The sequence below is a fragment of the Vigna angularis genome, chromosome 8 (assembly GCF_016808095.1).
Source record: "Vigna angularis cultivar LongXiaoDou No.4 chromosome 8, ASM1680809v1, whole genome shotgun sequence".
NCBI lineage: Eukaryota > Viridiplantae > Streptophyta > Magnoliopsida > Fabales > Fabaceae > Vigna > Vigna angularis.
Window position 1 is genome coordinate 23,694,585 of NC_068977.1, and position 72,089 is coordinate 23,766,673.

Consider the following 72,089-nt stretch of genomic DNA (forward strand, 5'->3'; position numbering starts at 1 on the left):
CAAGCTTTCAAGCCTCCCTTCATCTCCAACGCTCAACGCTACTAGAAACACACATCATATCCAACATCCATCTCTTCATCCCTACGACCACTGCTGCTAGTAAATGCCCATCCTCTATATTCACTCACTACCATAGCCATCTTAACACGGCCAAATACCCATCCTCCATATTCACACTCGCGGTCCATAAATAAACGCACATTATTTGGCCTTTATCGAGCGTGCGTCACCATTTTCCCACATCTTCCAAACGAACGCTCGCCCATAACGAGCGTTCGTCATCAATTTCCTCATCTTCCCAGCGAACGCTCGTCAGAACGAGCGTTCCTCACCATTTTCTCTCATCTTCACGAACGAACGCTCGTCCATAACGAGCGTTCGTCGTCAATTTCCCACATCTTCCCAACGAACGCTCGCCCATAACGAGCGTTCGTCGTCAATTTCCCACATCTTCCAAACGAACGCTCGCCCATAACGAGCGTTCGTCATCAATTTCCTCATCTTCCCAGCGAACGCTCGTCAGAACGAGCGTTCCTCATCATTTCCCACATCTTCCCAACGAACGCTCGCCCATAACGAGCGTTCGTCATCAATTTGCCACATCTTCCCAACGAACGCTCGTTCATAACGAACGTTCGTCATACTGCCTCATGTTCTCAACGTCCGTTCGTCATCTTCAAAAATGAACGCTCGTCATTTAGCCTCCTTTCCCAGCGTCCGCCCATTATCTCCACCAGCGAACGCTCATTATACAAGCTCCCTTTCTCAACATACAACGTCAACCTTCCCCACGAGCGTTCGTCTTCTCAACAGACGCTCGTCCACAATGGATCTCCTACCTTCCACACGAACGTTCGTCTTCTCAATAGACGTTCGTCCCCATTGGAACGTCAGCCTTCCCCCACGAGCGCTCGTCTTCCCAATGGACGTTCGTCCTCAGCGGATCCTTTTTTATGAACGTTCGTCTTCCCTAACGAACGTTCGTCCTTGTACAGTAACCATCACCCCTTTATTTTATTTGTATATAGTAGGCTTATTTGTATTGTTTTGTATAAAAATTATAAAAATTGTAAATAATAAAAAATATATATAAAACGTTAAAAAACATTTAATGTAATAAAAGCCGTGTGAGTGCTCGTGCGATCGTACGCATCAGCCTAGTACTCATTACGCAAAACAATAAAAAGAGAAAGCCGTGTGAGTGCTCGTGCGATCGTACGCATCAGCCTAGTACTCATTACGCAAAACAATAAAAAGAGAAAGTCGTGTGAGTGCTCGTGCGATCGTACGCATCAGCCTAGTACTCATTACGCAAAACAATAAAAAGAGAAAGCCGTGTGAGTGCTCGTGCGATCGTACGCATCAGCCTAGTACTCATTACGCAAAACAATAAAGAGAGAAAGCCGTGTGAGTGCTCGTGCGATCGTACGCATCAGCCTAGTACTCATTACGCAAAACAATAAAAAGAGAAAGCCGTGTGAGTGCTCGTGCGATCGTACGCATCAACCTAGTACTCATTACGCAAAAAATATAAACATTACAACAAAAATACCAAAAACATATAAAAATCCTCAAAAGCCAAAAACATCAACATTTTCAAAACAACGATCAATATCGCCTTGCCAGAACTACGTGATCCTTGATTCTCCATCAAAAGTGGAGATACGTAGGAGCAAGGCTAGTCCTTGTCAGGCTCATTCTCCCAAAAATCCAAATCATTTTCCAAACAAATTCTCAAACAATTTTCAAACAAGTTTCTCAAGCAGTTTCTAAAAGAACTACGTAACCCTGATTTCTCATTCTGCATGAGAATACGTAGGAGCAAGGTCAATCCTTGTCGGGCCCAAAAAGCTAAAAAATATATTGTTTGTTTTCTTTAGCGTTTTATTTAAAGGGGAAGTTAAATACTTTGAAAACCACATCCACATTCGCACATTTAGTTAAAGGTATTGCCTTAAGGCAGGCGTTGTAGGGTGCTAATACCTTCCCTACACGTAACCGACTCCCGAACCAAGAATCTGGTTCAATTTGACCATGCCTTATCATTTTATGGATTTTCCGTAGTTTTCCAGAATAAACTATGGTGGCGACTCCAAAATCTCTTTTCAATATTTTCTTAATTCTTTTTATTGGATCGTCGTCCCGTCGCGATTCCGGTTGCGACAATGTGCATGCAGGAACACTGACCATGGAGATAGGTGATGAGAAGGTGCATTTTAATGTATTGGAAGCCATGAAGCACCCAATTGAAGATCATTCTTTGTTTTGTATTGATTTATCAAGTGATGTTGTAAACAATTTTTCTTTTTCAAATATGCCGTCCCTAATTTTGGACGAAAAAGGAAATTGTAAAACAGGTGATATTGAGGACGCAGTGTCAATAGATGATACCTTTGTGGCGTCCGAGTGTGATGTTAGGGTGGCTGAGATTACCTTAGGCAGTAAAATCCTGCCATTTATGGTACAACCACCCGTTTTGGAGTTGAAACCCTTACCATCTCATTTGAAATATGCTTATCTTGAGAGGGACAAGAAACTCCCTGTTATTATATCTGCATTGCTTACTGATGAGCAGGAAAGACAACTATTATAGGTTATCAAAGATCACAAGAAAGCAATAGGCTGGACTTTGGCAGATATTCCAGGTATTAGCCCTTCATTTTGCATGCACATAATACTTTTGGAGGAGGATGCTAAACCAGTGAGACAACCTCAAAGAAGACTGAATCCTCAACTGATGGAGGTTGTCAAGAAAGAGGTAACCAAGTTGCTACAAGCAGGTATTATATATCCCATTTCTGACAGCACTTGGGTGAGCCCTGTACATGTGGTTCCCAAGAAATCTAGAATCACAGTGGTTAAAAACGAGAAGGAGGAATTGATTCCTACTCGTATTCAGAATAGCTGGAGGGTTTGTATTGACTATAGGAGATTGAACCAAGTCACTCGAAAGGACCACTTTCCTTTGCCATTCATGGATTAGATGCTACACCGTTTGACAGGTAAGTCACATTACTGTTTTCTAGATGGATTCTCCGGGTATTTTCAAATTTGTATAGCCCCGGAGGACCAACATAAGACTACATTCACTTGTCCTTTTGGTACATATGCTTATCGGAAAATTCCATTTGGTTTATGCAATGCTCCTGGTACATTTCAGCAATGTATGCTGAGTATTTTTACAGACTTATTGGAGCATTGTATTGAGGTCTTCATGGATGATTTTAGTGTGTATGGTTCATCTTTTGATAATTGTTTGGCTAATCTTGCAAGAGTTTTGCAGAGATGTGAGGAGACTAACCTTGTTTTGAATTTTGAAAAATGTCATTTTATGGTGGAACAAGGTATAGTTTTGGGTCATGTTGTTTCTAGGAATGGTATATCTGTAGATCCTGCTAAAATTGATGTTATTTCACAATTGCCTTACCCCTCTTCTGTACGAGAGGTTCGATCTTTTCTTGGTCATGCAGGGTTTTACAGGAGGTTTATACAGGACTTTAGCAAGATAGCTAATCCCCTCTCCAACTTACTTCAGAAGGATGTACCATTTGACTTTGGAGGGAAGTGCAAAGTCACTTTTGATTCCTTGAAAAAGGCACTCACTACCACTCCCATCATCCAACCACCTGATTGGACATTGCCATTCGAGTTGATGTGTGATGTATCAAACTTTGCAGTAGGAGCGGTACTTGCACAAAGAAATGGGAAGCTACCACGTGTGATATACTATGCTTCCAGGACATTGGACACTGCACAGGCAAACTATACCACAACTGAGAAGGAATTACTAGTTGTTGTATTTGCCTTGGATAAATTTAGATCATACATACTTGGATCCAAGGTAATTGTTTATACAGATCATGTTGCATTGAAATTCCTTCTAAAGAAAGCAGATTCCAAACCAAGGTTGATCAAATGGATGATACTGCTCCAAGATTTTGACATTGAGATTCGGGACAGAATTGGAGCCCATAATCTAGTATCAGACCATCTTAGTAGGATTGAAAAAGAAGAAGATGAAATTCCTATTCAGGATGATTTTCCTAATGAAGTCTTGCTAGCATTAACTTCTGTAAAAGGTATGTATCCTGAACCTTGGTTTGCTGACATTGTTAACTATTTGGCTGTTTCAGCTATTCCTCCATCTTTCTCCAAATCTGAGAAAGCCAAACTGAAAAGTGAGGCGAAGTACTATGTTTGGGATGAACCATTCTTATGGCGCATTGGTAGTGACCAAATTGTAAGGAGGTGTGTTCCTGATATAGAGATACCTTATGTGCTTGAATTTTGTCATTCATCACCTTTTGGAGGACACTATGGCACGCAAAGGACAGGTAGGAAGGTGTTGGATTATATTGGCCTACCATCTTTAAAGATGCATGAAGGATATATGAAAATTGTGAGCAATGTCAGAGGGCAGCTAGATCCATCACTAGGAGGGAAGAGATGCCTCAACAACCCATGCTATATTGTGAGGTATTTGATATTTGGGGTATTGACTTCATGGGTCCTTTTCCTTCTTCTTCTGGGTTTTATTATATTTTGCTTGCTGTAGACTATGTTTCCAAATGGGTGGAAGCCATAGCTACAAGGACTAATGATGCTCGAGTTGTTATGAGTTTTGTCAGATCTAACATTTTCTGTAGGTTTGGAATACCACGAGCCATCGTTAGTGATCAGGGGACCCACTTTTGCAATAAGCTGTTAGAGAATATGTTGAAAAAGTATGGGGTGACGCATCACCATATCACCCTCAAACTAATGGACAAGCTGAGGTCTTTAACAGAGAGATCAAAAAGATATTGCAAAAGCTAGTGAAGCCAAACAGGAAGGATTGGGCCGCAAGATTGGATGATGCACTTTGGGCACATCGGATGGCCTACAAAGCACCAATAGGTATGTCACCTTTCAGGGTTGTATTTGGAAAAGCTTGCCATCTACCTGTGAAGATTCAACACCGAGCCTATTGGGCTATGAAGGCTTGTAACTTGGACATGGAAGGAGCAGGGAAAGAGAGAAAGCTCCAACTGCAAGAACTAGAGGAGATTAGGCTCACAGCCTATGAAAACTCCAAGTTTTACAAAGAGAAAACCAAGAAATTCCATTATCAAAAGCTTGTGACCAAAAAGGATTTCAACAAAGGTCAAAAGGTGTTATTGTACAAGTCCAGGGTAGGGCCTATGAGTGGTAAATTACGCTCCAAATGGGAAGGTCCATTCATTGTAACACAAGTGTTTCCCTATGGAGCAGTGGAAATCAAGGAAGAATCTTCTGATAGAATCTTCAAGGTTAATGGCCATCGTCTGCAGATATTTAATGAAAATCAAGACATGCTGAACAAGACGATGGATGGAGTGAATTTGACCACTCCAACATTCCTTCCACCATGAAGGAGGTAAGTTCCCTCATACTTTTTCTTTGCATTCTATATATAAGGTATACATGGAGGACAATGCATAGTTTAAGTGTGGGGGTGTGGGAAAACAATTAATTTTGTTCCCTATTTTGTTTGTTTTGAATAAATATTTGCATTGGATTTGAGAGTTTGAATCAGTAACTGGAATGATCATGAATTCAAGAGAAAAAAAAATGAGTCATGTTGATATGAGTAAAGTGCTTCTATGATTTGCTGATTGAGTTGACTTGAGAATTTCCTGATTAAATCTTTTGTGAAAGAAATTTGAACCATGTGAGTTTTGAACCTAATGTTAAGGATGGACCACCATGTGCCATACCTATTTTTCTTGTGTGAATTCCCCATGTTTTGTTGATACTCTAATGTGTGCAACTAAGGAGAATATGCATGATTTAAAATGATTGAGGCATTTTTTTGTTTTAGCTACTTGGCCAAATAAACTTGTCCTAACATTTATCCATTAGAACCCCTTTTGAGCCTTAAGCTTATCTTTCTTGTTTTCAACAAATAAAAAATAAATAAAAAATCATATGTTCCTTACCTTAGGAAAGAAGAAGGAGTAATGGATTCTGTTAGAAGTAAAGTGATGAATAAGTGTGTGGGTGACTACCTCACCCACAAAATAATAAAAAGGGTAAAAGGAAGATGAAAAGTTGGAGTAAAAAAAAAAGAAGAAGGTAAATCTTCCTTAAAAGAGCAAGAAATAGATTTATTTTTGAAGTATCATTACTCTTTCTATATCAATTTCAAAAGCTCAGAAATTCCAAGAATATTCACTACCTTTGCCTTGGCCTCAATACAACCTTTAAAAAGCCCTCATGATCAATAATTGCATGTTTTCTGAAGTATGTGAATGACAGAATCTTGTTAATATTAAGGGTGCCTACTTACATGGGTATTTTGAGTGTAAACACAAGCCAAAAACGCTTGAGAGAATTGAGAAGAAATAAATACATGTTGACTTGAGTGTTGTCTTTCATATTTGATTTTCTTGGGAATTCAAAAAGGTTAACTCATGTGTGAAGAATAAAGTGATTCCATTTGAATGTCAATGACAAAGTAATACCTAAATGATTGATCTATGTCTGGTGCTGCTCATTCTTTTGATCCAAGTGCAAATATGAAATAAAATGACTCAGAACAAAGTCTTGGAATTAATCAATTTTGCCCAGGAGTGCAAAAGGATAAGTGTGGAAGTGTGATGAGTGCATATTTATGCCCACATTTATGTTTGAATATTAAAATTTTGATGGGAAAATTGTGTTTAAATGGTTGATTTTAAGTGAATTTGTGATGATTGGAATTATTGGGTTTGGGAAATAAAGAGACGTAAAAAGTAAGTTTTAGCGCATAAATTATTCTTGGATGTTCTAATGTTTATTTGTGCCGCTGAGAATATAAGTTTTATTGGTCCAAATGGCAATTCAAGGCCCAAAATCAGGTTTTATTTGGAAAATAATGTATAGATGGGCCAAACAGACAACTTTTACCCTTGCACTTCCCAATTTCCCTATATACACCCCTCTTCTCTTAAACAAGCCCAATACTAAGCCAAACAGTAACCCTATTCTAAATACACCCCCTAAATTTCCTTACCCATACCCCTCCTAAGCCAAACTTCACCAGATCATGCCACGTGGCAATCCACCATTAACAAATTGAACCACCCAGATGATGCCACATCATTAATCCTTTCACTTACTAGTGAACCAATCAGAACACGCCACCTCAACCCTAACACATGTGCATCATCTTCTCCAAAGAGAAACCCTAATCCAAACCCTAGCCGCCACTGCCGTTCCGCCGTCATCACGCACAGCCGCCGTCGTACAGCAACCACCGTCAACGTCCGCCGCTGCTGCAACCTCCACGACCACCGTTCATCTCCTCCTTTCTCTCCGGCGCATCAACGGACCACCATTCCCGCCACCACAGCGCCTCAACCTTCACCGTGATGTGCCGCTGCAAGCCTCTGTCACCATCGGAACCTTCAACGCACACCGCCATCTTCCTCGCTCTACCAGAATCGCGAGTTCTTCCACACACAACCATCACCATCCAAAGCCACCGTTAGATTCGTAAGTTCCTCCTCCATTCGCGACGCCTTTCGCATCTTCGTCTCCACAGAAATCGCAGCAAAGCTTCTCCTTTCTCGCCGGACAGCCACCACCAATCACTCTCACACCATTAAGACCAGACGCGAGTTCTCCATGACCACCGCGACACCCACGCTTTTCGCGACCTTCTTCCACGGCCACCGTCATCTTCCTCGCGGGTTTGCTAATCTCGAACAATCCATCATCTTCACTACAGCACCACCGCAAAACCCAAAAAACCAGTAAAATGCCGCAAGCTTCTCGAAACCTAATCACGCCTCCATTAATGCCAATCTCCATCCACCATTACCGTAGCACCATGGAACCTGCATCAAAGCCAGACATGCAAGAAAAGAAACAAAACAATCCAGCAGGCCGAAGCCTCCATGGTCTCGCGTAGAGAAGAATGGGTTCTCTCTTTCACGGCAGCGGCAAGCCCTTTCCCCAATTTGCAAAACCCTAATTTTGGGTGGGAAAAGGCTGACACGTGGCAAGCTCTCATTGGTCGCGTCCTTCCTCAGTCAAAGCTGGTCAACACTGCTTAAGTCTGGTTAAAGCTGGTCAACAGGGGTTCTAGTGCAATTTTGGAGAATTCAGTTGGGGCTAAAGCGCAGATAGAGAAAATTTCAGGGCATTTGTGCAATTTTGGAAAGTCAGAAAAGATAAAAAATAAAAATTCAGTTGTTGAATTAATTTAATTTGGTAATATCAACAGAAAATATCTTCCAAATAATGTTATAATTGTTTAAATCTTTTAGTTATTTGGAAGATATAAGATAAAAGATTCTATCAACTGAATATTCAGAGTCCAAGCCCAATCAAGCCTATTTAAAGAGACCCAGGGGACTTCACTTGGGCCATTCATTCTCTCATACTCCTCTCACTTTTCTTTCATCTTGTATTCAACTCCATTCATGGAGAGCTAAGCATCTAGGGCTATTCTGCTGTAATTCCATTATGGATTCTGAGGTTAGATTGAGTTAATGCAATTGTTTACTTTGGTTATTGATTTAAGTTGTTCTCTCTCTATGTCTTTCATCTCTCTATCTTGTTAAAAGCAAAGATTTTTGCATCATAATGTGTTTGAATCTACATGCATATTAATTATATGAGTTCTAGGGTTTCTAGGTTTAAATTGAGAATCTACTTTGATTTAATTTAGGAACTTTCATATGATTAAATGGTTTTTACTATCAATTGAGAATGTACTTTGATTGGTAGTAATAATTTCAACTATAATCAATTGAGAATTTACTTTGATTGATTAACTTTTAACTTGGTTAGGAGATTTAAGAATAGACATGATTAAACACAATAGAATTTGATTGAGAATTTACTTTGGTTGAATTTATTGTGAATAATCTAGAAAGGTTTTGCATTTGATTGAGAATTTACTTTGGTTAAATGCATGATGGCCGTCAAATTAGTTGAGAATGTACTTTAATTAATTTGAAACTTAAACAATAATCAATTGAACAATTATCCGTGAATAACCGATGATGAATCTATCTTGGAAAAGCAGTGGAATTAACCTATTTAATCATAACTGTTTTAAGTTTCTTATTTGTTCTTTAAACCTTCTCCAAACGTCATTTTTATTCATAAGCATTGCATAACATAGCATTCATAAGAGTCAGATATTCAAAAGCAATTTCGTGTTCATTGGGAGACGACTCAGGGTTACTTCAACCATGTCTACTTTCTTGAATACTACTTGGCAATACTGAAGTTGCCTTGAAAAGTAGTATTAATTTGATAGCTTCAACGACGGCTTATCAATATCTGAGTTATTTTTCAACAAATACTTCCTCCTTCAAGACTTCACTTAGAAATGCAAATTTCACTTCCATCTACAACATAGGTCATTCATGTTGAACTGCAAGGGAAATCAATAATCGAATTGTTTCCATCCTCGCTACTGGGGAAACATTTCATCATAGTCTATTCCTTCCTTATGCTTGTATCCTTTCACCACAAGTCGAGCTTTATATTGCTCAACTTCTCCTTCAACATTTGTCTTCTTCTTATACATCCACTTCATGCCAATAGGTTGAGCTCTTTTAGGTAGATCGATTAATTCCCACGTGTTATTGAGTTTTATTGTATTGATATTCTCACCCATAGCCTTTTGCTACTTTTCCTCCTACACGACCTCTTCAAAGCTTAGATCTTTTGAATCTACTAAGAGACATACAATATGCACTTCTTCAATGGAGTTGTATATGTCTTGCAAACTTCGTATGCTTGGTTGTCGGGGTTCATCTTCTTCATTAAAGGTCTCGTCATTTACTATAGATGGTGATCTAAAAATTTTTGACCTCCTTGCTTCGAGTAGACTCCTCCTTCGAGTTGTTCCAGTCCCATTCATTCACTTCATCAACTTAAACATCCCAGCTTATAGTAACATTTTTCTTTATTAGGTCAAACAATTTGTATGGCTTAGATTTTTCATCATACCACGTTTTTCTTGCTTCTATCTTCAAGCTTTGTTCTTTGTTGAGTTGGAACATGACCATAAGCTATATTACCAAACACCTTAAGATGAGACACACTGCACTTGCTCTCACTCCAAACTTCTTATGGTATCTTCTCGTTCAACTTTGAAAGAGGACACCTGTTTTGCACATAGATATAGCTCATTGTTCTACTTCAGCCAAAAACTCCTTAGGCATGCTCTTGCTTTTCAACATTGTTCAAACCATGTAGAATATTATTGATTTTTCTTCCTATCTTAGGCTTTTCTACAATATTCTAAAACTTGTATTACATTTTAATTCTTCTATCTAAGGAGCTTCTACATTCTTCTAAAATTTGCATTACACTTTAATACTCCTCCTTAATGCAAATTCGATAACTCCAAGCATTATGTGTGCAGTAGTTCAAATGTTGGCTTTGGTAACATATCTTCAATTTGATCTTCTTCCTCCATTGCCTTGACCATAGTTCTTGCTTTAAGGCTTCTTCATAACAGTTAGGCTCAATCATGACCATATTGCAAGTTTCATATATGTCTACTAAAGATCTTACTCTTCTTGGACCAGATTCAGGTGAAGAATCTTGTTGTGGAGGTGGAGAAAGTGTACCTGAATTTTCTACCTCTTCTTGAGTTTCTTCTTGAGATTGTTGCACTTGAAGTAGAATGTTGCTTTTAACAACTTTTTCTTCTTCCCAATTCCAAGAAGCATTTTCATCAAATTCAACATCTTGACTAATGACGAGCTTTTTTGTTTGTAGGTTGTAAACTCGATAGCCTTTTGATTGTGTGTTATATCCCAAAAATATTCCTCGTATAGTCTTGTCTTCAAGCTTATGCCTCTTTTGATCAGGAACATGTATGTAACAGATAGATCCAAATACTTGTAGGTGTTTAGCTGATGGCTTTCTTTCACTCCAAGCTTCAATAGGAGTCTAGTCTTGGACTGCCTTAGTTGGACATCTGCTTAGAATGTAAACTGCAGTCTAGACTACTTCAGCCCAAAAAGTGTTAGGCATACTTTTCTCTTTCAGCATTGATCTTACCATCTCCATAACTATGCAATTATTTCTCTTTGATACACCATTTTGTTATGGAGTATATGCGACTGTAAGTTGTCGCTCTATGCCTTCATCTTCACAGAATTTGTCAAACTCGCGAGATGTGTACTCCTTGCCACGATCACTTTTAAGTACTTTTACCTGTTTTCCACTTTGCTTCTCGATAAGGACCATGAATTTCTTGAATACTCCAAAAACTTATGACTTTGCCTTTAAGAAATAGACCCATGTCGTTCTAGAGAAGTCATCAATGAAGAGGATGAAATATCTGTTGTTATGATGTGAAGGTGTTCTCATCGGTCCGCAAACATCGGTATGAATCAACTCCAATAAGTCTTTTGCTCTCCATGCTTTGTCTGTCGAGAATGGTAATCAGTGTTGTTTTCCGAGGAGACATCCTTCGAATGATTCATTATTCTCTTTGAAGCATGGAAGATCTCTCATCATGTTTTTCTGATATAAAAGCTTTAAGGCATGTGTGTTGAAGTGGCCAAATCTCCTATGCCAAAGCCATGAGTCATCAACTTCTACCTTCATGGCAATATTAGTTCCAGGTTTGAAGCTTATAGGAAAGCTTCTATTTCTCTTCTCCATTTTTACTTGGCCAATTTCTATCATTTTACTGTCATATATTTTGCATGTATCTTTCTCAAAATGAAGAGAATATCCATTCTCCATCATTTGGCCAATACTTAAAAGATTTTCTTTAAGATTTGGAACTAGTAAAACATGCTTGATGAATTTCGTACCTTTCTTTGTCTCCACCATGACAGTTCCTTTGCCTCGAGACTCCATTGTGGTGTCATTTCCGACATTGACAGATTTATCAATGTCTTTGAAGATGCTTTGATCTTTCGCCATGTGATTGCTGCATCCACTATCCAAGTACCAACTTCCTTCTCTACCAGAAGATTCTTGATTGGCGTAGAATAAGAGTTTCTCTTGATTATCTTCTTCTGCAAAGTTTGCTTTATGCTTATTTTTATTACGACAATACTTTAATACGTGACCAAATTTCTTGCAATAGTGGCATTGAGGTTTTCCATGATGCCAACAATCTTTTTCCAAGTGACTTGTCTTTTTACATATGCCACATGGAGGATATTTTTCTTGACGAGTCTTAGAGAAGCTTATAGGATTTTCTTTATTTCTAGAAATTTCTTCTCTACTTTTATTTCCTTCATATTATTTATTCTGAGACCGTAATTTTAGTTTTGATTGAAAGGCATTTTCAACCGAGTCTTCTTCATGCCTTTTCAATCTTTGTTCATAAGCTTCAAGAGAGCCCATTAGTTGTGTGACTGACAATGTAACCAAATCTTTTGTTTGTTCAATTGCGGTTGCGATTGCATCATATTTTTGGGGAATAGAAATTAAAATTTTCTCTACGATCTTTTTGTCAAGAATATTTTCCCCATAAGCTCTCATTTGACTAACTATTTCTTTTATTCTAGAATAGTAGTCTTTAATGGTCTCAGATTCTTTCATTCTTAATAATTCAAACTCTCGTCTTAGAGAATGAAGTTTAATATTGCGTACCTCGCCACTTCCTTGAAACTCCTCTTGTATTGTGTTCCAAGCTTGTTTTGCACTTGTGGCACCAATTATCCTTGGAAAAATTGTGTCATCAACTGCTTGTTGAAGAACAAATAAAGCCCTTGAATCCTTCTGCTTGTTTTCTTTCAACTCCTTCTTTTAAGCTACAGTAAGAGTAAAGGTGTCTTCTGGAATAGTGAATCCCTCTTCTATGATATCCCATAAATCTTGAGAGCGGAAGAATGTCTTCATTTTGACACTCCAAAAATCATAATTTTCTCCTTTGAAAATAGGTACTGGAATTGATGATGTTTGATTAGTAGTAGCCATGTGTTGAGAATATATTTGGAAGTAGTAGAATGAGTTATAGTTTTGTTTGAGGTAGTTGAAAATTTTATCTACGCCCAATAGATGACCGAACGTATCTCTGGTACCATTGTTAGTATTTTGAGGTTGTGAAAGGAATAGTTGATGATAGAGAAAATGTAGAGATAGTTGAATTTAGAGAAAATGTGGAGATAGTGGAATGCGGAAGTAGTAGTTGGAAGAAGTGTTGTAGTTGTCTTTAGTTGTAGTAGATGTTAGCTTGTTACAATTGATATATGTTGGCTACATCTTCATCAAATGGTAGAGTTCATGGGTATTTATAGACCCATAGATTATTCTAGAACATACTAGCCACAACTTATGTGGAATGTTCTAGATTTTTACCTATGTAGAATATTCTTGATTTGTCTTCCTATCTTAGGCTTTTCTACAATATTCTATAACTTGTATTACATTTTAATTCTTCTATCTAAGGAGCTTCTACATTCTTCTAAAATTTGCATTACACTTTAATAAAACATTATAAGAGAGATCAAGGATAGTAAGAGATGTGGAAAAGTTGGAATGAGAACGAAACAAAGATGAAAAATCATTATGAGAAAGATAGCAATCAACTAGCCTCAACTCCCTTAAGTTTGGTAGAAACTCATTGATCATATGACAAGAGGAACCAAAATCAGGCTGCGATCTCAAGCTAAGCGTTCTTAATGAAGAGAGAGAATATAGCCACTTTGCATCATTAATTTTAAGATTACCTAGTCTACACTACAAAAATAATGAATTTTAGAAGGGGTTATTTTCCGGCGGTTTCGAAAACCCCGGAAAATTTCCGGCGGTTTATAATAGAAACCACCCCTAAATTGTTTTTTTTTTAAATAATTTTCCAAAAAGATCATGTGTTCTCTTCCCCTAATACTTCAGGACACTTACTATCTAACACTGAATAGGACTTCATTTCTGATCCTAATTTTCCCTAAACCCTAATTCTCTCTCTCAATTCATTTTTGCCTTCATACATTTTCCTCCAAAAAGTTCACCATAATCATTTTCCTCCAAGCTCCGCACCATCTTCTTGTTGGTCTTCCCTGCGTTGTGTTCGTCGTCGAGGCGTTGTGGCTACGTAGGTCGTGTTCGCTCTCGGAATTCCTCGCATCTGCGTAGGTCACTTCATTTTCATTCCATTCGTTGATTCGTTTTTCTTTCCGTTCATTTTCACTCTATGCGTTTGAACTTTTGATTACTCTCGGAATTGAAATGGTAGAAAAACACGTTTTAGGTTTCTGATTAGTCTTGTGTTTTCTAAGAATATTAATGTATGAGAAGGGTGTGAAGTATGAGGAGGTGAGAGGCAAGGCAAGGGGTGAGAATGATGAATCTCTTGAGCTCTGTTCCAACACAGACAACGAGGAAGCCTTTTGGAACCATGTCTGCACTGTTGGAAGCAGAAGAAGAATTTCCTCACGGATCTTGTTACACTTCAAAAATTTTAAGAAAACCCAATTAATTTGTTTTGGTTCTGAGGGACTTTCTCATTTTGCTTAGTTTTGTTTTGTTTTTTGTTTTTCTTTATACCACCACAAAATTTACTGTAGTTTGAGGAAGTGAGGTGATATAATTGCCTACTTGAAAACGAGGAGCTAAAAACCCACTTATTCAAGCACTATCTCTATTTTATCCAGTAAGGAGCTGCTAGTTTTGATTGATTCCAAGCTAGTGTTAATATGGGATGATAAAATATATTATCGACAAACCGAGCTTAGTTAGTTAGGCTTAAAACTGAGACATTGTTAGGATAGTATGCAATTGACTATGAAACGTATTCCTTGTTAACTTAATGCTCTCATAACTTGATCTACTTTCGTGTGACAATGTTAAGGTTATATTGTATGGTTCAAAATTGTGTGTATTTTAATTTCTATCTTTTTTTATGTGTACTGGAGTTGTATCATTGTTGTTGGTATCTGTTTGAGATCAGATTTATGTTTTAATTATGAATGATTGTGAATTTGGCTTTAATCTTGTATTTAGCTAGAAGAATACTGGCTAATTTGCTTGAATTGTATGCTCCTTTAAACATGTATATTGCTTCACTTAGTGCACATACTAACTATGCTTTGTGTGGCTTGGATCTGCACAACCATGATTTGGAAGTCATCATTTCCAAATTTTAGTCATAGATTTTCTTGGTAGCATTATTATTTATATTTATTGCAGTACTGATTATCAAACTCATATTTGCATAAATGTTTTGCAGGAAAAATGATTTTTTTGTTTCTTATTGCAATTTTTAACATGATGCTCTGTCCTGATGTGCGAGTTGGTTTCCTAATTGATTTTCTCTAAGGAACAGTATGAAAAGAAATATATATTTTTTTCTTCTATAATGAAGCAAGTTCTTCCCGTTTGTTGTTTTCCTGTACCTCGTTCTAGTGAATTGGTCTTGTAAATTAGAGAATCTGTAACTTTGATAAGGTGAGTCATGCATTGTTCACATTAAATTATTAATCTTCATATATTGCCTCTTGGCCTGAATTGTGTGGTCAATGTAAATTCCACTTAGTTCTGAAAATTAGTTTAATTATACATACTTAGATTTGCAAGGATATATTGGTCACTTCATCCTAGCCAGATTCTTTGATATCATGTAAGAATCAACTGTCCAATTCAACCAAGTGCTTAACCTGTTGGATTGACGCCCAATTTTGGATTATATCTCTAACAATGGTATTTATTGAAACAAAGTAGCAATATGCAATCATGGATCTCTAACAAAGCTACAGTAGAGTAGAAAGTATATTGTTTGAAGTTACCATTGATTTAATCTTGTTTGAAGTTTTTCATGTTGTAAGTTGCCAAGTTTTCAGACACACACACAAGCATAATGAAGGATTTTAAATTATATTAATTTGTTTTTAATCCTTGTGAATATGTCAATTTTTTCTTTTTAAATCCATGATGACATGACACTTTAAAAAACGTGATATTTCTTTTTAAATAATGACTTTGAACAAATGAACCTATGAAATTTTTCATTTAAATTTAGGCTTTGGTAGGAATACACTTACCATAAATATTGACTCTTTACTGGCTATGTTGTAGAATGAAAACGAGATGAAAAGAGTAAGAAGAACCTTGTAAGTTATTTTGATATTGACTACTATACATAAGGAAATGAATCACTGTGGTCAAATACCCTTAAAAGGATCAAACTCTGTCTTTGCAGTTGTTCAAATTAATGAGTTTTGTTTTTAATTTTTAATTCTTATAAATGTCTAAGCAACCAAGACTCTCCAATAATAAGTAACTTTTGAGATTAATTATTTATATAATAAGCTTACAATTAGGTTTAAACTTATTTATTATTTTCCTGAAGAAAACAATTTAATAAATTATTTCATAAATTGAGTTCATAAGCTCGTTTACACTGTGAATAATTTTTTGTTTTGCATGTTTGAAAAGTGCTACAAAACAAATAAATTGAAAGGGAGCAACTGGACCAATTCAAAAAAATTGCTAAGTATGTTTTTCTTAAACAAAATACTAGGTTCTAGAATACCTGTTGCTATATATAATTAATGGATGATATATTATTGCTTGCAGGTATATGCTCAACCACACTGATATTCTGCTCTTAGTGGACTCTCATCCCTCAAGTCTTTACATTTACTAAACAGTGAATTGAGTTGGAGATCAATTACAACTTTCTTGATTTAAGCTAGACATAAAAGGTCAGTATTTTATAAATTTATTTTTATGACATTCAAAAAGTTTCTTGATTTAGTCCTCAAATGATTTTTTTTTTCAAGTTAATGTAAGTGTTTTGTTTCCTTAAATAACTAACCTATTTGTTTGTTTATGTTCTTCCAAAACCTTAGAAATTGGTCATAGTACATGAGATTATAATAGAAGAGGTCCTAAGATATCACATTATTTTTGGTTAAAGAGAGAAAGGAGTTAATAAGAGGTCCTAAGATATCACATTATTTTTGGTTAAAGAGAGAAAGGAGTTAATAAGAGGTCCTAAGATATCAATAACAATTGATAAGATTTTGATTGAATAACATTAATATTGAGGGACCACTGGTATTTAAGTACTGGAGTCACATTTAACTATTTAACTTACATACAATTTTTCATTTTCTTTGTTGTGTTTTTCTCCTCTTAAAAAAGGAATCTCACTGATTTGTGTTTGACCTTGTTGTTTTGGAATTGTGCATTTGTTTTCTCTAATTCAGACAATTTCACTATTTTATTAAATGTTGAATGTAGGAAAAAAATTGAAGCATATGAATCCACAACATCGTCTCAATCAAAAAAAATATCCAATTCAGATTCATTGGCTCATGCTTTAGGAATCCAAGAGCATTGTGGACGCGTTCGCAGTCTAGGTTTGGGTCCTTGCTCATCTAAAGTCTTTGGAGTCAAAGCTCATTCTCATAGTGGATCATCTTCAGCTGCCCCTTCTAATGATGAATTACAAACTTAAGTTAATGAATATTTTATCAATTACTTGGTTTGTTCCTTTTATGATTAACTTGTTAGGTATCATTTTTCTTTTTAAATAATTTCATCTGTTACAGGTATCTTCATTGACATCACAAGTCAATGACATGACATCACAAGTAAATGAAATGAAAGAAATGATAGCATTTATGTTGCAAAATATCAAGGTCAATTGTCTTCAAAGTTTGCCGCATTTCAACCATCGGTAATAATTACTAAATTTATTTGTATGATTATTTTTAAATATATAACTAACTAATTATTATGTTATATTGTAGGTATATGATCAAGGAAGCGTGCCAAATGATGACTGTAATGAAGATGAAGAAAATTAGACATGTATGAACAATTAGTTATGTCTGGATTGATATCTGTCATCAATCATGAACCCTTCTCAGCTTTCTTTTTTTTTCTTTTGTTTGGATAAAAACATATTGCTTTTTCTTTTGTCTGGATTAGCTTGGGTTGTGTAACTTCACAGAGGAACTGGAAAACGGTACTAAACAATGAGAGCAAAAGGGGCTATTATATTCTTGGATTCCCTTTGATGGTTTCTAAAACCAGATTTATTTTATTTTTCATTTTTGTTGTTTATGAATTGGTGAAGTTGAATTAGATATATGAATTGGTGAAGTTGAATTAGATATATGAATTGGTGAAGTTGATTCAGAATATAACTCTGCAATGACAATGAAGGCTAGGGGCAATGAGGTTTTCAATGGGAAGTACACAACAAGAACCACAGCCAAAAGCTTTCTCATTTATCATGAAATTTCTATTTCTGTAAGTTTGATTTGTGATTGTAATTCAGGTCATTGGGCTACCTGCATATGTCCATTTCTATTTCTGGTGATTATTGTTTCACTTTTATAAGGTTAGAATGTTAATTTGATTTGATTGGAGGGCATGAAATAGAGTAGCACGTATAGAGTAGTAACAATTAAAGCTTGCCTATGTTGGATTGGTCATGTGAGAAGAATACCAATTGAGACTATAGTGAGAAAAAAGGATCATATGACAGATAGCTTGATTATAATGGCTACTGGTGTATCCTTTAATAGATCTATTATAATAGATCTATCCTCCCTTTGTTTTCCTTCCAAAATTCCACACCCAAACTTACTCTTAGGGGAGGGAGAGCTAGGAGTCTTGACAATTTCTAGGCAAGAGAGACCTACTGCATTCTCCTGGTCATCTTTGTATTGTGGTTCCTGTGAACTTTACTTGAAGAAAGAATCTAGTTCAGTAAAAAATTCATTATTTGATTCTAGCTTTGTTTATCTTTTTTATAATCTGAACTAGTTCTTACCACTCTTTTTTGAAATCATGCTTATGGATAACAGTGGTGCAGGTCTTATATACTTGTTGTCATCAATGTTACACATGTTATAATGTTGCATACAATCTACTAAGTGAATCAAACATAATCTCATTTTAAGTCATTACCAATCTAAGTTCATCCCAAGAAGACAGTTAATCTGCATCAACTTTTTTTAATATATAAGTAATAGATCAAATGTTTCTTGGCACAACCATAACGCCTGCGTAATTACCTAGAGTGTAGCTCAATTGGAAAAACATGCTGAATTGTGAGGGAAGACTAGAGTTTGATTCCCACATAATACACCCTTGAGGAGGGGTAAAGAGCTCTAAGTATGACTAATTTCTCGATCTATCATTAGTTTCATAATCAACTCAAATCATCAGAACTTGTGAAGGTAAATTAGGGTCTCACTGGAAAATCAAAAGGCCTAATGATGATTTATAAAGTAAAATAGCCTGCTCAAGTCTAGGGACCAAATTTTTAGTTGAACCTTTGGTTGATTACAAAATTACAAAAAAATTTGAGCTATCACTACATTTCCGGCGGTTTTAGATGAAACCCCAGCTATTTCCGGCGGTTTCCAAAAACACCTGCTATTTCTGACGATTTTCTAGAAACCCTGCTATTTCCGGCGGTTTTCAAAAAACCCCTGCTATTTTCGGCGGTTTTCAAAAAACCCCTGCTATTTCCGGCGTTTCGTTAAAAATCGCCGGTAATGTTTAGTGACGCTGCTTTTACCAGAGCTTTTTGGAACCGTGGGAAACAGATTTTCCAGGGGTTAAAACCGTCGGAAACGCTAAAAATAACCCCTAGAAAAATTATATATTTTTGCAGTGCTAAGAGTGTGCAACAGAGGAAGATTTCCAACCTGGAAAGGTATAGCTCCAGAAAATGAATTTTGATCAAGATCAAGATACCTCAAGCGTGAGAGATTTCCGAGTTGATAAGGGATTTTTCCTTGGAGATTAATTCCACTTAGATCCAGATATCGTAATCTTGTAAGCTTCCCAAGTTGAGACGGGATTGTTTCACTAAAATCAGTTTGTTTAAGATCAAGATACTTCACATGGAGAGATTTTCCAGTTGAGAAAGGATTGCTCCATCGAAAGAATTAACTTGAAGATTAAGATACTCCAACTTTGAGAGATTCCCCAGTTGAGAAGGGATTCCCCAAACAAAAGGCATATATGATAGATTAAGATATCTTAAGTGTTTGAAGGAGCCCATTTGCTCTGGGATTGGAGTGCTACTACTGTCAAGATTACAACTGAGATCCAAATATTCCATATTTTGCAAGTGAATCAATGAAGTAAGATTCATTGAACCAACCAAATAACGCATTATTGAACCACGAAGATCAAGTAATTGTACATGACCTGTTCTACTGTTGCACTGAATGCCTTTCCATTTGCAGCAATCAGTTGTATTGCCATCATCCCTCCATGTTGACAGAATGCCAAAGAGATCTATGAGACCATGTTTGAAGTTGAGGAGTGCTTCCCTCTCTCTCTCAATGCATTTCACTTCTGAATTCTGTGATGGCGAGATGAATCCAAGACTGAATACCTTGGGAAGCAAAAGGCACACTGAGATTGCAAAAAAGATTTTCAGTAAGTGACCTGCCATTTCAAAATTCTGGATATGAAATTTTGACTTGTGATGAATATTTTAAGCAGAGCATGTAAGAACCAAGAAGTAATAAGAAAGTGCACATGCAAATATAGTAATATGTGGTTTATATGAGATTGTTTAGATGAAAATAACAGTAATAAGATCTGAGAATTTAATTGAAAAAGAATTATTTCGACCGGATCTGTGGGACCCTGTTAAAACACTCACAAACGGTAAAGACTGGCGGATGAATGATGTCGAATGCTACAGATCGAACGAACGCTTGGTGGTAGAAAGACGCTTTTTCGCGCTTAGGGGCACTAGAAGTTGACGTAAACTGGACGGTTATCTCTTTGCTGAGGGCTGGACGCGCAAAGACCGAGCGAACGTTGGTGGATCCCGCGAACCGGAGCAGACCGGGCGGTGCTGTCTATGGGCGCTTTGGGAAGGGTCGGACGGGCTCTCGTCTTCAAGTCCTGGTTGTGGCGTTCGTTCTCTCTCCTCGTTCTCAAAGCCGGGTGGTCGGGTACTTGTCAAAGGCAGTCTGACGCTCAAGTCAGTAATATGACAGAGCGATCTGTAATGCATGTGTATATTGCATTGTAAACAATCTGTCCAGAAATCATACCTGGAACCTCTATTTATACTGATCGTAATGGGCTTTTACCTTTTGTGGGCCTGATAACGGCCGAGTCATACCTTAATCTTCATTAAGGCCTTTAATGTGTCATTAGTACTTAACTGTGTAGTCGACCTAGCGAGGGTCGGTCGGGACATCCGGTCATAAGGATGGTTGGCCAGGGATGTCAACCTAGGTGGGTGACCACTCGGTTTTGCTGATCAGTCACATTGGACATTCGGTCTTTGATGGCCGACCTGTGGGGACGTTCGGTTTATGAACGGACGACCTTGGAGGAACACTCGGTCTGTGGGGACGTTCGGTCATAAGGATGGTCGGCCAAGGATGTTATCCTGGGTGGGCGACCACTCGGTTCTGCTGATCGGTCACATTGGACGCTCGGTCTTTGATGGCCGGAGACATTCGATTTTTATGAACGGACGACCTTGGAGGAACGCTCGATTTGTGTAAGCTCGAACAACGTTAGCTTAGATGCTCAATCATAATTAAGACCTGAATAGACGACATTGGGTTAACTCCTCGCTAAGCCTGTGTTCGCATGAAAGGAAAATACTGTTGATGGGTATTTGAGAGCGATGATTTGCGGGTGGTGTGTTGTTCCTTTGAGGTGAAACGGAAGGATGTGTGCGGACGGATTTGCGGGATATACCCCGTTTTGATCACTCGCAAAGATGGAGAGATTTGCGTGGATTGAACGTATAAAGTCCATTGTGCCCTTCATTTATAATTAATTTCCAAGGCTGTCCGTTGCTCAGAAACCGCATTTCATACACTGTTGAACCACGAGGGAGTGCATGGGCAGGCGTGGTTTTAAAATATTCGTGTGCTTTGGTTTTGGTCAGAGAGATGTAACCTTGCGTGATAAAAGCAATGAACAACAAAGATTCCTGCTGTGCATTAGAGTGAAAGTGCAGTATTGAATATCATACCTCCATTGACCATAGGACCTCATACGCGCATGGTAGTGGGTAGGTGTGCTTCTATTTATTGAGGGATGAGAACCATAATAAATTGGTTGCAACTTTGATAGCTAGCTGCGAATGTGTGGACGGTGGTTGCTGGTGTTCAAATATCTTGCGATTTGCTAAGACGAGGAAGACGTTGGTGAGGTAAGTTGAAGCCATTATGATGTATTTGTTGGTTTGCATTAGCTGGTGTGTGCATTCGGACGAAGAATTAAGAAGTGCGTGGTGATGTCAAGAAGAAGCAAAGTCCAGTGAAGAAGAACAGCAAACGCGTGCGTCAGAGGCGGACAAGATGATAAACAATAGAGTTGGATGCTTCGTAACCGGTTACACGGTACACGTAATCGGTTACGTGTGTATGAGAAAATTTGCCTGCGTGATGTAATCGGTTACAGGCACAGTTAACCGGTTACACTGTTGACTGGAAAATGAGTTATTCTGTGCTGGGTGCTTGGGCGGTGTGTGGATGAGGTTATGGGGTGCACGACGGTTGTTCTTGGACGCCACCGAGGAGGACATGATTAACCGGAGTGGACAGGTATGGTAGTGGTGAGTGGTTTTGAGTGGTTAACAAGAGTTATGTTGTAATGGTTGTTATTGATTGGCATTGCAGGGAGTTATGGAAGAGGTGAGGGTGGCGGAGGCCATGTGAGAGATAACACGGTGGACAGGGAAGATATAGTTGTGTTGAAAGAATGGTGGAGAAGCAACCATATGTACTGATTATATGAGGAGTGGATGGTACTGGGTGATATATCGTGGTCTGACAGTGGGTTTGTGATGCAGGTGTTCACGGGGAATTGAGGTGTTTCTCGTGGTGGACCAAGAAGCGTGAAGGTGGTGGAGATTTCTAAGTCCAAAGGTAAATTTTGTGCTGGAGGTGAAGGAACAAATTCGGATTTGCAATGCATGAAATAATGAAATGAATTGTGCAGTGGTGGTGGCAAGAATAGATGTCAAAAATGGTTGAACATGTTCCCAATCCAGATATGTTTAGAAGTGAGGAATTATTTTCAAATTTAACGAAAATGGTTATGAAAAGTAATGAATGTGAACTATAAAACTTGTGACTCAGTATATAATCATAGAAAGACAAGTTCAATTTATTTTACATTGGAAGAGTTTGAATTAACGTTTATTTGTGCCAACTTGCAGCTGCCAGGGCCGTTGAAAAAATCAAAAGCAGGACCTAGGAAGTGGCAGTGTTCCTCTCTATCCATCAAATTGTATGTGCTATTAAAAGCCTATGGGCTATTGGGGGCGAACAAATCCAGGGCCTGCTGTCTTGGAAGCGAGAACTGAAGGCATTTTGCAGTGGATAGAAACAAATACCAAGTTGCATCAATCCTTCTTGCGGTTATCAAGTATGATTTATGTTATGGTTAACAAAGTTTTTTTAAGATTTTTATGTTAAAACTTACAATACCTCCAAAGAGTAGACTGTGGGAGTGAGTAGGTATATTTTATGATGTTGTTGAAGGATCTGTGATGGGTAAATTTTGCAGCATACCTTCAGCAAGATTTTGTCAGTTTGTGTGAAAGAATAAAATAAGTTGTATGTGAGTATGTTAATTGCCATGTACTACTGTTTACCACTTTTATCAAAGTCATTCACAAAAAAGCATAATGTTTGTAAGGATCTAACAATAAAGTGAGACCAAAAGGCTAGAATTTCCGAGCATGTTTTCTTAAACAAATATTAAAAGAGTATGCTAAGTCATTGCATCCAATAAGTTAAATGAATTGTTGTTTTGGTTTTATTTGTTAAAAGTGGAAGCAAAGTGTCATGAGTTGGATTGGAGAAGTATGATTTATTGACCCAATTTTGTTTGACTTGCGTTACATAGGAAATAGGTGCTGTGTGGTTGATTAATTGTTTCTAAGAGCATCTTGAGGTGTGCTGATACAGGTCTTCAACTTCTTCAAGAGGTAAGTATTTTACATAATTTGATCATGTTATAATTATTTCAATGATTTATTATCATTATGGACATGTACCTTAGGACTATAAGATTATTTTTTTCATTTATTTTATGTGTATTTATATTTTTATTTTATTAAATATATTAATGTATTAATATTTCAAATATTATTTTCATTTGTTATACGTATATGTAGCTAGTTAATAAGAAAGATATAAAATATTTTTGTGCTATTATGTTTTTCATTTTTTTTTTATAATCATTAGTTCTATGTATTGATGAATAATTGTATTTTATGTAATGAATATATGAATTTTGAACTTTTATTGTAGTATGTTAAATTGTTTAAGTTAATTTAGATGGAAGAAATTATAGATTTATCATATTTGGACCGCGAAGAGGTAGATGACGATGTGGTTGGTGTAAACTTCAATATTATAGCAATGATTCGTCAGCACTTGCAAATAACCACTTCATTGGCCGCATTAACAATGTTATGCATTGTTGCACACGCGTTGAGTATCTTGAATATGTACTCTACGGATTGCAGTAGTGTAAGCAATTACCTACCTGATAGAGATCGTCGTAGGGAGCAGTTAATGTCTTATCTTGTTCACACTAATCGATGCCGCGACATTATTAGGATGGGTCCAGAGGCATTTGTTAATCTCTGTGAGAGACTAAGATCAACAGAGTTAGTTAAGGATGCCATTCGTTCGACCGTGGAACAACAAGTTGCTGAATTTCTTCATATAATTGGCCATAATGTTAAGAATCGAAGTGTTGCATTCTTTTGGCATCGGTCAGGGTCGACGGTTAGCAGACACTTTCACAATGTCCTGGACGCTATCTTAAGTTTAGAATCAGAATTTCTAATTCAACCATCAGGAAATGAGGTCCATCCACATGTGTTGAACAACAATCGATTTTATCCTTACTTTAAGGTAGTTATTCCCTGTGATTGTAAAAGTTATCTGAACCAAGGATGGTAAAAATTTCATGTTATGAAATGATTAGTTCTCATTTTTTTGTTTAGGATTGTCTAGGGGCCATAGACGGTACTCATGTTAGCGTTAAGGTGCCAAGAAGTGAAGCTGCGAGATTCCGAGGAAGAAAAGATTGGCCCACACAAAATGTGTTTGCGGCGTGTGATTTTGACATGAAATTCACATATGTTCTTGCTGGGTGGGAAGGCACTGCATCTGATTCAAGAATTTTAAAAAATGCTCTCGATCGAGATGACCCATTGGTTATCCCGCAAGGTCAGTGTTTACATAGCGATGTCAAGGATTTTATTTGTATGAGTGACTAATATTCTTTGTCTGCGCAAAATTGTAGGAAAATACTACCTCGGTGATGCAGGATTCATGTTGAAAACCACAATTTTGACTCCGTACAGAGGCGTAAGATATCACCTCAAAGAATATACACGCAGAGGACCGCAAAATGCAAGGGAGTTGTTTAATCACCGACATTCATCTATGCGAAATGTTATCGAAAGAACTTTTGGTGTTTTGAAAAAATGATTCCCTATAATTGCAAGTGGCACTGAACCACACTATGGGTTGGAGACAATGACAGACATCATACTAGCTTGTTGTATATTACACAACTTCCTTCGTGGCGTGGATAACGATGACTCATTACTTCATGAAGTTGATAACGAGTTGAATGAAATGGAAGACCAGAATGTTTCATCATCTCAAGATAGAGAAGAGGACCATAGAATTGGCAGTAATATTAGGGATTCTATAGCCGACCATATGTGGCGAGATTATCAAAACTCGTAGTTATTGTATTTTAATGCATTGTATGACTATTTCATGTTATGTGTATGACAACAACATTATATTAAGGATGTTTGTATTTAACTTATTACAAATTTGTTCATGAAATAGGTTTAAAATGAATAGAGGTAAGGCAGCCGCCATTGAGTCCTCTGCTCCTATTAGAGAGTTCATGAAGTGGACAGAGGACATGGACGCACATCTTCTACACTGTATGATTGAGGAATCACGGATCGGTAATAGGGTTGACGGTAGCTGGACATCCCAGGCATATACCAACATAGTTGATCATCTTCATAGCTCCGGGTATGTCGCAGTTACGAAAAATAATGTAAAAAATCGTCAGAAAGTCTTGAAAGATAAATGGCGTGAGGTACATGACTTGTTTTCTGGATTAAGTGGATTTGCGTGGAACCCGGTTAGTATGAAATTTCATGCTGAGGATGAAGTTTGGATGGACCTGATTCAGGTATTTATACCAACACTAACATTTATGTCATGTTTATATTAAAAGTCATATATTCATACTTTGTTCCTTGTACATGTTTCAGTCCAGGCCAACTGCGGCAAAGTGGAGAGTTAATAGCATAAAACACTATGATTTAATGGTTGAGTTATGGGCAGCTGATCGAGCTACAGGTTCTGGTGTCCGAACAGCTCGCCAAGCACGAAGACAACGAGTTGGGCCTCGTGTAAGTGTTGATTTGAACCACAATATTGAGTACACTCCAGAGCAGCCTGATTGGATGAGGTATAGAGACCCTGCCCCACCATCTCCTCCTTCATCTGTAGATGAATATAGTCCAGGACAGACTCAATCTGTGCCTTCTGTCCCATCCGGTGGTACTTCATCTTCACGCGGGTCAAAAAGAAAGGCACCTATGGTCGATGTTATTGATTCTCAATTTGATAAGTTGACGACCAGCCTGGATGGTTTTGCTGGTGTGCTTAGCTCATCAAATGTTCATTTTTGTGTGATCTCTGATGCAGCCGTGCGTCAAGTAACAACTATGGAAGACAGAAATCAAATACTCCGTCGCAACTCCAATTACACATATACAGAGGCGGACATTTACGAAATGCTTAGTGCTATGAACATTGCTGATGACAATTTGCTAGAGCAATGTTATGATTTCTTATGTGGAAACCCCACATGTACAAAGAGGTTGATGGGACTTCCACCACACAAGCGGTGGAATAAATTATGGAAAATGATATCCGGCGGTGACTGTTAGGAAGGCTTATATCACTACATCTGTAGATGAATATGTGTACTGATGTCTTAGTTACCTGAACTAAGATTTATGTTTATTTTATCCATCTTTCATTTTAAAATTATGTTTATGGTTACGATGTAATGTTTCATCTTATTGACTCTTATTGTTAAATATAAGTAATTTATTATCACTAACTTTGTTGTTGTCTCATGTATGACTTTGTTGAAGAAACTGTGAAATGGCCTCATCATCAACAAAAAGGCCAAGAAAAAGTCGTAAGGGAAAAGAAACCCTCACTGAGGCAGAAGATGTAGCCCATGTAAGACCATCTGTACAGGAACAATTAGATCAGAGTCGTTTCTTCACGCATAGTCATCAAATGGAGAACTATGCAGCAGATTTCTATACAAGGAGTATAGTTGTTCCCAAGATAATGAATTTTGAATCATTTACTGGTTCAGGGTTATATTTTCAACAGCATCTTCTGTTTCAAGGGGTGGTGGAATTGCTTACATTGCAGGGACCGTACTATCCAGATTTAATCAAAGTATTTTATTCCAATCTGAAGATATCTGGAAATGGATATTTGATCAGTGAGGTGAAGAAGAAAAGAATTAGATTGAAACCTACTGATTGGTTGAATGTAGCTAACTTGAAGTACCAGGGTAAGAAATTGAGTTATTCAAATATCCCAGACGACTTTCCATACGACCGCGACATGGCATTAGCTACTATGGTTATACCAGATTTGGAATACAGTCACGGTGTTTTAACAGTTGGTTGTTTGAATATGAATGACAGGCTTCTGCATTATGTTATTGTGCATATGTTGACTCCACGACGTGGGAATTTTGCGAGGTTATTGCAGGAAGATATTTTTATGATATGGGTGCTTAACAATAATATATCTATCAATTGGCCTCATCACATCATGCAGCATATGCTTAAATGCAAGGCCAGTGACACACCCCTCCCATACGGTGTCCTTATCACACGGATCTTGCAATATTGTGGAGTTAATGTTGATGCCGACGCGTGCACTCAGGTAGGGTCCCGTCATCACTTTTCAATCAATTCTTTGAAGAGGATGCATATTGTTAATGTCAACGGTGTTTGGCAACACGATCATGTTGATGATGAAGAAGAAGACCAAGTAGACCATCATGAATACCTTGTGCAGCCTCCTCCACCTCCACGAAATCCTAATATGATGATTGAAATGTGGCAAGGTGTACAAGACTTGCAACATCGAATGCAGGGAATGGAACAAATGCAGGTCCGGGTTCAACATATTGAAGACAACTTGGCAAACCTTTCTTTGGACATGAACCGTCAATTTGCTAACCTCAATCACAATGTTAACAAGATTCTTCACCGTTTAGATGACTAAGTTAAATTTTATTCCGATTATGTATTACATTACTTAATTTCCCTTAAATTGAATTGTGTGTTTGATATATTACCTTACCTATTACCTTAGAAATATTTGTATGTTAAATTGTTGTCACTTATTTGACGTACTTGAAGATTATAACTTCATTTAATTATTTCTTTCTTTAAATTTAATCACTTTAACTTACCTGTATTAATTTTTTTTTACAATTTCCTTGTAAATTATTATACAAACAAATACTATATTTTAATAAAATAAATTCATTTTATAAGGCATTATAATTTATATAATTTAATAATAATTATTTTTTAAATTATTTATATTTTTTGTCTCTATATAAACATTTTTTCAAATAAATATAACATAATATAAATTACATTTTTTATTATATTTATACTTAGGGACATTTTGGTAATCTTTCATTTCTAACAATTAAACTATTTTTTTAAATCTATCACATCAATCAAATCCTACACTAATTTTTACAAACTTTACTTCCAAATCCACTCTCAATTACTCACAAATCCACTCAAAAAAACAACTACAAAATTACCCTCAAATCCACCCAAATCATCTCCTCCAAATCATCTCCCCCAATTAACCTAAAGAGAACAAAGCCTAAGGGTGTGTTCTTTTGGGTGTATTTGGGGGAGATGATTTGAATGGATTTGAGTGGATTTGAGGGTAATTTTTTAGTTGTTTTTTTGAGTGGATTTGTGGGTAATTGAGAGTGGATTTGGAAGTAAAGTTTGTGAGAATTAGTGTATGATTTGATTGATGTGATACATTTTAAAAATTAGTTTAATTGGTAGAAAATGAAGATTACCAAAATGCCCCTAGTTATAAAAGTAATATAAAATGTTATTTTATGATGTTATATTTAATTGTAAAAATGTTTATAAAGAGAAAAAAATTATAAATAATTTATAAAGACAACTAAAATTAACAATCAAATTCATTTAACCAAAAATATAACATTTAACAACCATATAAAGACAACTAAAATTAACAATCAAATTCATTTCATGTATTCATATATTTATATTTTATTAACAAAATCAAGCATTCATAGCAATAAAAAAAAATACATTCATATATACAGAGGCGATTGCGAGGAGAAATTCAAAAAGATTACATCCATGAAGAACATACAGAGGCGGGGAGAAAATAAGAGCAGCTGTGAGGGCAGCAAGACGACGTGCATCGGCGGTGAGGACAGAGAGCGCCGGCGACAGCAAGGGCTGCGATCGCAGCAGACCGTGGTGAAGCTCGTGCGTGCCTCGTGATTGTCTTCTCCTCTGGTTGTTAGGTGCCAAAATCCATCGTAACAGAAAAAGGGTACGAGTGTTGGGCATTTGGTCTAACAGAATCTGCAGAATCAACTCTAGGAAGGATTTGATTTACACTGCAGAATTAACATTACTATTCTTTTGTTTTTCAAAAAAGATTGTCACTTTGGTGGTTAAGAAAGTTTTATATTGATATTCGGGTACCCCAATTTATAAATATATGAAAGTTTTATATAGACTCACCGTGGCGCCATGGCTTAAAAGAAATTGATGGAAAAAGGTGGCACTCTTCTGGTGGAGAGTTGTGATCTGGAGCTGCTAATCGAGAGAAGCGAAAATGAAAAGGAAATCTCACTGAAATGAACGAAGGGAAAAGAAGACGAAGAGGGAATCTTACTGTGGGAGTAACCGGTTACGTTCATGTGTAACCGATTACACCAAGGCGTGGAAATCTTTGAAAACGTGTAACCGGTTACGATTTTTGTAACCGATTACGTCAACCATAACGTTTTCATGGATATGTATTTTTTATTGTAACCCTGGCTGAATACGCGTTTGGAAATTTCCAATTCGTTCAGGGCAAACCAGTCTTTTTCTTCAAAATCATCGCAAATCTTCTCAAATTAGCGGGATGGTGATAACGTATCAATCTCGCAAATCCTCGCTTTTCCCTCCGCGCAAATTGTCCCAACCGAACATCAGTTTCTTCACAAATCAGTCCTCGCAATTCATCGTGAATAGTACTATCCACGCATACGAACACAGCCTAAGTCTCTATGGTAGGAGGACCAGACGTAAACAATATTGAGTTAACCGCTCGCTCAATCTCTGTGTCAGAAGGACCAGGCAGTACAAGAATAATTAAACTTCTACCGTGACCACAAGCTTCCACTGTCAACTTCACATAAAGGGTTACATCATGGAGAAAGCATTTATGTGCAGTAAGTCTTCCTAGCAAGACTTTCAACAATATCAATAAATACATTATTTGTTGAATTTCCGAGTTTTCTAATCGTAAAATATGGGTTAAAAAATTAAAATGCTCAATCACATCAATCATTCTTATTCTTGGTTGTGGAAATCTGCCTTTACCGCATTAACTTTCCATAGTGGTGTTGAATGGTTGACTCATTCTATCTAGTCGCTACCAACTTTCAAAAATATAAATATAAAAAATATGTTGTACTGTTTTTTGAAGAAACTTATCTGTTCTGTTACCTGACTGTCACTGAAATCACGTAAGGTTACGTCCAAATGTTAAATATTCAAGAAAAAACTAAAAGTATCAATAAAAATATTTTATTGACAAAAAATAAAATTTATACAAAAATATTATTAAATAAATCAGTTCTATAATTAAATATATAGATAAACTACTTTGACAATAAATTTAATAAAAAATTTATAAATAAGCAAGTATGTAAATGTAACATAAACTTAGTTTTTAAGATACTTTAACATTATGTTTATAAGCTATTTAATAGAAATTTTAATTAAAAATGGATTAAATATGTTTTTAAGTGAAAATTGAAATTAGTTCTTCGTCAAAACTTTGTTTTAATTTAATTTTCAAATTTTAAAAATGTGTGAATTTAGTTTTTTTAACTAAATTTTATTACGTTTATTTGATGTTTTAAGTGTGTTTCATGATAGTATTTAAGTTATTTACACTGTTTGACACATTTTTGCTTCGATGTTAACTAAGAAATGCGTTTGAAACATCAAATAAAGTTAACAAAATTTAGTTAAAATGACTAAATTTACACATTTTTAAAGTTTAGAAACTAAATTAGTCCAAAGTTTCAAAAAAAGACTAATTCTAATTTTTAATAAAAATTAAGAAACCAAAAACATATTTAATCTATTAAAAATTGTAAATAAAGTAGGGTACAACTTCCTGTTATCAATTTCCAAACATATCAAATTTCAGTTATTGACTATCTTTCCAAATTGCTTACATTAGTTTGGTTTATATGAGATTGTTTTGATGAAAATAATAGTAGATCTGAGAATTTAATTGAAAAAGAAATAATTAAATTTCTACCAGACCATAAGCTTCCACTGTCAACTTTACAAAAAAGGTTACATCATGTAAAAAGTACTTATGTGCAGCAAGTCTTCTTGGGAGCAAGACTTTCATCAATATCAGTAAATACATTATTCGTTGAATTTGGAAGTCTTCTAATCGTAAAATATGGGTTAAAAAATTAAAATGCTCAATCACATAAATCATTGAGTTGTGGAAAAACTGCCTTTATACCGCATTAATTTTCCATAGTTGGGTCGGATCCACTAGTGGAAAATTACCTTTCAGTTGACTCATGCTATCTAATCGCTACCAAGTTTCATAAATATAAATATAAAAAATATCTTTCAAGGAATACACGACGTTTTTACTTGAATTTTAGAGAAGCAACCCATAGCAGCATTTTCAACCTATGAAATGAAATTGAGTATGTACGACTTAGGTAGTTTTTGGATTAGAGAATAAATTTAAGGGAGAGTGAAGGGATGAATTTGATAAGATGGAAAACAAATTATAGTGTTGTTTGGAAGGGATTTGAAGGAATGAATGAAGAGATTTGAAACAAAAATTTGTGAGAATTTATGAATGATATAATAGATGTATAGATTAAAATTTTTTTTAATTGATAAAAATAAATTATTACCAATTTGTTTTTATGTAGAAATTTGATATAAATTTAAATTTAAGTGTTGAAAATTATATTGAAAGTGAAATTGTTAATGTAGAAAAGTGTTTAATTACAAATATATATTTTTAAATAATAATTTGTATATTATTAAAATTATTGTTAACAAAAAATATATTAAATTTGATATAGTAAACAAAAATTGTCATATTTAGATTACATTGAAATAAATTTGAACACAAAGTACACTTCATTAATTCACATCTAATAAATTAAACTTAAAATAATCATGATAAATTTAATACAATGCATAAATTTGATCTTTCAAATATTGTAATTTTGTGTAGGTGTTATCGAATCCTTGTCTCACAATCAATGTCAAATTGGAAAGACTATCCTGGATGTTATCAATTATGCCTATCATTTGTGTAAACTTGTCATCTTGAGCCAAGACTCCATCTCGTTGTACACCATGTTGTTGTATTTGGGGTTGTGGTCCAATGTTAGAATATCTTCTGCAACATTTGGAGCGTCTTCATCATCATCATCATCATCACTTGCATATAATGTCTAATTTGGACAATGTTTTTGTATCAAACTAGTGGTTCCATTCCAATCCAATGAGGCTCTTATAACTCAAGTTTAGCTCAAAGAGAACAAGTATTCTTACAATCAACATTGGGTATGAACAATGTTGTTGTTTTTGCGTTTGACCATGTGTTGCATAATGGGTGTGGTTAGTTGATGACAACATTATTTTTCAAACACCACAAGAAGAATATGTCCTTATGAGTTAGTTTAGCAAAATTTGTACCTCCGATGAATACTTGATACCCACAAATATTTATTACTCGCGGATAGTGCATAGTAGGTATTTTAATACCCACTTATAAATGGATCAGGTGTGGGTATTCTACTAGCCATACTCTCAGGTATTCGCTACCCACAAAAAATAAAAATAAAAATTTAATTTATATTTTATTAAGTTAAATTTAATTAAATTAATTTATATTCTATGAGATTAAATTTAATTACAATTAAATTTTAATTTATTTTATATTTTATATTTTTTTTTGTAATTTTATTTAAATTTATTTTAAAAATCTATAAAATAATTTTTTAAGTATTCGTGGGTATCTACATATACTTGCAAGTTTAAAAAATACCCACAAATATTTTTTAAACAGGTATTATGTGGTTAACAAGGGTTGTAAGGAGTAAATTTTTTTGTTGCAGGTTGGGTAGTAGGTAAACATTATTTATACCTGACCCAACCCGTTATAATATGTAACATCCCGACTCTAGGAGTTACTTAAACGTGTATCACAGTCAAAATTTTCGTAAAGACATTTTCAAATTTTCAAGGTAACTTAATTTATTTCAAAATTAAAATAAATATCCTAACTTAAAGAAAATAAACTATTAACTATAAAAGGAGTTGAGATTATCAACAGACTAAGTCCGTCAGAAACATACAAAATCTATCAGTAATATCGTATTTCTGATGGGTTACCGACGAACTATTATTCGTTGGTAAATCCATTGTCGGTAACCATTACTAACAGATAATGACCTTCGATAATTACCGATAGTCAAATCCTTTCGATAATTATCGACAATCTAATCTTTCGATAATTTCCAGCGAAAAAGACCATCGGTAATTACAGAAGGAACAGGCCGTCGATAAATTCCGAAGAAAAAGACTGTCAGTAATTATCGAAGGAATAGACCGTTGGAAATTACCGAAGAAAAAGGACGTGGTATCTTGTTGTGGTGATTGAAGTATCTACCAATAATTTATTTATTTGTATAATGTTGATAACATTCATAGTAGTGGAACAATGAACTCACTCAATGCCTCCTAGGATCTACATGGTGCTTTCATTTTAGGTTTGAACTTTTCTTGTAAATATTGGTTTGAATGATATGTTTGCAGTATTTCTCTTCAACAGTATTCAGCAAATTGTAAACATCTTGTCATTTCAGAAAATTATTTCTCTTCAAGAGCTCTTTTATCCATTATTTCATTCTATCGGCATTAATATTCCTATATACTCTCATATAACACATATGTCATACAATCATCGCAACAAACACATAAAACTATGGGTGAGCCATGTAAATAACCACAATTTTAATATAATCTTAAATTATCACAATTAAAAAATCACATGAATTGAATTCACTAATAACTTTACTCTTACTAGTCTAACGTCACATAGACTAGAATTATCTAAAACCAATACCCCTAACTTCCAATCACACAAACATATGTGTCATAAAGACTATCATTGTCACACAAATTTAACACCGTCACTATAAAGTTGTCACACATACTAAGAGCTCTTCTTTTATTCACGCACATATAAGAAGACCCGACAATTAAGGTCATAGAACTAGAAACCTAGACCCCTACTCGAACACATCAAGTCAATCTATAACTATCTACACAGCAAAATCATATCAAATCTCATCTCATAATGTTATCAACCAATAACATCGCATTCATAAACCAAAGGTTTAATCATTTCGAATGTTCCTATTTGTGCAGAATTGTCTCAGCTAGGTCCTCGTATTCTTTTTTATCTCACTTAGGTCCCTATTTATGTAAAATTGAATCAATTGGAACCTTGCCGTTAATTTTAGTGAACGGCGTTAAAATTGTAGTAAAATAGGATGCTGACTTTGCATGTGTGAGACAGGTGGCAGAGTTACATGAAATTTAATTATTTTAAATTTTAAAAAACTATCATCTTCCTCTTATGAGAAGAACCAAGAATCAGATAACAAGCCAAAAACCCTCAGTTCGAGAGGCGAATATCAAACTGCAATCATCAACCTGCAATGGAACAACCAAATCTCAATAACATTCAAAACCGCAATAATCAAAACCCTCAAAATCTCCAATCGAACCCTCGCCGCAAAACGCAGAAGCCCTCACTGCCGATCTACAAGGAAGAAGAATCCCAACCAAATTTCGAATACAGAGGGAACCTAGGATTTCCTAAATCGATTTGAAGTGAAAACCCTAATCTCAGTTCACAAAAATCAGGTATCGGCACAGAAACCTCTACAGAACCCAATCAAAAACAGAAGAAGAGGAGGAGAAGGAAGCTTCCTCCTTGCCGCGAATCAGAACGGAGGGAAGAAGAATAACAACTGCCAACGTGCCTCTGATGCCTTTCTGTCGCGCCTCTGACGCCTTTCTGTCGCTCCTCCGCCGCGTCTTTGCGAGATCACCCCCTAAGCACGAGCCAAGGATGGTTTTTCCCAAGGTTGGGTGGTCCGCGAGATTAGAGAGAAGAAGAAGCTTGAAGCTTCTAGTGGCTCACATAAAAGAAAAAGAGGACGGACTGGAAAAAAAAACAGGTTTCTAAAGCTAGCCAAGGCTGGGTTTTCCAGATTCTAAAAATACAAAGTCTGAACCCTTATTTGAGTTCTCTGTGGAAAATTAGAATCAGAAATCCAATTTTAATCTGATGAAGAAATTAATTAGGAATAGAAATTAATTTGGTTTTTTTGCGGATCTGCTCTGCATTCCTTAATATCGATTGCCATGTTTTCTTTTACTCTTCCGTATCCCCCGTTTATGAAGTTACTGGTTTTTCTGTATACAAATCGGGATGCACACAACCACAACTATTCACACAATTTGTATCATTAATATTACAATTTACAAGTCAAACAAGATTCACTAGCTTAAAAACCACTTGAAAGTAATTGGCACTTGCTCATACCACACATCATCTATCAAAGAAGACTTAACCCCCAATTATATTTCTACATCTTCAAGAACTTATAACATAAAATATCAAAATCATTTTAAGCATAAAGTTTTAATCATTTATAAAAATACATTCGCGAACAAACGCTTAAGTCTGGCAACTAGTGGAAGGTACCAAACTACTTTCAAAGCAGAACCATTCTTTTCTGTGTGACCACCATCTTCACCGTTGTTTATTGACTTGTATCGTGATAACCCACATTTTGGACACTTTATCAAAACTTCATTCTCATTCCTATATAATATGCAATCATTCGGACATGCATGTATCCGTTTATATTCCATACCCATCGGACAAAGAATTTTTGTTGCATCATAATTACGATTGGGTAACGTATTTCCATCTGGCAGCATTTCATTCAACAACGACAACAATTCTGTAAAACTCTTATCACTCCATCCATTGCTCGCCTTTAAATTCATGAGCCTTAACACCGCTGACAACCGTGTGAACTTAGTTGAACCCGCATACAGAGGAGTCTCTGCATCAGTGGACATCGTTTCATACACATGCGCTTGGGCAAAAGCTTCTACGCCAACATCGCGGATCATGTCCTCTAAGTTGTCTTCTTCTGCTTGATCTTCCATATCCATTGTGGAATCATAAACATTTTCAGTTGGAGAGACAGTTGGAAAGTCTGTTAATTCGCCGTGCCATATCCATGTTGTATAACTTCGTATGAAACCATAACAGATAAGATGTTCCCTAATATCAGTTGCGTTCAACTTCCTCCCATTCAAACAGTTCACACAGGGACATCTGAACTTGACTTCATCATCACCACTTCTACTCGCATTACGTTGCGCAAACTCTATAAAGTCTTCTACCCCTCTCTCGTACTCAGTGCTGATGCGTGGTAAATTAATCCACCCTCTATCCGTACGCATGTTTACTGAAATTGTTTACACAATTTCAATAATCTTGAATGATCACTTTGATCGTGTTTGTATTCAAGGTGTGACCCTATCCCATTCAAGAAAATTCACTTTTTTTAGTTTATAAAACATATCAATTTTAAACAACATATCTTAAATTTCACGAAATTTTGCCAGCATTTCGCATTGGTCTTTAGGTTACACGAAATGAAAGTGATTATAAATCACAATCAAATATGCACCCGAAGATCAATACAAAACACAACAGTAAATTTTCATGAATTTAAGACATATATATTAAAATTGATATGTTATAATAAACTATAAAAAGTTATTACTCTTCTTAAACTGTCCAGCCGGACAATTCAAGATTCAATACTTATAAATTATTATTACCATCTCCTTTGTATTCATTTTTAAAAAGTACATTTGTTTATAAAAATCTGGAGATAGTAAATAATTTCTATATGGTTTAATACATCATTTGGTCCTTATTTTTGGGGGTTTTGTTCAAAATGGTCCCATCTTTTGAAAAAGTTCAGTAAGGTCCCATATTTTGATTTAAAATGTTCAATTCGGTCCTTTTCGTGGACGGCGTTAGAAACTTAACGGTAGTGGTGCCACTGTGGCGAAATTTGAGTGAGCTGTTATGTTTTGATGGTTACGTGGCACTATAAATTGGGGAAATATCCTAAATTGGGGACCCTAAAGTGGAAATTAGAATCAAAAGCCCTAAATTGGGGAAAAATCCCCAATCTTCTCCTACTTCTTCTTCATTTCTACTCCCTGCAACCTCATCCAGACTAGACACACCTTCTTCACATTCCGAATCAGCACTACAGCAACTACGGTGAACACTCTTCTTCTACTTCTTTTTCTCCTTTGCTAGACGATTGATTTCAGCTTTTGCTTGGTTCAGCAGCCACTCCACGGTATTGCTAGCTTTGTCAAAGCCCAACATATCTTGCAAACCAAAAAACCTCCTTGCAACATTAAGAGAAAGTCTCATTTTCCTATCCCTTAGTCCCTTGCGGTGCTGTTGGAGGGAAATATGAGAAAGACTAACCGGTTGAGGGTCGGGGTTTTGATATTGGGGATTTTTCCCTAATTTAGGGTTTCTGATTCTAATTTAGGGTTTAGGGTTATTAAAACTTTAGGGTTTTCCCCAATTTAGGATATTTCCCCAATTTACAGTGCCACGTAACCATCAAAACATGACAGCTCACTCAAATTTCGCCACAGTAGCACCACCACTGTTAAGTTTCTAACGCCGTCCACGAAAAGGACCGAATTGAACATTTTAAACCAAAATATGGGACTTTACTGAACTTTTTCAAAAGGTGGGACCATTTTGAACAAAACCCCCAAAAGTAGGGATCAAATGATGTATTAAACCTTTCTATATTGAATCTCAAACGGGAATCTAAGGCTAATTAAAAACAAGAATATATCCAAACAAGCAAATAATTACATATGCTACATACAACATCAAATAAAAGCAAAGGACTATTAAAATCAACACAGACAAATATCAATCAAATACTATTAAAAGCAACTATGAAATGTTTTTCATAACTATTAAAATTTTAAATTTAGTTACGAGTTAATTTAGAGTTTTTCATATTGTAAATTGCATTACCCCATTTAAATAGTAAAATTCTCATATCTTTTATTCTCTTGATAAGGTGCATTTTCGTTCCAACCTCTTAAATTAACCTGTTACTTCTTTACCTAATTTTGTTAACCACTTACCACTCTCAGAGTATTTTTTTTTATTTAATTATAATTAGAAGTAATTAGAATGACTCATATAAGTGAATTGGTAAATATAACTTTAAGACTTAAAAGTATTTTTTTCCTTATATGTTATTTAATTTATTTTTATTTAATGTTAAATTTTTAATTCATATTTTTATTTTTGTAAATTCTAAATAGTGTATTCAGAATATCTGCATAGTGTATTCTAAATAATTAATTTTTATTTTTCTGTATCCGCATGCCAATGTTGATTCTATTTTCGTCCAATATGGTTCTATTTTTTAAAATTGTACAGAGTAAGTCCCATTTTGTTTCATTTTTTGTGAATTATGTGATAGTTGGCATGTGAGGTTCTCAAGCATTATTCCAAGTTCCACATGCGAGACACCCTAAAATGGTTGGAGAAATGGGACTCTTGATTTAAAAGGAAATGGTGAGAAGAAAAAACAAAAAATATTCAATTTCTCTCTATCCGGTTTCTCACTCTGTATGATTTGTCTGCTACATTTTGTATTATTTTCCAAAACAGAAGGATATCTCATACACAAAAGACAATAACAAAGAATACAAATTTCAAAGCTTATCATTTTTGTCTTGACAGCAAAGGCAAGTAAAAAAAAACAAAAAACAAAGGAAAGATATCATCAGCTTCCACCACCAAACAAAAAACACTTGACGCTGTTCCAAGTTTGGGTCCCATTTCGTGAATAGTCAGCTTCCACCACCCAACGTACACGCCAAAAAATACTACCACCACTGTCTCGATACATTAAGAAATAAGCCAAGCATGGATCGAAAATCTGATGCACTACATACATAATCACTAATTCCTTTCTTCATTCAAACAATCAAGGGGAAAATTAATTCCAATCAAGGGGAAAAAATCAAGGAAAAAAACCAATATCAATAACCACAGACATTCCTTTCTTCATTCAAACAAATATCAATCACCACAGACAAATGAAATTGTAAAGAACTTACCGTGGCGGCAAACAACGGCAGCAAAGGTAGTGGAGCGACAGTGGAGAGGCGGTAACGATGGCAGAAGCAACGCTTGGAGAGAATACTCCTACTGTTCGCGAGAGAAATAGAGCAACCCAACCTGGACAGCGCTTCGCCGGAGACAATGGAGGTGAAGGAGCGGGTGGAACTGTAGCGGCACGGCGGTGGATGCACGGAGAAGACGACAGAGGCCACTCGCGACAAAAATCGAAACGGCGGTGGATGCACGGAGCAGTTCGCGTTGGTGGATGCACGGAGCAGTTCGCGTTTGGCTTTGGTCTTTGGTCGGAGAGGAATCAAAGGGCTGGTCGAAGAGAAAGAAGGGCTGGTCGAAGAGAAAACTCTGGTGGAAGACTAACTGTAAATCGCTTTGGAAAAAATAAAACAAACGATATTACCTCGGTTTTACAGCAACCCGAGGCCGTAGGCGAGATACTAACGCGGTTCTACCAAACCCCGATGCCTAAATATCTTTCAAAAAATTCAAAAAAACTATATATGCCTCGGTTTCATTTAAGGCTGAAGTCGTATCCACTTTCGGCTTCGGGTGTTACTACTAACCGGTGCCTATACTAGCAGAAAATAACAAAAAATAAAAAATATAATAGCTATATGCCTCGGTTAAAACCCTACGATGCCATAGCTTAACCTTTCTGCCTCGGTTCTGCGGATAACCGAAGCAGTATGACTGTCAATCAACTGCGTGCAGAGGATGTGCAGAGGATGTGCAGAGGAGCAGCACAGATGGCAACGTTTACGCCTCGGTTCTGACTGTAACCGAGGCAGTAAGCTGAATTTAAAAAAGTTGTCAGTTGATTTACATTACAGCAGGGGCAACGTGGCAGTGCTTTGGGCATCGATTTCTGAGTCAGCCGAGGTAGTAGACCTCTTGGGCTTCAGTTCCATCTTAACCAAGGCATATCTCCTTCCCCAAATTTACAATTATGCCACCGCGCTTTTATACGCTTCGGTTTCAGTAAAACCGAGACGTATATAGCGCGTTAAAAGCCCATATTTTTACTAGTGAGTTCACATATAATAGCTTTTTCAAAGAATTCAGAAACCATCCATACAACTCCAATAACTAGAAAAACCAGACACGTTATACCACCTCCCTACATAATTTTTCAGCCCATATTTTTAAATCCTAAAATATTTAACTAATTCATATTCAAACTAAAAACTCTAAACAGTCCATACCAAATATATTGTAATTAATTTTATAATTAGAACCAATTATCACAAGACACACTACCATGCGTCAGTTTTAAGAAAAAGAAAACTATATTCAAACGTTCAAATTAAAACACTGTACGTACTGTCTTAGAGCACCACTTTTATTCAATATATTTCACGCACACCCACAATTATATTCCTTTTCATGCTTATCTAAAAGCTTTTTTAAATAAACTATCATACCATCAACGAGACCCACCAACACATATGCTTAACCAAATCAATCCAGAATTTGCACACTAAAATCTTAAAAATATAATTTCTTTTCAATACTGAAACGCACTGTACTCGAAAATATGAAACCTATTTCCTTTAATTCTGTTATAATATTTATATTAAACCAGGAACAATCATTCCTAATATTTATATTAAACCAAAGAAACGTACCAAACATTCATTCATGTTATAATATTATAAATTATCAAAAATTCATTCATATTATAATATCAGGATTATGTTAATAACCTTTTTAATAACTTTTTAAAAATAAATATGTCAATATTTTATTGATTTGTATATTTATTAATTTGTATATTTAAAATAGACCGATCATAAAATATTATATAAATTATTATCAAAAAATTGTTAAAAAGATATTTTCCTACCATAAATTATCATAATTATGAACATTTTCAATTGTATCATCTTTATTTTTTACACATATCAATTTGACAATTTACTACAGGTCATTCAATTCTATCAATCATATTCACCTTATTTCACATAAATCAAATTAACATTAAAATAAAACTGAATATCTTAATTTCAAAATGTACCGCACTTCGATTTTTTCTAACTGGATTTTCATGAAATTAAAAATTCATATGCTTATTTAAATTGCACCAAAAAACATATAAAATAATCACCAACGCCCTGTACATTCAACAATTTTTAAAATCCAACAAAACTTCCTAATCAAGAATTAACGCCACACATGAAGTAGTTTTCTAATCCCTTAATCCAAAGAAAAACAGTTTCTATAAATTCTAGCAACTTAACGTCATAATAATTAATCTATATTACTTACAAAAACAGCATCCAAACCCAAATATATCAGCTTCTATCCACATGTTATTAAACCCTTTTCTACTCAGGAAGTTTCCAGTGTTTAAACACTATAATTGTTATTATAACTACACCAAAACACATACACCATATCAACTCATCAGCCTAGAATTTCAACATGCTTAATAACCCAAAGAGAATTCACTTTCACAACCCGAACCACAATGCATCAGAAACTTTAACTTAACTAAAACAACCATTCAAAAACTATGACAAAATATCAAAAAGGAGTATACAATAATACTAGAAATTATAAGAGATGTTTTATTTACGATAAACTAGTATGTAAATGTAACAGACACTTAGTTTTTAAGCTACTTTAACATTATGTTTACAAGCTACTTTAATAGAAACTTTAATTAAAAATTGTAAATAAAGTAGGGTACGTAACAATTTTCAACTTCATGTAATTATCAATTTCCAAACATATCACATTTCAGTTATTTACTATCTTTCCAAAGATAACTATTGTTTACATTGATAGAGTAGTTGTGGAATATCAATAGCAAGTCTTCCAATCGTAAAATATGGGTTAAAAAATTAAAATGCTCAATCACTTTAATCATTGTTAGTTATGGAATGACTGCCTTTAACGCATTAATTTTCCATAGTTGGGTCGGATCAGTTGACTCATGCTATCTAATCGCTACTAACTTTCGTAAATATAAATATAAAAAATATCTTATACCGTATAGATCTCTAATGTACTTTTCTTCTAACCATATCTTTAATTATATATATATATTTTTACGATTTCTTTTAATTTGTTATCCATTTTTATCATGTTAACTTTTGTTTAAATGATTTTTTATATAATTATTTTTATTTTATTCATATAAATGTAATTTTAGTATCGTAAATATAAAAACATTTCATTTACTATAATATAATAATTTATTATTATAAATAGTTTTTTAACGTCCAACATAAATTGAAATTCAGAAAATGAAATATCTTCGTCTAGTTTTGTATTAGTTTTAGTTAAATTTTTTTAATTGTGTATAATCTCGGTTAGTGTAAAAGAAGAGATCTTATAGGAATTTAGGAAAAATTGTTTGAGGAAAGGTTAAAAGGTCAATAAACATTTTTGTGTCACGTAATTAAATTATCAATATATAAATAGATCTTTTGAAAGATGAATAATTGGAAAAAAAAATTGTTATAATAACCTTAATTTAATGTCGGTAATCTTACTTTCCTTTTAAAAAAGTGAATTTAATATGTGAGAGCTAAAATAAAAGAGTTAAACTTCCACCCAAAGGACACGCACGCTTAACTTTAGTGAGAGTGTTACATCATATAGAACCCATATACACCCAATTAATATACAATTAAGGTAGGATGACACTCATTTATATTTATTTGACAAACTTAACAAAAATAAAATGATTATAAAAAAATAATTTTTTGTAATTTTTCAAAAGAATAAAAAAAATTAAAAATATATTTAACCAAATAAATATAAAAAAAATTTGTATGTAAAAGTATTATTATTCTTCTTGGCAACAAGGTTTTGTCAATTTCAATCAAAACATTGTTGAATTTTCAAGTCTTCTAATCCAAAAGATGGGTAAGAAAAGTAAGAACCTCAATGACATCAAAACATTATTAGTTGTGGAAAGCCTGCCTTCACCATAATAATTTTCCATACTTTGGTTGGCTTAGTTGACCGATACATCTTTTCCATAATAACATTGAGGTTGTAAATTGTTAAAGAACAATAGGGACTGAAAGCTGAAGCAACTAATATGTTAGTGCAGGGGATGGACCCATAATTGTGAAAACATACGAAAAATCAATGCACTGAGATATCACTTAACATTTTAGTATGTAGGGAAGGATAAATGGGTATTAATAAAAAGTAGTATTAGGAAGCTTCATTATTCAAGATAAAAAGCAAAATCTTCACATTATAAATATTAATAGTCTTAAAATATAAAAACAAATAATCGAAATTACCAATACATTATACAATAACAGACAACGAAATGAATTTCTTGAAACCTTGCATTACATTGCAGACCTCAATAATTCATGTAGCTTTCATCTCTCACAGAAGTTTTGAAGTTTATCTGCCATAAACTGCAGATTTGGCGATATAATTCAGAATACTTGCATTATTCGTGTACTGAAGGAGATAAATTAGAGACTAAAATTTAGTAATAAAACTGAAAATCTAGTCTAGCAAAAAAAGTATGCAACTGTAAGAATGTTATGAGGGGTAATATCGAGTTATTGGCATTAAGTACCTGCTAGCCTTCGAGCCACCGATGGCACTTTGCAACGTTCAGTTCAACCATTAGAAGTATATATTCCACCAGTCTGTTCAAGAATGTGATGTAAGTAAATCTCCATGGTCTCCAAAGTAGAATTGATGCTAGTAAACCCCAAAAGCCTGTGAAGAACCCCATTCCCAAGCTCATATATAATCCTCCATGGATATCTGAATTGTCATTTTCACTGTCAACTGCTTCTCCTTGAGGCTGTTTTGCTGTCTTATCTCCGGGACAACTTCTGTTAAGTTGTTGACCACAAAGACCAATATTTCCTTCAAAACTAGAGGCTTCAAAGGTTTGCAACTGCCTTCCCCAAGGGATTCTTCCACTCAGATTGTTGTTTGATAAGTCTAAGACTGTAAGACGATCAATATTGGCAAGAGTAGAGGGAATTCTGCCAGATAAATCATTTCTTGATAAGTCAAGAAATTCTAGCGAATCTAAATTTCCAATCTCTCGAGGGATTTCTCTGCTCAAGTTGTTTCTTGATAAATTCAAAGAAACTAATCCAAATAAATACCCTAACTCTTTTGGTATTTCTCCTGTCAATTCATTACTTGAGATATCAATGCTCTTCAGAAGATACTCAGCATTCCAAAATTCATGATCCTCACCTTTCCACATAAATAACACGTTAGTGTCTTCCGTTCCATAGGTAATAGATCTAGATGACATTCTGCGTAACTTTTCTGTTCCAAATGCAACTACTCCCCTTTCCATCATTGCTGTCAAATTTCTCAGACACGTTGGAATTCCTCTTGACAAGTGGTTCATTGAAAGATCCAAGAGACGAATTTGCCTCAAATAGCAGATCTGATCTGGAACACTTCCAGAAAAGTTATTTAATCGTAAGCTTAAAATTTTCAATGATTGCATATTTTCTCCAATCCATGAAGGTATTGCACCGGACAACAAATTTTCACCTACATCTAATACAGCTAATTTAGTGCAGCTTTTCAATGTGAATGGTAGTTCTCCGATCAAACTGTTGTTTCGTAGTACCAGAGCTTCCAAATTAACCAGAGTACCCATAGAATGTGGAATCTTTCCTGACAATTTATTATTTTTGAGATTGAGAAATATTAATGAACCTTTTAAATGTTCCCAACAATTGGGCAGCTGTCCCGTTATTTGATTATTTGATAAATCTAGAGTTTGCATTGATGTGGTTGTGCTTTTTCTGCACAAGGACATGCTTAAATCTGAAATCTTATTGCCGGATAGATCCAATGTGAAAGCTTGTGATAAAAAAGATGGAATTTCACCTTCAAGTTGATTTGAACTTAGAAATATGAATGCTCCAGGATCACCAGTAAGCTTGATTGGTAAATTTGGAATTGTACCTTTAAGATTGTTGTCAGACATGTTGAGCCGACTTATAAACCGTAACTTATTCCAAAACCATTCTGGCACAAAGTCATCAATCTCAGCATCAGAAATGTCCAGAAACTCTAAGCGATTTTGAGTTTGGAGCCAACTCGGGAAACTAGGACCCAGTTTGCAAGAACCTAGTCCCAATCTAAACAATTGAAAAGGTGGAATCCAAGTATTAGAAAACTTTAGAGACAATGAGTTGTCTGTCAAGTCTAATTCCACCAATTTTGACAAATTCGTTAGATGCAATTCAGTGATATCACCCGCTAAGTAATTCTCCTCTAAGTGAAGATACACCAATTCTTGTAGTAACCCAATGTTTTTCGGTATTTCTCCACATAACTGATTATTGGAAAGATCTAAGAAGCTCAAAGATGTAAAACCTGAAAGATTAGGTAGCATGCCAGTAATCCAGTTATCAGATAAATCTAGACTTCGAAATTTTCTATTGCACCGTGAAGAGTTTTGAATAAAACTGGAAAATTTCCCACTAAAGTTGTTTCTACTAAGGTATAAATCATGCAATGTACATATATACCCTAGAGAAGATATGTCACCCTGCAGGTTGTTGGAGCTTAGGGTAAGAACTTCAAGAGAGTTCATTACATTTCCAAATCTATTTGGAAAAAGACCTTCTAATGAGTTGTCATGAAGGTTAAGGCTATGAAGATTGGGGGTAAAGTTAAAAACCCAGTGAAATATAGTCGATGATTTCAATAGGTTATTGGAGAGATCAAGAGTGACAAGAGAAGATAAAGAATTACTTGTTGAAGCGGATGGCACAAGAAAACTTTTATCAGGAAGGCCGCAATTTGATAGATAAAGTTCTCGGAGTTTAGAGCTGAAGTTTAAATTTCCTTGAAATATCCATGATGTCATATTGTTTTCGGAGAGATCAAGGATCATAAGAGAATGAAGGTTCAGTAACAATGAAAATGTTGATGGTGTCAGCATATTTCCAGAGAGATCGAGGAAGGAAAGAGAAGTAGAAAGGTTGGAATAAAAATGAAACAAAGATGAAATATTATGATCTGAAAGACTACAAGCAACTAACCTCAACTCTCTTAAGTTAGGAACAAGCTCTCGAATCGATTTTAGCCAGTGATGAGAGGAGTCAAGAGGCAATGAACTCAGTCGAAGAGTATCTAATGAAGAGAGAGAAGATAGCCATTTTGCATCCTTAATTGATAGACCAAACTCACCTCCAAGTCCAAGAGTTTGCAAGAAAGGAAGATTCCCAACCCGGAACGGTATTGCTCCAGAAAGTGAAATCTCCCAAAGATTAAGATGCCTTAATTGGGTGAGGTTTTTAAGTTGATAAGGAATTCCTCCATTTAGAAAATTATAACTTAGATCTAGGTATCGTAAACTCGTTAGTTTCCCCAGTTGAGAGGGGATTTCTCCACGAATACTATAAATGCTTCTTAGATCAAGATACTCCAACTTTGAGAGATTTCCCAGAGAATAAGGAATACTAGCAGCAAAAGTCGACCATGATAGATTGAGATATCTCATGTTTTTGAAGGAGCCCATGTTTTCAGGTATCTGACTATCACTGAAATCACAGAAGGTTACATCCAAATGTTGAATGTTTTGCAATTCAATCAGTGAAGTGAGGTTAAAGAAACCGCTCAAATCTTGCAACTGAAGCATGAGTACATGACCTGTTTCATTGTCGCATTCTACGCCTCTCCATTTGCAGCAATCTCCATTATTCTCATCATTCCTCCATGTAGACAGTATGCCATAGTCATCTGGGAGGCTTTGTTTGAAGTTCAGAAGTGCTCGTCTTTCCCTCGCAATGCATGTCACGTGTGAGTTCTGTGATTGAGAGATGAATCCAAGAATGGATACTTGGAAAAGCAAAAACCACACTGATATTGCAAACAAAAACCTGATGAAATAACTGTCCATTGAATAACTCCAGATATGAATTTCGAGTCTATGATGTTTGGATAAGTGAGTAGAAAGTGTTAACACTAATGTAGTATATAAAAACATCTGAGTTAAGAAATCCTACCGTGCCTCGTTGACATGGGATATTAGCAATGTAAGTGTAAATGTGAATATAACATAACTAGAAATAGAAATAAAGTTAAATACTTTATAAAAAAGTAAAGTCATACGTTACTGTAAAATATTGTTGTTGAATCACTTCCCTTTAAAATCCTTAAAAGACCGTAAATTTAAAATCCTAAATAATTAAATTAAAATTTATATTAAAATAACAAAATAATAAATAAATAAAAGTAATTAATTTAAATCGTCATATCAAGTAAAATAATTTCTTTCAATATATTATTGTTTAAAATATAATTTTTATACCTTAAAATTATATTAATTTAATTTTAAAAAATTATTTTAAAGAATTTATTTCTTAAATATATATTAATATACAACTAAATTTATTTTATTATATTAATCAAATTAGTTACAAAAAATTTCTTTTCATATTTTTCTTAATTTTCCTCAATCTAAATTATTTCATTTTTCATTGTCTCTCTTAATTTATTACTTCCTCTAATTACCATCGTCCCTTAAATCCAAAAATTTAAATTAAATAGAATCATGAATGTTTGAGGTAATGCTTTGTCTTTAATTGTCAACTGTATCTCCATGTGACTTTATTTGATTAATTAATCACTAAATGAAAATTATTAAATAATAATTAATTTAGAGAAAAAAATTAATCATTATATTAATTAAGACACAATTTTATAAATTAAAAATTATTAATATTTAAAATGATGTTTAGTATTAATATAAATTTATACTTGATTTGTGAAATAGAATATAAGTTGATTTTTTATATTAACTATTTTAACAATTATTAGATTCTAAATTAGGTATCAAAGTTCTATAAACATGCAATCTCTATTAAACACTTACAAAATCTCATCATTTAAAATATTTTTTGAAAGATGATGATTTGAAAAAAAATGTTATAATAATTTTGAAACAATTTATTTGGAAATGTCAGTAGTTTTAATTTCCTTTTCAGAATTAAAGTATAAAAAAGAATTGAATTTCTACGCAAATTCCGCTGTCAACTTCAGAGAAAGGGTTTCATCAATACCAATAAATAGCAATAAATACGTTATTTGTTGAATTTTCAAGTGTTCTTAGCTTGAGTCTCCTCAGTATTTATAACGTAGCTTAGCAAGTCTTCTTAGCTTGGCTCTCATCAATATCAATAAATACGTTATTTGTTGAATTTTCAAGTCTTCTGATCGTAAAATATGGGTTAGAAAATTAAACACTTCAATCACATCAATACATTATTATTAGTTGTGGAAAATATAATATAAAAAAGGAGTTCAACCACGCAGGATAACCCTGAGGAGCCAAGCCTTAGCATCCCTCTTTTTAAGTTCAATTTCTAATTTTTTAAAGATAAAAACATTTAATTACAGTTTGAGAAACGCAGGGAATCTCTCTGTTTTTAATATATTTAATCATTCCACAACCTTGACATTCAGGAATTACAAATTTTGTTTTATTTTTATTACAAAATAAATTCTAAACTCATCAATTTAATTTTATAAATCTATTTATACTATAAGGTTTCAACCACTTATATCTTATATTTCATTAGTTATATTTAGACCATTCTAAGTCATAAATAATTCTCTGTCTAATGGGTTGTCGATTCGTTAGATGTTTGTATATTCCTTTTATCACTGCAATTTCTTTTCGAATATACTCTTATTTACAAACTGGCTAAGCGTAGATACAAAGTACTTAAGTTCATAATTTCACAACATGTACTTTTGTTAGCTTGGAATTTGATTTGATGGATTGATGGCTTTTTTTATCTATAGGTTATAATTTCACTAGTGAAAAAACTGTTTTGTATGATAACATTATAGTTCTGGATATCAGGTATGTGTATTTTATAACTTACAAGAAAATTATATCATAATAGATTTTGCATATTATGACGTATTTTTTTGTCTCCTATCATAATAAGTCTAATGTATTACGACAGATTTTCACTTATCGATCATAATATAACGAATTTATTATGATGCAATTGAGTTTATCTATCATAATATGTAATGTTTTATGACATAATTTTCTCACCTATCATAATATGTCAAATATATTATGATAAGTAATTGTTCACCTATCATAATATATACTTTTAAAAAATAAGGCTTTATTATATACATTATACACCTATGATAAAAACTTTTATACAAAACATCATTATTACATTTGACATATCCAATCAATTTACAATTAATTTCTTATATTATCATTTCATCAATCAATTTATAATCAATATAACATAAAATGAACATATTCAATATTAAACTAATATAATGAAATTCATTAACATTAAATTGTCTAATAATATTTAATACATAATTTGTTCATCAAACAATATATTAAATTCAAATTTAACATTAACTTACACTACATTGTAGTCAAGTTTTAATAATTTACTAACACTTAAAATAAAAGAAACTCACTTAGTTCTAATGTCACTACAAAAATAATTAATTTTAGGAGAGGTTATTTTTCGGTGGTTCTAAAAACCCCAAATAATTCCCGGCAGTTTATGCCTGAACCGCAGGTAACATTTTTTATAATTTTCTTAAACTTTCCACCCAACTCATATCCCTTCCCCCGCTGCTTCATTCGTCCATCTAATCTAAAAATGTCTAAACCCTAACCTCCCTCCCCCGCACCTTCGTCAAAATTTCCCCCAAATCCTTCCTCGCACCACAATCTTCTCATGCTTGTTTCGTGTTCGTCTTCTCCTACTTGGCTTCATGTTCATCTTCTCCTGCTTGGTTGAGCGTCGAGGTGAAGGCGTCAAGGAATTTGTGGGTTGAGCGAGGTCGAGGTGCTCTAACGCGCTCCCGTATTGACCAATCTTAGGTCGAGGTCGAGGTAAGACTATGTTTGATCTTGGCTCTCCGGTTTTGGCTCTCTTGTTCGATCTACTGATCCTTGTTTATCTGATTAGTGATAAATATGCAGAGATTTGAGAGGATAATGCGTGGGACACAAGGCACACTTATCATTGCTTCGACCCTCCAAATTGTTGTTGGATTCAGTGGACTTTAGCACAATGTAGTGAGGTTGGTTCGTGTCTAGATCCTTGAATTGTTTTTCCTTCCATCTTGTAGTCACATACATTGAACTTTTTGAGATTATCCATGCAATACTTATACTTTTGGATGTTTAAAGATGTTTCTATTTTTCTTGTTTGAACCACAGCTAGCTCTAATTCTTTTAGAAATGTACTAATCCCTCCTTCTTTTGATAACTCCCAGTTAGTGATCATGATTAATTCCAATTACACTAATAGATAGGGTTTTTACCATTGTGCAAGTGATTTTTCTACAAATAATTTTGTTGAGTAATTTGTTTTACTTTTATAATTTCTTAAGCCCTCTCTCTGTAGTTCCCCTGGTTGCTCTGTCAGGCTTTGGACTTTGTGAGTTCGGCTTTCTTGTGAAACTGATATTTGCAGCAAGAACTATTTCTTATTTCTTTCCTTCATCTTTGAATCTATGAATTATATAATTGGTATGATTTATGTTACTTCTTGCTCTACTTTATTTTCTCTAATTTAAATGCTATATTCTAAAGTAGTGGTGTTCCTTTGTCCAGTACATTCCTCATGTGAAAGGACAAAATCATTCATTCTTATGAATCAATGTGCTCATTCATTCATATATATATATATATATATATATATATATATATATATATAATTGTAATATGAAAATTGTACATTATCTATCTATCATAATTTATTCTTATTTTCATCCTCAAGAATCTATCTATCGCAAATTTAAATGTGACGTTTTGATCAAGTTATTTTCATCCTCAAGCTTTATAACCTTTAAAAGGAATTTTTGTTTTTCACATATGTTATTGGCTTTGACTGATTCATTTGGATGACTATAAGCCCTTCCACATTTGACAATTGTTTCTTGGTTCTTTTGAAGATTAATTTGATATTTTATATTGTTGAAATTTGCTCGCAAAGGTTTGAACCATTTCCTCCCAGAGCCTGTTGGAACTAAGAGCAACCTCGCTGACAATGAGATTTTTTTTCCTAAATCAATGATAGAATTTTGGGGTTGTCCAAGGCAAGACCTAATAGTGGACATGCTTTCAGAGTTTGAGAAGGTAGATTCTCGTGTTATATCTTGTGTGTGTATATATTCTTTTTTTCACGTGCTTGTGCATTTTGTTCAAATTTTAGTAAGTTATGTCCATATATTAATAGTTGTTTATAGGCTTAATACCTTGTTTTGTCTCCAGTTTCGCTTGACAATGTAAAATTAGTCCATCCTTTAAAACGTGCGTCAATTACGTCCTTACTTAATAAAATTTATATCAATGAAATCTCTTCCGTTAAATTCGTACAAACGGCGTTAATAGAAGAGAGAGAAAAATAATTAGGTTCCTGTTTCTGTAAAATTGAGTCAATTGGAACCTTGCCGTTAATTTCAGTGGACGACGTTAAATTTATTGTGTCATGGCATGCTGACTGATAACAGTTGAAAACACCGTTATCTGTGATGTAATTTTGATACTAAATGCACCCTTTTCTGCTTAGAAACTTGCTTGAAATCATGTTTTTCTATTAAGTTGTGTGAATAAGAGAGCTGAGGTTGAATTTAATGATTTTATGACTAATTTCCCTTGTTTTGATAGAAAATGATATAATATGGAAAGCAGGAATGAAGTGCCACGGAGATGGAGCTCAGAAAGGACTAGAAAAGCACTAGAAGGGAGGAGTGCTCGAAGCTTGGGCGCCCTTTTTGGTGGCTTGAGCGTAGAAGAGTGTCGCTCACCGCCTGGACGCCCCTTTTTGGGTGCTTGAGTGCCGGATGCACGAAGCTTGGTGGTCATCTCTGAGCCTTGGGCATAGAAGACCACCGCTTACCGCTCGGGCGCCCCTTTTGAGGCGCTTGAGCACCGGAGGCTCGACGCTTGGGCGTCTTGTGCAAGGCTTAAGTGCCAAGAGGTTTCTTACAATTCAGGTTCTTATTGAATTCTCCCAAGAGTAATATTGCTCAGGGATGAGAGTATGAGTCTTGGTCGTCTTTAAGTTGTTGATCTTAACATTTAATTACTAGGAATGCTAGGAATTGCATGAACTGGTGATTAAAGACATGCCTATTTCGTCGAGGGATCGGATTTAAGTGATTTAGTGAGTGACGTTGACATTAATGCATAAAGAAGAAGTCTTACATACATGAGAGGGAATTTGGTGAAATCTAACGCCAACAACATACTCATGTCATATTAAACAACATCCGTTTATCACTATGCTCTTTTGCTATTGATCAAATTGCATTCATATTTAATTTTCTGTCTTTGCATCTTAAACCAATGATCTCGTTTTATTTAAGTCTTAATTAATCGATTTATCACACAATTGTCTAGTGTCGAGAGTCTTCTTGGATACGATACTTGGTCTTCCCATTTTATATTACTTATGCAATTTGGTACACTTGTCAATCCAAACAAGTTTTTGGCGCTGTTACCGGTGACTCACGATTTAAACTATTCTATTTGTGTGATTCTTGATTAACTTTGACTTTGTTTTGTTTTTATTTTTGTTTTTAATTTTTGTTTAATTTTTAATTTGTGTCTAGTGACGTTTATTTTTATTTTTGTTCTAACAGTGTTTTCTAGGGTTTTGTGTCTAGTTTATGCAGGATACAGTTAGGACCAGGAGCAACAAAAGTTCTGAACCTCTTCTCGCAAGACTAGAGACTAATAAAAGGTCGAGAAGATAGAGATTATCTAGAGAACTCTAGAAAGAATTTCACAGGCCTTACAATCTGATCAGGAAAGCATGGACAACAGTAGTGGTAGGCGTACTTTGGCAGATTATGCAACAATTGTTGGCCCTCACAATTTTAATAGCATTGCAAAACCGAGGGTCAATGCTGCAAGTATGGAGATGAAGCCTGCGTTGATCCATTTAGTGAAGAGCAACCAATTCAATGGACTGTAAAGTCAAAGTCCATATGAGCATCTGACAACTTTTAATGAGATCTGTAATACTTTGAAGCTAAATGGAGTTCCAGATGATGCTATTAGATTGAGCTTGTTTCCTTTCTCACTGGGAGGCAATGCTAAACTATGGTTGAACTCTTTTCCTGAAAATAGCTTGACTGAGTGGGAGGATGTGGTTACAAAGTTCTTAAGCAAATACTTCCCACAGTCAAAGATCAACAAAGGGAAGCAAGAAATCTCTTCTTTCAGACAAGGCGTGGAAGAGACATTAGGGCACATAGGATAGATACAAGAGCTTGTTGAGAAAAACACATACTCATGGTTTTGATGAAACAAACATAGTCATTATTTTCCTTGGAGGTCTTGGTTCACAAACCAAATTGATGCTAGATTCCTTAGCTACAGGCAATATCAAATGCAAGACTTTAGAGGAAGCCTATGATTTAATTAAAAACATGACTACCAATGAAAATGAGATGCACAGTGAAAGGATAGCTCCATCAAAATCTAAAGGAGTTCTACATTTAAAGTCTTATGATGCTCCGCTTGCTCAAAACAAGATTATAACTCAACAACTGGAGATTTTGACAAAGAAGCTTTCTCAGCCACCAAAGGAGTGCCAGAATGTCTCGCAAGTTCAACAACAACTTTGAGAACAATGTAGTGGTGATCAATTGCATGAGTAATTCATCTGTACTTCTTACATGCGTTGTTTAACTCATTCATCGCATGATTTATGAATTGCATGAGTGCCGGGAGATTCCTTACAATTCAGGTTCTTGTTGAATTCTCCCAAGAGTAATATTGCTCAGGGATGAGGGTATGAGTCTTGGTCGTCTTTAAGCTGTTGATCTTCACATTTAATTACTAGGAATGTTAGGAATTGCATGAACTATTGATTAAGGATAGGCCTATTTCGTCGAGGGATCGGGTTTAGGTGATTTAGTGAGTGACGTTGACATTAATGTATAAAGAAGAATTCTTACATACATGAGAGGGAATTTGGTGAAATCTAATGCCAACAACATACTCATCTAATCTTAAACAATATCTGTTTATCACTGTGCTATTTCGCTATTGATTAAACTGCATTCATATTTAATTTTCTGTCTTTGCATCTTAAACCAATGATCTCGTTTTATTTAAGTTTTAATTAATCGAGTTATCACACAACTGTCTGGTGTCGAGAGTCTTCTAGGATACGATACTTGGTCTTACCATTTTATATTACTTGTGGGATTTGGTACACTTGTCAATCCATCAACACTGACCAAACAATTAATTGTGACATGGCAATCAGGATATTAATGACGAGGGGTTTGTAATTTTTATATGAAAGAAATTTGGGGGTGCCTAGTGTTACATCGTTCTCCGCTCCCCCTTCCCTCCGTCAGACCTTTCATTCTCTCTCCATCACCCACACACTCACAACCCTCAATTTCCACAATGGCAAGGACAATAATGAGTTTCTCAGAGAATCGTCACCTTGGTCTGATGTCTTTGTAGCCGATGAACTTAGGAATTCTGATTACTACTATGGGGAAGGTGAATTTGGTAAAGCAAGAGGTCCATATGAAAGGAACTTAGACTCTTTGAATGAATATGATTTAGGGCATTCTGGTGAATATGCAATTTGTAATTTCAAATACTGGAAAAAAAAACAAAAACTAGAGTAATTGCAACTTGACAAAGCGTAATGTGCAAAAATGAATTAAATTTTTGTATGCGAAGTCCAAGCACAAAAGTCACTCATACTTTGTTTTCATAAATCACTCTACAGTTTAAATTGATTATTTTTTTTTATCGAGGTATCAATATTGCCGCAGTTTCACGCCCTTGTTTCGTGAATTCAAAAAGCAAGATATTTTCTTTCTCAAGGAGAAAATCAAAACTGCTAGATTAGCTCTAACAGATGTCATCCTTGCACAACTTTAAGTCTAATTCATTTATTCATCAGTGCGATTTTTGTTGAGATTGTTGATGTGACACCCAAATAATTTAAAGGGTATTACTGGCAGTAAAGACTAAATTAATTTGATATATGATATAAACAATCAAACTTTATTTCAATTCTTCCAAAGTACAAATTCCAAACTTACAAACTTTAAACAAATAGTCTTCACTACTTAACATAAATTCGAAATTAAACTTATAAGTCTTACACAACATATTTTTCCAATGCAAATTTATTCTTTTTACAAAAATCCCTGAAAGTTTTTCCCCGCATCTCTCTCATCATCTCTAAGCTTTTTCAACCGCATCTGCAACATTATCTGCTCACATATAACATGAGTTATATGATCATAACACAAACAAATAAGGGTAAGCCAACCATATCATACAATCATTAAGCTTACTTATAATATAAATGTTTCAATCATGTATTTCTGTAATTTATAAATACCATTATCCCGATGTTATTAATTCATTTTTTTTAACTTCTTCAAAATCATCTTTCTCATTTTCATAAACCTTACAAGTATACCATGCTTACTCACGAAGCCTTATGGTCAGACCGCTCTCTGCCTGCTTCCTTAAGCCTTACCTGTATACTATGTCTTACTTTCTGAAGCCTTATAGTCAGACCTCTCTCTGTCTGCTTCCTTAAGCCTTACCTGTATACTATGTCTTATATTCGGAAGCCTTATGGTCAGACCTCTCTTTGCCTGCTTCTATAAAACTTACGAATCATATGTTTATGTCAAAGCCTTATGGTTAGACCACTTTCTGCCTGCTTTCATAAACCTTACAAATCATATGTTTATGTCAAAGCCTTATGGTCATACCACTTTCTGCCTACTTTCATAAACCTTACGAATCATATGTTTATGTCAAAGCCTTATGGTCAGACCACTTTCTGCCTACTTTCATAAACCTCGGGTGTTACTTTGCTCATATCAAGCTCTCATGGTATAAACTGAACATACTACTCCCAGTAGCAAACATCATTTCATAAGTAATGATTTCTTATATCCACTCCAACATTTCATAAATCAACAATTCATACCCTCTTATCCACCTAACTCAATCATGTTCATTCTTTAATCATAAATTGACAATAACCCGTTTTGGTGTCAATAAATTAAACATATTGTCAGATATCATACTTCATATTATACACTCATTTTTCCCATAACGAGTATAACTCAACATATTTTCACCAATCAAAGGTCATAGATCAGTTAAAATACATCAACATATCTTAGGAATTACATATTAAAGTTTGGGCTCAATGTAACGGTAAATGAAATATATATGAAGTTTTTACCATGATAACTTAAGAACAAAAATATAGTGTTCATCATACTTTTCAAAATTTCGAAATTTATTTCTCAACACATAGACTTCTAATTACAAATCCGAATGGTCAAATTATAGTAATATATCTTAGGAATCATATATCAAACTTTTAGGTTGATCCAACGGTCAAATAGAATAGAATCTATATTTTACCGAGAGTACTCAGTAACACAATAATAGGGGTAACTAATTTACTCAAACATGCAGAACTTATTTGTCCAAGTACAAACTCTTAATTAATGATTCGAACGGTCAAAGTGAAAAAATAGGTCTTAGGATTCATATATTAAAATTTTAGCTAAATCCAACGGTAAAAACAATTAAAAGGAATGTTTTACCACAGTGACTCGAAAATAAGAAAAATTATAATCATGAAAACTAAATTTACACAAGTGAATAGATAACTATCATTACCAAAATTTTAACATGTTCATAACTCATATTCATGATCATCATATGTATAAATGTCATATGTAAGAAAGGATTAGCTCCCCTACCATCAAAATAATCTTAATATAAAAATTCAGGGGAAACAAGAAGTTGAATCTGGCAGAGCCGGTTAGACAACTTCACATGCTTCCAGAAAGATGCAATAATAATAAAAAAATAGATAAAACAATAAAATTTATGGGGAAACAAGAAGTTGAATCTGGTAGAGCCGGTTAGACAACTTCTTATCCTTCCAAAAATATAATCTAAATAAAAGGTCTGGGGAAATAAGGAGTTGAATCTGGCAGAGCCGGTTAGACAACTTCTCGTCCTTCCAAAAATACAATATAAAGAGATAAGAAACAATAAAAGGTCTAGGGAAACAAGAAGTTGAATTTGGCAGAGCCGGTTAGACAACTTCTCATTCTTCCAAAATTGTAAAAGAAATAAGTAAATGTTCTAAGTAATAATAACGTACAATTAGCATAACAGAATCAACATCACGTTTTACAACCATCAAACTTGGGTCTCATCACAGAAGCATGTTCTCATTCAAAATTCAAGACCATCCAGAAACAAAATACTCCATATTCAAGATTTAGGATTAGACAAAAACAAAGTATTGTATACTCAAGATTCAAGAGTAGCTTCCCTTACCTCTATTACAGACTTAATCTCCTCGTTCCCCAAAAGCTTCCAGAATGTCCCCTTTGCAACTAGAAATTCTTCCAACTCTCTTCTCTCAAAATTTTTCTAAGTTTTTGGTGTAAATTTTCAGCCTCCCCACCCCCCCCCCCCCTCCTTGGCTATTTATAGGAAAAAAAAATTTACCATTCATTTTTACTATTCATTTTACTATTCACTGTAGCAGTATTGTAGTTGTACTACTATTCACTGTAGCGGTACTGTAGCTTGTACTACATTTTTCCTATAGCAGTATTGTAGCAACACATGATTCACGAGGTATTTTTATTGTAGCATTGTACATATTTTACTGTAGCACTATACGTATTTTACTGTAGTATTTTACTGTACCATAAAATTATTTTTTATTTCAAAAGTATCTAATATCTTAATTACAACAAATTTCAAGGGTCTTACAATTGATAGGGGAGCACTGATTTAGCTGAACCCACAATCTCAGTAATATCTGAGTTTTTGATGATGACAACGCATAATTAATAACACATGTGAATTATGTGTTACGTGTTCTATGCTTACATGTTATATGCGTATACGAGAACATGATTGTGTTATTGATGTGTTGTTCATTGCATTTCACTGTGTTATATATGTGATTTTATACATTAATGCATGACACATGTTCTAGATGATTAAAACCACAAGAACTTATGTTGAATTTTAATTGTGTGACAAAACAACAGTTTTAAGTCAATTTCATTATGAGGTGAGTCGATTAAAACTTGTGTCTTTGCATAAACCTTTTTCAAAGTGTGTTGTGAGATTTTTCAAAGAGAAAGTTTTTCAAAACTATGATTTATACTGTTACATAGTCGATTATATGTGTGTTGCATTCGACTAAGTCTGTTACTGTTTTGAAACTCTGTTAATGTTTGATATAAATGTTTAACAGTCATATTTTTAAATATGTTGACCAAGTATTAAATGCCATTCGACTGCATTAATTGCGAATTCAATTAATTGCTTTGACAGCTGCTAACTGCTATAACAAAATTGTTATATTTGACTGCATTAGTAGCTTAGTCGATGAAAATGCGTCAGAGATGTGTTATACTATAAATTGAAGCGAATTTGATTTATGTAAGAATTTTTGTGAATCTAACAGTTTGCGTGATATTTTTCAAAAAGTGCTATCTTGCAGAAAGATAAAAAGAGCTTCAAGAATCAAGAAGTGACCGTGGTAATCATCTCCTTGTGACTTCTTGAAGAGCAAGTTTGTTGTGTATTCAAAGGGTTGATAAATTTTGCACACTTAGGTGTAACTGTGAGATCAGAGTCTACAATCTTGTGAAGATTGGATTGAGGTTCCCTGTTGTGACTACAGGAAGAAGAGCGTACAACGTTCTTGACTTTGAGAGGTTTGTCAAAGGATTTAGACAACAAGAGAGGGGATTCTTGTTGCCGGTCTAGTTATTGTACTACAAATATTTTATTAGAGGTTTATAGAGGTGTTTTATATTTTTGACGTGAGGTCTCTATAAAAACCTTGTTGTAAAAACCTAGATCATTATAGTGTATTTGCTTCCCATGGTTAGAAGGACACTAGATGTAGGCAGGTTGGTCGATCCAGTATAAAAAGTAGTGTTTAAATTTTCTGATCCCTACTCTTTTACTTTTAATTGACTTTACTCTGTACTTATTCGATTAAGTTTCCATTGCATTAGAAAGTCTTTTACCTCTTGTTTCAAGAAAGCTTTAAAGGCATCCACCTTTTGAGAAAAATATTTTAAAAGACTTTGTTTTTAAGTTTCACCAATTCACCCCCTCTTGGTGTGAGAAATTGAGTCATTCTATTTAACAATTTTGATTTGTCATTTTGATCAATGATCACCCTTTGATTTGTTTCATAAGAAGACTAGTTCTAGGATTTCTAATTCAACCTCTCTCTTTTTCTTTTTCTCTTGGTGTTTTACCATTTGCAAGATGACAGAAGAGGCAACTAGTGGAAATCCATGGGCTCTAGATTCCGGAACTCTTAGGTCAATTTCAAGGGTTGTTGACTCAAGGACCAGAGAGTGTTGTTGAGGAATTTAAGAGTGACAAAAATGTCATCGGCCAGATGAAAAGTTTTCAGTATATTGAGTGTTTTGATTTTTGCATCTCTTACCGAAAAACATGTTCTTGTTAATTTTCCTTCTCTTGACATTGGTCCTTCGAGAAAAAATGATGTAGTTGGTCCTTCGACGTTGCCGCTGAATTCAACGCCCCCTACCTCTTCTTCCCATCCACCGCCATTGCCCTCTCTATCTTCTTCCACCTCCCAACCCTCAACCAGGAGGTCCACTGCGAGTACCGGGACCTCCCCGAACTGGTCAAAATCTCTGGTTGCATTCCGCTTCACGGTAGGGAATTACTAGACCCAGTTCAGCATCGCAAGGATGAGGCCTACAAGTGGCTCCTACACCATGCGAAGAGGTATACAGAAGCCGAGGGAAATCACCGCTGAAACAAGAAATCTCTTATGGGGTCTGACTCACGGTTGAAATATCATTGATTGTTGTTAGTAAACAAATAAATGGTCTCTGTGTTTATGTCATTCGGAAGCGATGGGACCCTCTCCACTTCTCAGATCAAAGTTCGCACCATGCTTGAAATCACTGTAACTTAAAAGATCCTAACAAGAAGAGGTCACCCAATAAAGAAGACAATGCTTTATTCCGTCTTTTATAATTAAATTCCACCTAATGCGATCTCATGTGCCACATCAGAATTAATTGGTTGGTCAACATGGCACGACACAATAAATTTAATGTCGTCCATTGAAATTAACGGCAAGGTTCCAATTGACTCAATTTTACAAAAACAGGGACCTAATTGAGATAAAAAAAATACAAGGATCTATTTGAGACGATTATGCACAAATAGGGACACCTCAAATGATTAAACCAAATTAAAACATTAATCTTCGTCTTTAATGAAGTATTAAAAAAAATATCTCTAATGTATGAAGTGTATCTTTAAAGGAAAGAAAAGAAAATGTTTTATGTTCCTGATTGAGAACTAGCGAGTGTCTCACCCTTGAAATTGTACATTTTAAAATATAAGATAAGTTTTAAGAATTAACAGATGGAAAAATAGTTTCTCCTTATAACTCCATTAATTATGTTTTTTCAAGTCTTCGTGGAAGTGATATACATAGAGGTTAAGTACAGTGAGCAAGTCGTTTAACAAGTATATAAATGAGCCATAAGGATTTCTGATCATATGTTACCTACTGTATCTAGATTACATAATGTGTATTCAATTACCCTACATTTTTATGCTACTCTAAAAGAAAGATGGACCATTCTTACATGTGATAGTAATTCTTTATGATTTATATTGTCCATTAGCTACCAAAGTATATAGTAGTTGGTAGAAAATTTTTAACACTTTTGTTAATCTATGTCCTAATGGTTTCTTTTTACAGTTGGCTACTTGTGCACATCCATTTTTTGATGATCTTCGGGATCCAAATGCATGCTTGCCTAATGGGTGATCCCTAACTCCTTTGTTCAACTTCACAAAATAAATATAGACTCTGGTAAACTTATTCTACAAAATTGTTAAGTTGGAGTTTTGTTCTGCAAAACACACGGTCTTATACAATAATTGTTAAGTTGGAGTTTTTTAATATGGTGCTACTAATCATAAATCAACATTATATTCAAGTTACCAAAAAATAATAAAGTCTGTAGCTTTCAAGCTACCTTTTTTTTTGTTTAGGTCCATGTACGAATCGCTCTTCTAAATGCAATTCCTCCAACTCGAAGTGGAAACTCCTCTTCAGATTCGTTTAAAGAAGAAGGTTCAAAATCTGCTAAGCAAAAGGACATTAAACGTGTTGTAATTCATCCTTTTTATTCATAATAGTGTCATAATTCTATCTTTTATAAATGTTGTTCTTGAACGTTCGTATGTTGTTTTTCGAGCACATTATAAAGGGGTTTTTTATTTTTTGTAATAAATGTATTTCTTCATAAGTTTGTTAAAAAAATTTAGTTGTATTTATTTTTTTTGAGCTCTATTTATGAGCCATCTAATAAAGTTCTCATGTATTAATTATTTATATTAAGTACAATTATTCTTGTAGTAATTATTTAAATTTTATTAAAAAAATTAATGTTCAAGGTTTTATATTAATCATATATGTAGTAGAAAAAATAAATTTAATTAAATCTGTAAAACAAGTTACATACGGACTTTTTCGTATGTAATTTCATACGAATTTTTTCGTATATAATTATATACAAATTTTTTTGTATGTAATTATATATGGATATTACATACATATTTTTTTCAGATGTAATTACATATGGATTTATCCGTATGTAATTACATTCGTATATAATTACATATGAATTTATCCGTATGTCATTTACCTACGACTATATTATATGGATTTTTTGTTCGTATGTAATCCGTGTGTAACACATCATTACAGACGAATTTTTGAGGTTATATATATATGAATTTTGGTCGTACGTAACACTGTGTTTTCTTGTAGTGCAACAACTTTCCTAAAGTGACTAAAAGTTGTTTGACTAGGATATATGGGTATGAAGAGTGACATAATTGGACTAAAAAAAGCATACTCGATAGATAACCTGCTAAGATATAATCTTGATGTTATGCATAGTGAAAAAATTTTCTTTATCAACATGTTTAACACGATGATGAATGTTAGTGGCATGACAAAAGGTAATGACAATGTAAGAAGAAATTTAGTTCTACATTGTGGGCAAAGAGACTTGGAGTTGATGTTGCAAGCTAATGGGAGGTTGCTCAAGCCAAGAGCAAATTACACCTTAACAAAAGATGACACTAAAATAGTTTGTCCTTGGATCAAAGAGCTTCGAATGCAAGATGGTTATTTTTCAAACTTGCCAAGATGTGCTAACATTGAAAATGATAGTATTCATGGAAAGAATATTGCCTCCTACATCTTTGATTCCATGGAACATCTTCCTATTCATCTTCCATATGAAGCATGGCTTGACGAATTAGTGCAATATAAGTGAATGTATCAATTTAAAAGGAGATAAGTCAATATCATTCACTAGTACAGGTAAACGATACGGCACCGGTTAATTTTACTGATAGACACCGATTTTTGAACCGAGGCATATTCAGGCGAGGTAAAAAGTGATAACCTTTTTACCTCGGTTCTAAACCGGGTTATTTTTTCGGTCTCTACGGCCTCGGTTAGAACCTAAACCGAGGTAGTAGGATTTTTTTTTAATTCTATTTTCAAACCCCAGAATCCCAGATTGAAAACGTTAAAAACGTTAAAAATGAAAGAAGTCAGATAACAAAATTCATTCACTCTATCACGCCAAACTTGATTCATTCATTCTATTTTCTTCCCATTACAGTTCAAAAATCTAAAACAATCAAGAATTTCATAACAGAATCAAACAAGAAACAATATTACAACATAATGTGAAAATTGTCTCTACAGATGCAGTAGAATTACATTCTCAGATGCAATATTTCAGCAACAGAAAAAACTCAGAAAAAACTCAGAGATGGATGAAACAGAAAGTCAGAGAAGCCAAATTTTTTCCTCTTCGCACATGGTGAAACAGAAAGCCAAGTTTCTCTGCAAACGCCTCTGCCCCGCCACCCCGATGAAGCCTTCACCGGCTTCTGTCCCGCATGCCTCTGCAAACGCCTCGTCCTCCTCGACCCCAACAACAACAGCCTCCATCCACTGCCGCCGTCGCCGCCCTTAAAGCCCTCTTCCGCCCTAAAAACCCTAGAAGAAAAAGGAAACTTATTCTGGACCCATTGATCAGTGTAAATCAAAGTTTAATCAGTGGAAAAGGTTTCTAACGGTGAAAACAAGGTTTTAATCGGTGGAATCGAAGGGAAATGGTGAAAAGGAGAAGAAACCCTAACAGAGGGTTTAGATCTATGAATGTTTGAGGGCAGAAGGCTTACCGTGACGATGAACGACGACTTGCGGCAAGGGATGAACGCGGCTTGCGGCAAGGGTTGAACGACGGCTTGCGGCGTGCCCTGAGGTTGGGGTTTGGTGGAGAAGAGAAACTGGAGGCGAGAGGGCGAGAGGGGAGAGGGCGAGAGGCGAGAGGGCGAGAGGGGAAAGGGCGAGAGGGCGATAGGCGAGAGGCAAGAGGCGAGAGGCGAGAGGGCGAGAGGAGAGAGGGCGAGAGGGCGAGAGGGGAGAGGGCGAGAGGGCGAGAGGGCGAGTGGCGAGAGGCGAGAGGCGAGAGGGGAAAGGGCGAGAGGGGAAAGGGCGAGAGGGGAAAGGGCGAGAGGGGAAAGGGCGAGAGGGTGAGAGGCAGAGGGCAGAGGGCGAGAGTGCAGAGTGCCAGAGAGAAATTCGTTTTTTAACCTAGGGTATTGCCTCGGTTAAATTTAAACTGGTGCCTAATTTCAGAGTATTACCTCGGTCAAATTTAAATCGGTGCCTAAAGCCTTTCAGTCACAGGAAATTACCTCGGTTCGCCTTTTACTCGAGACAGTAAAGTTTATAGGCATCGGTTAATATACAACCGAGGCATATAACTACTCAATATTTACGAAAATACCACCGCGTTTTTATATGCTTCGGTTTTAGTAAAACCGAGGTATATATAACGTGTTAAAAAAGGCTTTTTTTACTAGTGATTATATCCCGATATCTCTTACACTTGTATTCTTATTTTGAATCACAATTTATTCATTTGTTTGTATAAATTTATGATAAGAATCAAAGTGTTTCATAAAATACAAAGTTAGAGTAGAAGGATCAGTTGGTGCAACTTATGTAACACCCCTTTCAGGATGTCATCTGTAGTTTATAAAACATTCATTAACTTAAAATATAAAACCTCTGATATACCATCACAAAATAATGAACTTATGAAAATTTTATTTAATTAACATTTTGAAATTAAAAACACACTGAAACAAACATTGTTCTAATTCCAATACTTAGAATATTGTTTGGAAAATTATAAATTAAAATAAAATCATTATCTCAAATAAATCTCGAAAACTCCCATAAGGTTTCCCACGCATCTCCTCCCTCTAGACATCAACAACATCTATTGTAACATCATTTGTTCCAATATAACAACACGAGTTATATGATCATCGCACAAACATAATGAAGTAAAGGTGAGTTAACAAAATAATAATATAAGATAATAAACAATAATGATACTTTTGCACACTACTCAAAACATTCATATTCCAATCCAAAAGTCAATCATATTCACATCACATCAAACCATATTACCGTTAAGTAATATGTCATTCTCCAATAACCTACCATCACATAACATGCTTTCGGAAACAGGGCGGTTCGAGTCATCCTACCATCGTAGGAAAGACTTGTCTCCCCTACTTCTTAAGGACTTACGAGTAAAAGCTTTGGTGCATGAACATTGAGCACTATACTCAGCAACAAGCTGGAAACCTACGAGTGAAACATTCTTCCCTTCCCCATTGTCTCACACAAACAATAAGGTGCAACACTCGAACCTCTCCTTTTCCCTGACCCTCACAACCTTAGGAAAAAGCAACAAAACCCAACTTTACAGTTAAAAAAAAGACAAAACAATTTCAGCTTCACACTGAACAAATAATCACCACACCACAACAACAGTCCAAACACATCTAACATCACAACAAAGTTCAAACATAATCCATCAACAAACCACAAAGCTTGGAAACAAAACAACATAACCAACAACAAAAATTGTTTGGCAAACATCACAAAAAGCTCGACAAACATCACAAACACACATGTCGAGTTCCAAAAGCTCGAAAAACCTCCACGCCGACCTCTAAAACACATAGGTCGAGTTCCAAAACCTTGAAACTAAGATCCAAAATAGCTCGGTCCAACAAATCACCCTAAAAGTCTAGATCGACACATACTAACACAACTCAACACAATAAACTCCAACCCAACACCCAACAACAGAGCACGACAATTAACAACCGCAATCCGGCTAACTAGTCTCTCATGGAAACAACTCCAACAACTAGACAAGCACTAAGACAACACCTTTAAATAACTCGACAAGCATTCATACAACATGGCAACACATGTAAACAACTCGACAAACACTCATTCAATAGTAAAAATTAAACAATCCAGAATCATGTATATACAACTCAGGAAAGACTGAAAAGAATGACCAATGGAATAAACATGACCATTTTAACGTAACCATACGGGTAAGGATGACTCAATGCAATTCGAGTAAAAATAGCTTGGTTTCTAGTGAATAACAACATAGTTTACATGCATAACATAACCAAATCATTTACCAACTCAATGCATGAGAAATTAGCATAGATCAGATGGAAAACATCTTGGTACTTACCTAGAGTCCTTGCCACAAACCAGAAAACAACCCAGCTTGGAAGAAAATGAACAAAACACTCACATAAATAATAATCATCGTGAAACAGAGAAGGAACAATGTACCATAAGAAGAGGACAACATGAAATAGAATCAGGCACCACGAAAATTCACTAAACATTCACCAACAACCAGTGTGATAAACAATCATAATAAATTTACTATAGCATAGCTAAGTTTGAAAAGCACAACATTAAACAAAACAACGTATCAATTACAAGTAGAATAAACAAAAGGATAACTCCCCTCACTTAAAATTCCCCTACATTATTTTTTCTTGATCAGAAAATCCGCTTCTATTGCACCTCGAGTCTTATTAACCTTCAACACAAACACTATTTCCTCTCACAACACACTCACATTTCTATCTCTTTTTTCCGATGAAGGGTTTTTATCTTAACATATCTTATATAGGAGCACGCTTAACCATAATTTTAAAGTGTCTAGGTTTATCCTTTAAATATAAAAGCCCATAAAATAAAAAGTATTATATTTTAATTATGATTGATCCTAATTAAAATTTTGTGTTTTAATTTTTCCTAAGTTGCTGCCTCGTATGTTACTCTAACTAACTTTTATTTCCTGTGTCTGTGACTAAATACAATGAATTTATTCCCATCCCTTTCACTAAAATGAAAAACCCAACAAATTAATATACCTTTGCTCTAGCCAAGGCTTGAACACATCACCCCTAACTTCCAAACAACACACTAAACTAAGTAGACTAGCACAATTAACTTGTCAAACACATGCATAGAAATTATTACAAACAATATATATTGCGCACCACGGATTCCCACAAAGAAAATTAATAAAAGAAATAAAACATGTATTATGCACACAACAAGAATCAAACTCATAACTAACCCATAATAAAGAGCTTTAAGTGCCACACCTATCTTTTGTATTCTTTTATTAATTAATGACATCACATTCACCACCTTTCTAGATTTTTTTTCTACATCTTTAGCTAACTTGCATCATGAGCCAACATTATTTCGTTCTCATTATTTCAAAAACTTCATGTTGTCGTCCAACAATATTAGAAATGAAACACAATGACAAAGTGACATACGTCACTCAAAATTATTAGTGTTTCAACAAGTTGGTCATCATGTGGGCAAGGAGTTGATTCATTGGTTAACTAACATTGAATTCAACTCTACTCATGTTCATGTCTTAGTCAATTCCACTAAAGTTAAATCATACCTTGAGTTGTTTGAATCCCAATTTGTGCAACCTAGTCACAAAATTTCTATACTCACTAAATGTCTTCATATTTCAAATCTCATTCCTTGTGGTTGAGCAAGTCCCAAAAGGAAGTACTTATACTTGAATACACTTAGAGTTTCCTCACTGGTTCACATATCAAGTATCCATTAATTATAAAAATAATTGTTTGGAGGATTGATGTAAGCACTAGTACACTAAGAGGATACTGCACCGGTTACTTTTGCTTTTAGGCACCGGTTCTACAACCAAGGCATATACCGGCGAGGTAAAAAGATTAAATTTTATGCCTCGGTTATAGACCGGGATAAAATGAGACAAGAATATGCCTCGGTTCTTAGATAACCGAGGCAGTAGAGTGTATTTTTTTTATTTTTCGTACTGAGTCTCGTTCACGGTTCATTGTTCATTCATTTATCAGTTCATTCATTTCTCAGTCATTCTCTCATTCACAGTTCATTCATTTCTCAGTCATTCTCAGTTCATTCATTTCTCAGTTCATTCTTCCAATTTCAGCTCCCAAAATTTCTTCCAATTTCAGCTCAAAAATTTAAAACAAAGAAGAAAACTGTAACAGGAATCAATGAGTCCATACTCAATCAGCAACACAGTATCATCAATGTCCAAAACCAGAGAAGCAAAATGCACAAGCAAAGGGCATACCCAAATCAATGTCCAAAGCCTTCTTCCCTTCCCTTTCCTTTCTCAGTTCTAATCAATCCATTTCCCTCTCCTCTCTCAGATCCCACTCGCAGTCCAACAATCACCCCTGTAATCCACCTGCGCCGCCGGAAGACCCTCCGCATGTTCCTCGCCCGACGCCGATTCCATCCCCCGCCGCAAGATCCCGCGCCCCTCCCCGAGGCCCGCGTCCGCCACAAGCTCAAAGACCTCTTCGTCTCCTCACCTCCGCCACCCCTTAACGAAGACAAAACAATCTTCCATCAGCAACAACAGCAAAGAAAAGAAGAAGAAGAAGAAAACAAAGATCTACCTGTCGAACTCATCCCTAACCGCCCTGAGCCTCCGCCTCCGCACCGGATCTCCCTTCCGGGGCGCTCCGCCGCAGCTCTCCGCCCGGTATCCTTCGTCTTCCGCTACTGGTTGCTGAGAAGAGCGTGGCGCCGCAAGATCCCCCGCTCCTCCCCTCACCGCAGCCACGTCCTCGCCGCAGCCTCGTCCTCGCCGCCGCCGCGTCCTCGCCGTCGCGCGTCCTCGCGTCCACCGTCGTCGACGTTGTAGGAGAAGAGGAAGGAAGAAGAGGTGGTCGCAGCAGGAGAAGAGAAGAGAAGAGGGGAAGAGGAGGAGAATTTTGGGGAAAAGTTTTGATAAATCTCATTTAAGGCCCAGTGGAAGCCAATATGCCCCGGTTCTATTTTCCAACCGAGTCCGTATCTTTCATATGTGAGGATTAGGCCTCGGTTCACTCTGGAAACCGAATCAGTATCTTTTTTAGACAGTGGTTATCTAATAACCGAGGCATATAATGCTTTTAAAATTACCAGAGTGCCACCGCGTTTTGATAGGCTTCGGTTTCGTAGAAACCGAGGCATAATGTCCGAGTTTAAAACGTCATTTTTTACTAGTGAAGTCTTCATTGTGACATATTTTTAGGTTTATAACCAGCTATTAAGTCCAACAATTCAAGAGTTAAGGGATTTGGAAAATTGGCTCATGAGATATGTGAAAGAATGAGACACGTACTTTGTTAATGGGTATAAGTTCCATACTAATGCATGGCTTAAATGGAAGAAGAGATAAATTGTGTTGTGTATGTCAAGGACCTTACAAAAGGTGATTATAAAAATTGCTATGGGATAATCAAAAAATATATAAGTTAAAGTACAACACTTCTACTTCTCCAAAGAGAGTTGTTGTTTTTTTATTGTGAATGATTTTATCCTTCTAGAAGTGGTACAACAGTGGATGTTAGGTATAATTTGGAACTTGAAATGAGTTTAAGATACCAACCATTTAATCCATTCATTCTGCCTAATAATGTTATACAAGTTTACTATGACCCATATCTAACATTTTGTAGTATTAACAAATGTGGTTAGTGTGTTGCAATACAAACCAATCCTAGACATTACATTGAGTCAAATGCATGGAAGAAGATATCTCCTACCAAGTTCATGAAATGTCACATGCCCGTGAAATGATTGAAGTTGAAGGAGTATCTACATTGCATGACTTTGATGGTGATCTTGACGAATTGGAAGGAGAAATACAAGAAAAAGAATAAAAAGTCTATCATTATAAGTATACATGTTTGTTTAGCTTTATTTCAAAATATATCCTTGACTTAATCTCTTTATTGTTTTGCTTTATTTTATATCGTTTGATTATAGTAATGTCAGGAGAACATCACCTTGTATTGACAAAGGGAAAGGGATAGAAAAACCAATGAGGTAGTTGTTCAGACCTCGGCAAGCGTACCGAATCCTACAAGTAATAAACCGGTAAGTCCGGAAATCGTTTTCCCAAGAGATTTGTTTTGATTCACAGATTGCTAAAGTTTACCAATTTAGCGATTAATAAACGTATTTTTACAACAGAAATAAGATTTGCATACATATGAAATTAAAGTGGTAAAAATAGTCGAATTAAAGTTCACTGGGGTTGAAATTCAAGTTCATCATTTCGGTAATTTTCTACTAACACAATTCCTCAAAATTAAGCATCGACATTCTAGGCGCATGCAGCCTCTGATCCCTCAGATGACAGTTCATAATCACTTAAACTAAATTACTAATCCCTTAGCTAATTCAGTTATCAGATTTGCCTTAAACACAATGTCACAGATGACTAAAAATTCCCTCCTATGTCTACGACTCGAAATCCTTTAGCAGTTCTATCCTAGGTCCGCGGTCTCATACATTTCCCAATGATTTAACCGTTCAAATAGCTCAGATTCCCATCATAAGCATGAATAATAAGGACAGAACACATAATTCAAACAAGTTTATGCATTAATAGAGAAATTACATAGAAGTTCAGAAATTTACTCTCAACCCCAGTGAAATGGAGTTTTAGCTACACATATACATAGTAGAAGTGAGAAATGATGGATTGGATGGTGGAAATTGGTAGTTTTCCACCATGGAAGCACTTGGAGCAGCTGCTGCAGCGTCCTCTGGTTTCCTCCCCGTCCAGATCTGCTTCCCACGAATTCTGGATCTGGTTTTAGAAGAGAAGCTCCAATAATTGAGTCACGGGTTCTTTTTGGACGAGCGTCCTATTTTCTGGACGAGCGTCCAATTTTCTGGACGAGCGTCCACTTCTGGACGAGATGGACGAGCGTCCATCTGAATGATCGTCTGGACAAGCGTTCATCTGTTGGGCGAGCGTCCATGTGCGAGCGTTGGATGTCTGGACGAGCGTCCACTAGCTGATCGAACGTCCTCTGCTGGACGAGCGTCCACTTTCTGAGCGTCCACTTGATATTCTCTTGACGAGCGTCCTCTTGTGCGTGCAGGGGGCGACGAGCGTCCTCTTGCTATGAACCGAGCATGCGCTCGCTATGTGACGAGCGTCCTGGGTGACGAGCATCCTGGCATCCTTCTAAGTCGCGCCCGGCGCCCATTTTCTCGTGCCCGAGCGTGAGACTCTTTGGAATTTCGCGCCCAGCGCCCCTTCTCTCGCGCCCGGGCGTGAGACTCTCTGTAAAATCGCGCCCGACGCCCTTTTTCTCACGCCCGGGCGTAAAACTCTCGGCAGAACAGCGCCGCTGAGCCTGGTCCAAGTCTTTGATAGTATCCAATCTTTATTTTACTTCGAAATAAACAAACAAAAGCATAAAAAAACATTTAAACAGTAAAAATTGTACTTATATCAACAATTATATACTTTTCATGAGAATTAACACTAAAACTTACTCAAAAGCACAACAATTTAAGCAACAAAACCAAGTAAAGTTTACACCTATCAAACTCCTCCAAACTTATATATTTTCATGTCCTCATGAAAATAAACAAAAACAATAGAAAAACGAACCCAACAAAGCAGTTAGTATTCCATCACATAATCTCTGTCACAAAAGTAAGGATTGTACCTACACCTCCAAATATTCAGATCAAATGTTATAACTTCTATATTGACAAGTTCTTGAATCCAACATGATAAGACAACCAGAAAAAGAATAAAACAAATATGCTCAATTAGTGTTTACCTCCACCTACAAGTGTTTACACTCTAATTCACGCTCAGAGTGTTATAAACTACTTCATCAACTTTTGCAAGTCATCTCATAAACAATTCACACATTCTGATTTACATCAAAAGGACTTTCTCAGGTTATAACTTGGCTTGGCTAGAAGAAACATGGTTTTACAGGGAAACAAAACAACACTAAAGAAGAGGAGAACAAGAACATAACAACATTGAAACTTTATTTAACAACTTCCTCTTCATTCATCACAACACATTTTCTGAATTTTTCTCTAACGTGATTTTTTTTTTCAATTGTTTTTCATATGTTTAAGACTCAAC

The 72,089-nt window shown here is 35.2% G+C and overlaps 3 protein-coding genes across 15 annotated transcripts; 2 read left to right on the forward strand and 1 right to left on the reverse strand.

Moving 5' to 3' along the window:
• Positions 1-2,737: 2,737 nt before the first annotated feature.
• Positions 2,738-5,390, forward strand: LOC108332753 (uncharacterized). Its single transcript, XM_052867867.1, has 4 exons — positions 2,738-2,911; positions 3,161-4,476; positions 4,647-4,703; positions 4,787-5,390. Exons 1-4 carry the CDS (start codon positions 2,738-2,740, stop codon positions 5,388-5,390), a joined length of 2,151 nt encoding a protein of 716 aa, XP_052723827.1.
• Positions 5,391-13,788: 8,398 nt separating this feature from the next.
• LOC108345925 (uncharacterized) lies at positions 13,789-29,643 on the forward strand. Of its 12 annotated transcripts, none has more exons than XM_052867260.1 (9): positions 13,790-14,070; positions 16,009-16,043; positions 16,369-16,426; positions 16,510-16,637; positions 17,179-17,617; positions 17,691-17,751; positions 23,108-23,316; positions 23,800-23,881; positions 27,107-28,335. In XM_052867260.1, the coding sequence occupies exon 9, from the start codon at positions 27,117-27,119 to the stop codon at positions 28,266-28,268; it is 1,152 nt and encodes a 383-aa protein (XP_052723220.1). In that variant the 5' UTR covers positions 13,790-14,070; positions 16,009-16,043; positions 16,369-16,426; positions 16,510-16,637; positions 17,179-17,617; positions 17,691-17,751; positions 23,108-23,316; positions 23,800-23,881; positions 27,107-27,116; the 3' UTR covers positions 28,269-28,335. The 12 variants fall into 12 exon arrangements, 10 of the variants coding, with proteins under 10 accessions (XP_052723221.1, XP_052723220.1, XP_052723219.1 ...); XM_052867259.1 differs by having other exon boundaries at positions 13,790-14,066; XM_052867261.1 differs by lacking the exons at positions 16,009-16,043; positions 16,369-16,426 and having other exon boundaries at positions 13,789-14,070; positions 17,179-17,297; positions 17,490-17,617.
• Positions 29,644-43,583: 13,940 nt separating this feature from the next.
• Positions 43,584-47,522, reverse strand: LOC108344212 (receptor-like protein EIX2). 2 transcript variants are annotated; one of them, XM_052866704.1, is made up of 2 exons: positions 44,182-47,522; positions 43,584-44,014 (listed from the first exon to the last, which is right to left on the reverse strand). In XM_052866704.1, exon 1 carries the CDS (start codon positions 47,494-47,496, stop codon positions 44,185-44,187), a length of 3,312 nt encoding a protein of 1,103 aa, XP_052722664.1. In that variant the 5' UTR covers positions 47,497-47,522; the 3' UTR covers positions 43,584-44,014; positions 44,182-44,184. The 2 variants fall into 2 exon arrangements, with proteins under 2 accessions (XP_052722664.1, XP_052722665.1); XM_052866705.1 differs by having other exon boundaries at positions 43,584-44,060.
• Between the last annotated feature and the right edge of the window lie 24,567 nt (positions 47,523-72,089).

What these genes read in the sequence shown, in the direction of transcription:
- LOC108332753 (XM_052867867.1), top strand. Translation starts at nt 2,738, where the DNA reads ATGGAGGTTGTCAAGAAAGAGGTAACCAAGTTGCTACAAGCAGGTATT. An exon ending in GTATTCAGAATAGCTGGAGG is followed by an intron (nt 2,912 to 3,160) that starts GTTTGTATTGAC and finishes GGTACATTTCAG; the next exon opens with CAATGTATGCTGAGTATTTT. An exon ending in AACCCATGCTATATTGTGAG is followed by an intron (nt 4,477 to 4,646) that starts GTATTTGATATT and finishes CATTTTCTGTAG; the next exon opens with GTTTGGAATACCACGAGCCA.
- LOC108345925 (XM_052867261.1), top strand. Translation starts at nt 27,117, where the DNA reads ATGGCCTCATCATCAACAAAAAGGCCAAGAAAAAGTCGTAAGGGAAAA.
- LOC108344212 (XM_052866704.1), bottom strand. Translation starts at nt 47,496, where the DNA reads ATGGACAGTTATTTCATCAGGTTTTTGTTTGCAATATCAGTGTGGTTT.